The following is a 72,089-nucleotide window of genomic DNA, read 5'->3' as shown; positions in this document are numbered from 1 at the left end:
CATCCTACTCACATAACATCATTGCTATGCGGAACCTCAGCACATGTGAAATTTATCAAGTCGTTTCACAACTCACACGGCACAATATAGCATTACATGAAAAAGCCAACGACGAAATGATATCCAACGTCTGAATACTCCTCCATAAGGAGCACTATGCGGAAATGAACACATCCAGCCTGATATAGAGCCCATATTCATATTTAAATCCTTTCATGGACCTCAAGATGATTCTGATCGCACCGTACCAGGCTAATAACCTTTCAAGGGTCCATAATAACCCATTTTTCCCCATAACACATAAGAACAACCACCATAACCGGGACAAGCTTCCACAGTCCACCACCAGACGAACCGAGCGTCCTCCAGGCATGAATTCCCAATTAGCGATATTACCACAATCTTTATACTTGGCTTTCATTCTTCAATCAATCAAGTGACTACACGTCACACTTATACAATCTTCCCGTGGGATATTCTCCCATGACCTTCCGCACCAGGTAACAAGTCTGTACATTCATACTACCGGTCAAACTAATGTTGTAAAGCAATTCAAGAATCCGCATTCAGTATGCAAAGCCTCTTCACACCAAGCACCGATCTCAGGTGACACCAAAAACAATGCCAGCTGACTCTAACCATCTGAGTCCTTTTCTCGCTCATCTGAGCTTGTGACATTCTTGTCAACACCGAACTACAACCTTAATCCTCAACTTCCAAATCCCATGCTAATCACCACACTTAATGGTTCCAATGCGCAAGAGCACCAAAAATTTCATCATAACTCCAGAACCACTAATAGGGTAAACACTTCATCATATAGAAACATTTTACTTAGCTCATTTCAAGAGAACCATTGCAATACACAGCCAAATTCCCATGACCATAGAAAATACAAACCTCGAGTAGTGGTTTAAACCACCATAATCCTTCCGAGTTCCGTCTACACATAACATGCCATAATGCTCTAATGCCCCCAAAATAAGTCAATTACGGCGGCCGTCAAACCTCACACGTACCGCCAGAAATAACATGCATAACTCAACATGCTGAAAGAGCTGATCATTGCCATCATCATGCCAATTCAACCATTGCTAACCAAACCCAACTCCTCCTAATTTACTCAGGATCTTCCTTAGAAAAAACAACAACTCCTTTATTAATATAACAAACTCAATCCGCACTCATCCTGAGTGACCCCATTTCACGAGACCACATTGTCTCAAAACCCACGAATCATTTCATACCCTCCTTGTGCGCATAATCGCGTCTTAAACTGATATACCCATTCTGGTGATTTTTCTATAAATCCAAAGTTACATGCTCCCCTTCCTCTCATGATACCCCATAGACAAAAGATAACACGGAACACTACAAGCTCTTTTATCATAATCCGCTGCAAAAGCTCGATATTCAACCATACTATGGACTCGAAATCCTTAGACACCACACCTTAACTTTTGAATCTACTAGGACCATTATTGAGAATCACCCACTCTGACTTGGTCCCGAATATAATCAACTCCAAGGCTCTGCTAGCACATGAGCACCCTCTCAAAGAAGCACTTGGCCGAATCATCTTCCTTGTAACTCGCCTCTACACGAAGCATAAATCCTGAGTCTTCCCAAAGCCTGGGCATAAATCGATAAGGCCAACTATAGCACACATTCCTCAAATCGCTTGCTCAAATTACCACTGATGTTCTTTTTCCTTAGTCGTAATAACCCATCAATATGCCGATAACCAGAAATCTTACAAATAGACGACCATGCAATCCAATTGTGGGCTGTGGGACTCTCCCACTTAGCTTGAAGCTACTATTGCATAAACCTGAAACCCACCAAGATTCTTCCTTCATCGACATGATCTAGCACAATCAACCCGCCAAATTCCTTGAAATCCTTTATGTAAAACACTTCATGAATACTCTGAATCACTAGCCACATGCACATATTCGACCTCTTCCTGGATAGTCAGTAGAAATTCTTCATAGGAGCTTCGTCAACACCACGCAACCGCTAACCCGCTCATAGGAGATGACCCACCTGTGGAAACTACATGCCGACATATCCCAACGTCGCTGCACTGGGTATAATTACTATGAAATCAGTAGATCATCCTGAGTCCTAGCTCATTCACCAGTTGCACCAGTCTGTTCACTCCTCATGGATGTCAATTAAAGGTGCGACAATATATTCCAATCCAAAGTCATGTGGTATCCTTCTTCATATCATGCAACTCCTTTCTATCACACCCAATCTTCCTCAATATAGCAACCAATATTCCAAATTAAGCCTGTAGACCCAGTCACTGCCCACCATGAATCCCAATTCACTCTAAACTTTTCTCAAGGAGTGTATTCATCCTACCACCGAACAAATATGCTACCTTGCCACTCTCTCACTTTGGTCAAACCCTCTCCTTTAAGCAACTACTCGACTTCTGTTTCTCACACTTGTCCTTCTAGGAACTTAATCACCACAAGACACCTCCCACATGTCCTTCCTCATCCTTCATTGCCCAGTTGTTGCCTTAAATCAAAATCTACTTCTGTAGCACTTGAACCGATAGATCGCTACCAACTTTAAACCCTTCCGGAAATCATCTTTCTCGAGCCATCAATACCGGGAAAGCCGATTCGATCCTGAACCACTGCACACTACGACCTCTGACAGTCGCTTTCTCGGCACCATTTATAATACTCTTCCCCCAAGGCGAATTGAAGAAAACCATAACACTGGCGAACTTATCACATTATAACCAATCAAGGAGGATGACGCCACATTGAAACGAAGATTCCACCATGCTAAAAAATATTGAGTCCCGCTACTCCATCAACCCAAGTCTAAACATTCTTAGTTCGATTGCCTTTTCTCCGTCGGAAGTAAAATACCGAATCTCTGTATCATGCACTGAGTAAATGTAACGACCCGGCCGGTTGTTTTGAGAATTTGAGCCCCGATCCCCTAATATATTCTTTCCCTATATTTGTTTCTACTTTTGGGATTTGCCGGAGTGTTTAGTTATGGAATTCGGGGAGTTCTGGGACACTTAGTCCCTAATTGTGAGTTTAAGCCTTAGAGTTTTGACCGTAGTTGGAACTGTGTGAAGACGGATCCGGAATGGAATTTCGTCTATTCCATTAGCTTTGTTGAGTGATTTTGGGTTTAGGAGCGCATTCGGAATGTGTTTTGGAGGTCTGTAGTAGATTTAGGCTTGAATTGGCGAAAGTTAGTTTTTTGGCGATTTCGGTCGATAGTGGAAATTTTGATATCGATCTCGGAATGGAATTATGAAAGTGGCTGTAGGTTCATAATGTCATTTGTGACCTGTGTGTAAAATTTGAGGTCATTCGGACTAGATTTGATATGGTTCGGCGTCGTTTGTAGAATTTGGAAAATTTTAAATTCTTAGGCTTGAATCCGTACTTAATTCATGATTTTGGTGTTGTTCGACGTGGTTTGAAGGCTCGACTAAGTTTTTATGGTATTTTAAGATTGGTTGGTATGTTTGGTTGAGGTCCCGGGGGCCTCGGGTGTGTTTCGGATGCTTAACGGAATGAACTTGGACTTAGAGGAATTTTTGGAGTTACTGGTTCTGGTGTTTTCACACCTGCGGTGGGGAGTCCGCAGGTGCGGCCTTGCAGAAGCGAGGCTGGGATCGCAGGTGCGCTTTTAGGCCGGGGAGTTAGTCATCGCAGATGCGACGAGTGAGCCACATGAGTGGAGCCGCATCTGCGGAAGGGCAGTCGCAGATGCGGAGGTGAGAAGGACCCAAGGTTCCGCAGAAGCGGACGATTGAGCGCGGAAGTGCATCCGCAAGTGCAGACTCATGCGCGCAGGTGTGGACCCAGCCCAAGTAAGTGGACTTCACACCTGCGATGGATTGTCCGCAGGTACGTGACCGCAGGTGCGGTCCTAGGTCCGCATGTGCGGAAGTCGCTGGGCAGAAAAGAGGATTTCGAGGGTTTGAAATTTCATAACACAAAATTCGATTTAGAGCTCGGTGGGAGACTTTTTGGGTGTTTTTCCTAATTTCACGCTTTAGCTTCGAATTAATTAGCTAAATTAGTTACTTGTAGTTATATTTACATTATGCAATTAATTTGAATAGATTCGGGCCATTTGGAGTCGGATACTCGTGGCAAGAACGTGATATCGAGTTGATTTGAGGGGTTCGAGGTAAGTGGCTTGCCTAACCTTGTGTTGGGGACTTTTCCCTTAAGATGTTCGATATTAATTGATGTGTGGGCACCGTGTACGTGAGGTGACGAGTACGTACATGGGCTATTATTGCAAAAACCCCATTTTTCCTTTCTAAATCATACAATGTTTTTCCTTATTAAATTGCACTAATATGTTTAATTGTTAAACTTAGACTAGAGAAGCATGCTTACGTGTTTTAACTGCCTATTTGACATTTTGTGCGTCATGCTTAGTTAAGTCCCTACTTTCCTTATCTGTGTTCAGTATAAACTGTATAACTCGATGTCATGCCTGCCATTTCATCTTGCGTTGCATATTTAAATTGGGACTACGGATGTATTCCGGGAGATCCCCCTGTACTGCATATTTAAATTGGGACTACAGACGTATTCCGAGAGATCCCCTTGTACTGCATATTTAAATTGAGACTACAGACGTATTCCGGGAGATTCCCCAGCACTGCATATTTACTTTGGGACTACGAACGTATTCCGGAAGATCCCCCAGCACTGCATATTTACTTTGGAACTACGGACATATTCCGGGAGATCCCCATGTACTGCATATCCATTTGGAACTACAGGACGGTATCCCGGGAGATCCCCCACTGTGTCTACCTTGTTCTGAGCCAAGGGCTCCCTTAACTGTTAAATTTTCGAGAATTTCTTTAACTGTGTTACCGTAAATTTTACTTATATCTTTTACTGTTTAATTTATTATATTTACTCCGATAGGGCGTTGACCTGACCTCATCACTACTCGAGCCGAGATTAGGCTTGGCACTTACTGGGTACCATTGTGGTGTACTCATGCCCTTTCCTGCACATGTTTTCGTGTGCAGATCCAGGTGCGAGCTATTAGCCTCGGGGTTAGTGCGTGCTGCTGATTTTAGGAGACTTCAAGGTACTACTGCTTGCGTCCACAAATCTTCGGAGTACCCTTCTACTCCCTCGCCTAGAGATTTTCTTTATTATCTTCAGACTTTTGTATAGAGCTACATAGATTATAGCAGCATGTGACTTAGTGATATTCCGGGTCTTGGGAAATTATTTTGTATATGTCAAGTGGTACTACTCTTGGCTATTCACAATATGCTGTTTATATTTAAAATGTTGTGTTTTCTTTATATTTGTTTTCGTAATATTAGGCTTACCTAGTCGTAAAGACTAGGTGCCATCACGACAACTTACTGAGGGTTAGTTTGGGTCGTGATAGTAAACCTCCTTTTAAGTCATTCACCGCCCCGACATATGGGCAAGCATCCTACCATCACATCAATACGGGCGATAATAACTCATGAGCATCACAAAAAACTGTGCATAACCTCAAAGCTTTCAAAAGTACAGTTACTGAGCTGAAATTACAGAATATCCTTCCACAAGGCGACGACAATAACCCAATCAATTACGCAGGGAAAAACATCCCGCACCACATCGGTAGTACCATTACAATTCCTTAATTCCCGATTTATAACCAGCGCTTCACGTCGCATAAGATTGAATGGGAAAGAAATGAAGGCATAAGCCTCAAAGGAAATCAAATCGCATGATGAGGAATCAAGAAAGGAAGTGCTCCTACCAGCCCTGTAGCCTCTCAAAGATAAGTACAAACGTCTCCGTACCGATTCGTAAGACTCTACTAGACTTGCTCATGACTCGTGAGACCTAAGTGAACCTAGTGCTCTGATACCATGTTGTCACGACCCAAAATCCATTAAAGGTCGTGATGGCGCCGGACACCACTGTCAGGCAAGCCAACACTAAATAGTTAATTAAATTCTCATTTTACTTATTTTGAAATCGTAAATTTACTTCAATTTATCTAGTAAAAGATGAATTTGCATAATAATAATAATATTTTCTAATTTCAATACTGAACATCCCATAATCATCCCAGAACTCGGTGTCACAAGTGCATGAGCATTTTTTAGGAATTTAAAATAAAATACAATAACCGTCCCAAATACAAATTTAGATAGGAAAGAAAATAAAATACTCTGAAGGAGACTCTGCTGGCTGCGGGTCGTACATAAGATGCAGCTCACCTAAGTCCCCGTAATAACCGCGCCTCTGCACCCACAAGGCCACTATCATATATGTACCTGCACAAAACATGCAGTAAGTGTAGTATGAGTACGTAAATCAACACGTACCCAGTAAGTATCCCGCCAAACCTCGAAGAAGTAGTGATGAGGGGTCGACTTCGACACTTACTGTGGCCATCAATAATATAATTAGTCATGGATTTATTAAAAATGACAGTAAACTCAAGAAAATCATGAATCAAGTAAACAATTCCTTTGTTAATAAGAGGTTTCCAAATTCACATTTCATCATTTATCAATTTATCTCAGACCAGGGAGGCAATATCATTATTTATAAATTTCAAGGCAAGCAATACAAGCATGCGCAAATCATGCCGAGGTCGTACGGCCCGATCCAACAAATATTTAAATTGTGCACTGCCAGAGGGTCGAATGGCGCGAACCATAGATGCATCTATTTAATCTGCCGAGGCAAACGACCCGCTCCCATGAGAGTAGTAGGAAATACACCGCTCGCGAATCATACGTGCGACGTGGTCAAACAAAAATTTAACATTAAAATCATATCTCTTTCTTAATTCTTTTCAAAATAAGGGAAATTCAACTTGTAGATTTTTAAGGAAATTACCCCGCTCGCAAAACATACATGCGACGCGGTTACACATAGATTTCTTCAGCTATTATATATTTTCTCAATTCTTTTCGAAATTACGAAGTTCAAATGAAACCTTTTAAATCTTAAGTTCTTCAATTTCAACTCCTTTTAAAACATGTAATAAGCAGACTCAATCTCACTCTCTCTCAAGGCAAACAATGAACATAAATCAATAACAATATCAACAAGGCATGATATGAGCCTAAAACTACCCGGACGGCATAGCTAGTAGTTATGTACGGACTCTCGTCACCTCGTGTGTATGTGGCCCCCACGAATAGAAGCACACAATAATTTAGTTCACCTATGGGGTTAATTCCCCCTTACAAGGTTAGAAAGGAGACTTACCTCGCTCCGTAGTTCCATAACCGGCTTCCGAGCCCTTCAAACAGCTCGAATCGATGTACAACGCCCCAAAACTAGCCAATAATTATGCAAAACCATTAATATATACTCAAATATTCAATAAAATCCATTTATAACAATTTCTAACCCCGATTGAAAAGTCGATAAAAATCACCCTCGGGCCCACATACCCGGATTTCAAAAATGTTCGAAGATAACTTTACCCATAACCTCACGAACTCAAATATATAGTTTATTCTCAATTCCATGCCCAATTTCGTTGTCAAAATCCAAAAATACCAAATTCTAGGCCTTCTACCAAAACCCCACAATTTATACCAATTTCCATGTTTAAATCCTTATACAAACCATGTAATTAACTTATAATAAGTGGGAATCACTTACCTTGGCATTGATGACGAAGAATGAGCTCCAAATTCGCTCCAAGACCGGCTCTCATGGAGAAACTGAGGTGAAAATGAGCCAAGCCATCATTTTTAAAGAACACACTGCCCAGCCCAGCCAAAACCTTGCACCTGCTCATTCCCTCTGCCTAGCACGACTCCGCACATGCGCCTTCCTTCCGCATCTGCACCTCTGTAGGTGCGGACATACCCTCGCACATGCGCTCCCAGATTCTTCTCTCACTCTCGCACATGCGACGCACCTCTGCATCTGCGACCTCGCAGGTGCAGACAACCCTTCGCACCTGCGGTCACTGCCCAACTTTGCCCAAACCGCACCTATGACCACTGGCTCGCACATGCTACCCTTATTGTGTAGGTGCGATCACACTAGATATCAGCTGCCTCATCTTTTCTTCCAAGTCCAAACTCTATCCGTTAACCGTCCAGAATCCACCCGAGGGCCTCGGGACCTCAACCAATTATACCAACACATCCCAAAATACATTACGAACTTAGTCGAACCTTTAAATCACATCACACAATGTCGAATTCATGAATCGCACCCCATTCCAAGCTTAATGAACTTTAGAATTCTAAACTTCTACATTCGATGTCGAAACCTATCAAATCACGTCCGATTGGCCTCAAATTTTGGACACATGTCATATTTGATATTACGAACCTACTCCAACTTCCGGAATTGAATTCCAACCATGATATCAAAAAGTCCACTCCCGGTCAAACTTCTCAAAATAATCCAAATTTCCAACTTTCGCCAAATGAGCCCAAAATGACCTACGGACCTCCAAATCCACTTCCGGACGTGCTCCCAATACCGAAATCACCAAACAGAGCTATTCCCAGACTCGGAATTCCAAACATACATCGATAAAATTGAAATGCACTTCAACCCAAATTCATGGAATTCTTCCAAAATGCTAACTTCCACAATAGATGCCGAAACGCCCTCGGGGTATCCAAAACCCGATCTGAACATACACCCAAGTCCGAAATCATCATACGAACCTGTTGGAACCTTCAAATCCTGATTCTGAGGCCGTTTACTCTAAAATCCAATCTTAGTAATTTCTTCCAACTTAAAGCTTTTGAAATGAGAATTTTCTTTCCAAATCAACTCTGAACTTCTGAAATTTCAAGTCCGACCACGCGTACAAGTCATAATACCTGAAGTGAAACTGCCCATGGCCTCAAACCATTGAACGATGTGCTAGAGCTCAAAACGACCGGTCGGGTTGTGACACATATGTTCGAATCGGGTTTTGGATAACCCTGGAGCGTTTTGGCGCTTAACAGTGAAAACTAGATAATTAAAGGCTTAAAGTTCTTGAAATTTGATTTGGGGTAGGTTTTGGAGAAATTGAAGTCCGTTTGGAATTTTGAGTTTTAGAATAGCTCCGTATAGTGATTTAAGACTTGCACGCAAAATTTGGTGTCATTCCGAGTAGTATAAGTATATTTCGGCGCGTTCGGAGTAAGTTTGGAGAATTTGAAATTTCTAAGTTGAATTAATTTGGTTTGGGGTATAATTTTTAGATTTGATGTTGTTTTACACGTTCTGAGAGTTCGAGCGAGTCCGTTTTATGATTTCAAACCTGTTGGTATGTTCGGGCGGGATCCCGAGGACCACCAGTGTTAATCGGACAAGGCTCGGACCAATTTTGGAATTTTAAACAAGAGCTGAAGCTTCTGCTTCTGGTACGTTCGCACCTGCGCTTGGACAGCCGAAGGTGCGACCCTCACAGATGCGAGTTTTGTGCGCAGAAGCGGAAAAGGGAAGGGGGGGCCATCACCGTAGATGCGGAATTTTGGCCCACCTGCGAACGCGCAGGTGTGAAGCAGTGTGCACAGATGCGAGCTTGAACCAGGCTAGTGAGTCTCGCACCTGCGAGGAATTTTCGCAGGTGTAAAGCCACAGGTGCGAAAAATATGCTTGGACAGAACCTTAAAACGGACGAAGCTCAGTCCATTTTTGTCCGTTTTTCTTCCATGTTTGGGCGATTTTAGAGCTCTTTGAGAGGGGATTTCAAATAACAACTTGGAGGTAAGTTAATTCTACACACATTGAGTTAAATACATAGATTGTAGGTAGATTATAACTGGTAAATCTTAGAAATCAAGGGTTTAGATAAAAAACCTAGATTTGTATAAAAATGAGATTTTAACCACGAAAATGGTTATGAAATTGGATAGAAATTATATATTTGTGTTCTTGAGATTATGGGTAATGTTTTCCTCCAAATATTTCCGGAATCCGGGCACGTGGGCCCAGGGTAAAATTTAGGAATTTTACCATTTTGGATAGGGTAATTTATTTAATAGATGAATTTCAAATTATTGAACATGTGTTAATTATCTTATATAACTTTTGGATAGTTTCGGATTTTTCGGCACTGAATTGAGGTTTTTACGCGATATTTTGAACGGAAAGCGGACTTTGAGACAAGGTAAGTCTCTTGTCTAATCTTGTGATAAGAATTACGTGTGTAAATTGCATCTGAGACCGGAAAGCAGACTTTGAGACAATTCACATCAGGAATTACGTGTGTAAATTGTATTCTTTATTTAATTAAATTATTTGAAATATATTGTGAATTGTTAGGGAAATTTAGTAAAAGATGGAAATCTCATATACTTAATTTTCTGTTTAAATTAATTAATTATTAAAATAAATTGTTCATCCTCTCGAATTAATCTTATAATAAATATACTCTCCTTCCGGAGGTACATAAGAAAATGCCCTCCTTTCTTGTGGAGCGGGCCGAACGCCTCGGCAGTATAGATGCATCTATGGATCGCGCCGCACGTCCCTCGGTAGTATACATGATACTCTGGATTGGGTCGTACGACCTCGGCAGAAATCGTGCATAATAATAATAATAATTACACGATACCTTGATATTTTAATTAAAGTTTGTGAATTTATTTAATAAATTAGAAATTGTTGCATTTGAAGGAATTAAATTATTTATGCTGGTTAAATAAGATTATTGTTAACTCTGTGAATCATGTTGATTTAGATATTCTATTTTTATTTCAATTATTATTATTGACCCTTAGTGAGTGTCAAAGTCGACCATCTCGTCTCTACTTCTTCGAGATTAGGCTTGATACTTACTGGGTACACGTTGTTTACGTACACATGCTACACGTGCTGCACTTTTTGTGCAGGATCTCAGACAAGTGCTATAGTTGGACCTATCGGCGCGCACCCACGATATCCAGAGGCTTAGTAGTGAGATGCCCTTCTGAGTCATTCTGCAGCAACCAATGCCTCTTCCTGGAGACTTTATTCTGTCTATTTTAATTCAGACAGTATTTGGAAAAATTTTGTATAATCTAATAGATGCTCATACACTTGTGACACCAGGTCTTGGCACACACACTAGTAGAATGTTTGGATTTAATTATTTTTCTTGATTATTTTAATTTACCAAATCTTTTCATATCGTCTTAATTATTGCAAGTAAGAAGAGTTTAATTATTCGGTAAATTTTTAAAAGAGTTGAATATGGTTTAAATCACTAGTTGGCTTGCCTAGCTATATCGTTAGGCGCCATCACGACCTTTTAAAAGAGTTGAATATGGTTTAAATCACTTACCCTTTCACGTTGGGTCCATTAGATCCCGTCGTCATCGCTTTTTGTAAAAGATACGATGTGACCCTTGGCCAAATTCATCCTTCGTTTTGGAGAATAGTAATTCTTCTTCGATTCTTCTCAAGCAAAATCGAGGGGTGTCTTTTCACCCTCGATCACCTTATGCACCTTTATAGTCCCCAAATCTATTGAGGAGGGCTGATCAAGCTAGCTCGCCGAGACACTAAAGCACCATTCTCGAGTATTGACGAAACTCATGATCGAGGTTGGATGGGCCGGTTTGTTCGAGTCAAAACCTCAGACCTGATTTCTGCCGCCGATATGCCGTTTCCTGAGAAATAAAATATGAGTCGTGAGTATTTTCTTCCTTTCGAGCATTTTAATTTGGGACCGCCTTTCATTTTCTTAATCCACACTTTTTCTGTTACAGCTGTGTCTCAGATGTCGGAATCGATCCTGAACCTTAAACAATGGGTTGAAGCTCTCGTGCTGTAGAGAGCGTATTTCTGAGTGTGCTTGGGTGGAACTATCAAAGGGTCAATGGGAGGCCCGTAGTCTTGGTAAATCTCTTTCTCAGTTTGTTTGTAGATCGATCTTATTTACTTACTTACCCTCATTTCTTCCTTTGTAGGACTCGGGAAAGATGTTGTTATGAGGCCCCCATCTGGTGATGAAGAGGTCCCTGCCCCGAAGCAGGTTAAAGAGAAGAAAAGAAAATATGCACCGAGTTCCCCGGTCTCGGACAAGAAAAACCTGGTGAAGGGAACTTGAAAACCTAAAAGGGGCTCCGATATCATGCCTTTGACTCGATCTGCCGATTAAGGGATGAGCCCGAAGAAGAAGAGGAGGAGTTAGCCTGTGTGCGGGCCAATGTTGTGATACAACAATCACCCGAATCAGTGGAGATTAACAATGGAGTTCTGGCCGTGATTTCCGAACAAGGGAAAGCCGAGAATATTTGATCTCGAGCTGAGATGGTCGAGGGAGAGACCGAGGGCAGGACATCTCGGGCAGAAGATATCTTGAGGGATGAGCTCGGGATAGTCGATATTACTGGATCCCCTCAGATATCGGATGCTATGATCCATGAGGCCAGCATGTTGGAGGGTCGATCCTATGAGGACATTCAGGAGCCGACCGATATCCATGGTTTTCTGGATGGGATCGAGTCAGCTGCCTCGGAGGAGGTTATCGGGTTTGATGGATTACCGATACCAAAGAAAGCATCATGATCGGGATCTGCCGGGTCTTTATCAATTCTGAAACTGGTGGACAGATTCTCGGCCCTGAGTGTTGATCCTGATCATATGCGGAGGGTAGTGCTCTCCGTCCCGGAAGATATTTGAATTTTCTCTCCCCCCGTGGGGCAGCCAGTTACCTTCAGTCCTTGGTGACTGAAGAGGATCAATCAGTGATGAATGTGGTAGGACCTGCCTGCCTTTTCAACGAGGCCCAGCATGCTATGAATCGGATAACTTCGATGGCATCTTTGTTGTTTCTCTTATATTTAGATATGTAGTTAATTCTAACATTTTTCCTATGTTTGTAGGCTTCAGTGTTGCATCACAAAGCTTTCCTCCGAATCTGAGAGGAGCACGAGGCTGAGGTTCGGAACCTCACTGAGAACCTCACTGGATATCCTTCCCTCAAAAAAGGAAGTCGTTCAAGCTCAGTTGGAGTTGTCTGAGGCCCAACATCGATTTGCAAAAAAAAATGCCTCGGGGCTGATCGAGAGGATGAATGAGCTTCAACATCGGTTAGATTTGGCTATTTCTAATAAAGCAAGCTTGGCTGATGAACTTGAAGTGGCTAGATCTGAGGTGATCGAGGCCAATAAAAGAGCTGATGCTAAAGTGGCCCAGTTCAGGATCGATGTTGAGGTCAACCAAGCCAAAGCCAAGAGCATGGTCAAGCACGCTAAATGGCAGGCTCGGAGAGAAGCTCTCGAGGAGGTCAGTGCTCAGCACTTCGATGTTGGGGCTGAGATTGAAATTACCATGGTGGAGGAAAACAAGGCTCGAAGGCTGGCCTTCCCTGAGGAAGATTCCGATAGCTCGAGCGAATATAAAGGTGGGGAAAATGCCGAGGACGCGGCCTCCGATGAATACCAAGCTATTTAGGATCTTAGGTAGTTGTTGTTATTTCTTTTGAGGTTACTTTCGTCCTTTGTAAAGAATTTCATTCGGGCTGAGTTGCCTTTGTAAAAGATTTGTATATAAAACCTTTTCCCTTTTATAGCTTCCGAATCTTTTGCCTTTTTGTTAATTTATACAAAGGTCAAAAGTGCCTTAACATTGAATGATTATTCGAAGGTCCAAGATTGAGATAGTAAAGGTCGGTAGTAAGTACTGCAGTCGACCGTTTCTTATAGGTAGTCCTCGAGTGAATGTCCGGATTCGAACTGAGGTGGCCCCTAGGCTCGATGGATAGATGTCAAATGAATTGATTTGCTCAAACTTGAAATAGAGTAGCCTTTTTAAGCTTGATACATAGTCCCCGATTTGGGGCAATAGTTCAAACTTGAATCAATGTGGCCCTTGGGCTTAATGGTCGAGTGAGAATGATTTCTCCAACTCGAAGTGAAAAACAACCCTTAGGCTTTATGGTCGAGTGAGTGTTCACTTCGAACTCAAAGTAAGAGCAGCCCTTAGGCCTTATGGTCGAATAAGTGTTTTCTCGAACTCGAAGTAATGTAGCCCTTAGGCTTTATGGTCGAGTGAGTGTTTGCTCGAACTCGAACTAATGTAGCCCTTACGCTTAATGGTCGAGTAAATGTTTGCTCGAACTCGAACTAATATAGCCCTTAGGCTTAATGGTCAAGTGAGTGTTTGCTCGAACTCGAACTAATATAACCTTTAGGCTTAATGGTCGAGTGAGTGTTTGCTCGAACTCGAAGTAATGTAGACCTTAGGCTTAATGGTCGAGTGAGTGTTTGCTCGAACTCGAAGTAATGTAGCCCTTAGGCTTCATGGTCGAGTGAGTGTTTGCTCGAACTTGAAGTAATGTAGCCCTTAGGCTTAATGGTCGAGTGAGTGTTTGCCCGAACTCGAAGTAATATAGCCCTTAGGCTTAATGGTCGAGCGAGTGTTTTCTCGAACTCAAAGTACTGTAGCCCTTAGGCTTAATGGTCGAGTGAGTGTTTGCTCGAACTCGAAGTAATGTAGACCTTAGGCTTAATGGTCGAGTGAGTGTTTGCTCAAACTCGAAGTAAGAGTAGCCCTTAGGCTTAATTGTCGAGTGAGTGTTTATTCGAACTCGAAGTAATTTAGCCCTTAGGCTTAATTGTTGAGTGAGTGTTTTCTTGAACTCGAAGTAATGTAGCCCTTAGGCTTAATGGTCGAGCGAGTGTTTGCTCGAACTCGAAGTAATGTAGCCCTTAGGCTTAATGGTCGAGTGAGTGTTTGCTCGAACTCGAACTAATATAGCCCTTAGGCTTAATGGTCGAGTGAGTGTTTGCTCGAACTCGAAGTAATGTAGCCCTTAGGCTTAATGGTCGAGTGATTGCTTGCTCGAACTCGAAGTAAGAGTAGCCCTTAGGCTTAATAGTCGAGTGAGCGTCTGCTCGAACTCGAAGTAATGTAACCCTTAGGCTTTATGATCGAGTAAGTATTTTCTCGAACTCAAAATAAAAACAGCCCTTAGGCTTTATGGTCGAGTGAGTGTTTGCTCGAACTCTAAATGAAAACAGCCCTTAGGCTTTATGGTCGGCCCTTAAGCCTGTTTGATCATGAAGTAGAAAGATCTTTTTGAGATATGAGATATCGGTAAATAAGAAATTTCTCTTTATAAGTCATTATATATGTGTTCATGTTTTGTGCCAGGGCTCGAGCAAACTACGCGGGCATGGTTCGTTTGACCATTTGGCCCTTACACTTTTTCCTATCGAGACACTGTTTGACATGAAGTAACTTTCTTGCATCGAACTTGACTTATTCGAGGGCAATGCCCCCCAGTATTTGAGGTTGATTTTAAAGAGGCCCCGGATACTGTTGAATTGTTCTAAGTTAGCACGATCAATGGTTGCCTCGTTAAAAACCTTGCCGAAAAACCCACTTGGGACAAAACCGGTCTAAGGGAAAAAGAATGCAACACGTGCTTCCAGGCCTAAAGGCTTCGAGCTGAATAATCCATCCCTGTTTCTAGTCAAACACCTGCAAGGGTTAGTTTTGAAATATAAATGAACATGGAACCGTCGTACCTTAGCAGTAGTATCATTTTAGGTGCAACACGTTCCAGTTGCTTGGTAGTTGATTGCCGTTTATCACACCGAGCTTGTAGGATCCTTTTCCGATGATTTCGAGAACCCGATACGGTCCTTCCCAGTTCGCACCCAGTTTCCCTTCATTCGGATTTCGGGTGTTGAGGGTGACTTTCCTTAGCACCAAGTCCCCGCTTTTAAAATGTCGAAGATTGGTTCTTTGATTATAGTACCTTTCGATCCGCTATTTTTGGGTGGCCAATCGGACGAAAGCAGCTTCTCTTTTTTTGTCTAATAATTCTAGGCTTGTGTTCATGGTCTCGTTGTTTGACTCATTTGTTGTATATCGAAACCTGATGCTAGGTTCTCCGACCTCAACCGGGATAAGAGCTGCGGTGCCATAAACCAACGAGAATGGTGTTGCTCCGGTACTAGATTTCGATGTTGTGCGGTATTCCCATAGGACTTTGGGTAGTATTTCTCTCCATTTTCCTTTAGCGTCGGTTAATCTTTTCTTAAGATTTTGGATGATGGTTTTGTTGGTTGATTCAGCCTGTCCATTCCCACTGGGATGATAAGGTGTTGATAGAATCCTTTTGATTTTGTGGTCCTCGAGAAATTTAGTTACTTTGTTGCCGATGAATTATTTTACATTATCACGTACAATCTCGGATGGAATCCCGAATCGACATATGATGTGGTCCCAAACGAAGTCTATCACTTCCTTTTCTCTAACTTTCTTGAAAGCCTGTGCTTCAACCCATTTACAACCCATTTAGAGAAATAATTAGTCATAAACAAAATAAACTGAGCCTTACCTGAGGCCGATGGGAGGGGGCTAACGATGTCCATCCCCCATTTCATGAAAGGCCATGGAGATAGGACCGAGTGGAGAAGTTCCCCGGGTTGATGAATCATGGGCACGTGCCTTTGGCACTTGTCGCATTTTTGAATGAACTCCCTCGCATCCTTGTCCATATCGATCCAATAATATCCTGCTCTGATTATTTTGTGGACCAACGAATCGGCACTAGAATGATTCCCGAAAGTTCCTTATAAATCTGACGTAGGATGTAGTCGGTATCTCTCGGTCCCAAGCATATTTCCGATGGTCCATCGAACGTCCTTCTAAACAATGTATCGTCTTCGGACAGGGTGAACCGTGCTGCTTTTATGCGTAAAGCTCTCGATACCTTTGGATCTGAAGGATGTTTCCCGTTCTTGAAGTATTCTATATATTTGTTTCTCCAATCCCAGGTCAGACTTATGGAGTTTATCTCGGTGTGACCTTCTTCGATCACCGATCTTATGAGTTGTACGACAGTCCCCGAGTTGAGTTCATCATCTTCGACTGCTGAGCCTAAGTTTGCAAGGGCATCGGCCTTGCTGTTTTGTTCTCTGGGTACGTGCTGCAAAGTCCATTCCTTAAATCGATGTAGAGTCACCTGTAATTTGTCCAAGTACCTCTGTATTCGATCTTCTCGGACTTCGAAGGTCCCGTTAACCTGGTTGACCACGAGGAGGAAATCACACTTAGCCTCTACGACTTCCGCTCCCAAACTTCTGGCTAGTTCGAGACCTGCAATCATGGCCTCATACTCGGCCTCATTGTTAGTCAATTTTATAGTTCTGATAGACTGTCTAACTATATTACCTGTGGGCAATTTTAGTACGATGCCTAGTCCGGACCCCTTTGCGTTCGAGGCACCGTCCGTAAAGAGGGTCCAAACTCCCAAGGTGGTACCCGATTTTATCAATAGTTCTTTCTCAATCTCGGGTATGAGGGCCGACGTAAAGTCAGCCATAAAATCTGCCAAGATTTGAGATTTGATAGCGATTCGGGGTCGGTACTCAATATCATACCCGCCGATTTTTATGGCCCATTTAGCCAATCGACCTGAAAGCTCGGGTTTGTGCAAAATACTCCGAAGAGGATAAGTTGTTACAACATTTATTGGATGACATTGGAAATATGGTTTTAGTTTCCTAGAGGTGCTTATTAAAGCAAGCGCTAATTTTTCTAAATGTGGATACCTAGTTTCGGCCTCGCCTAAGGTCCGATTGACATAATAAATAGGGAATTATGTACTTCATTCTTCTCGGACAAAGACTCCGCTTACCGTTATCTCCGAGAAAACTAAGTACAAGTAAAGATGTTCGTTCACTTTCGGGGTATGAAGAAGTGGCGGGCTCGATAAATACCGCTTCAGCTCCTCCAAAGCTAGATGGCATTCCGGAGTCCATGCAAAGCTGCTTTTTTCTTAAGTAGTGAGAATAATCGGTGGCTCCTATCTGAGGATCTCGAAATGATTCGTCCTAGGGCGGCTATCCATCCCGTTAGCTTTTGCACAACCTTTACATTATCTACTACTGTGATGTCCTCGATAGCTTTGATTTTATCGGGGTTGATCTCGATTCCTCGATTGGATACCATGAAACAAAGAAATTTGCCCGAGCCAACCCTGAATGCACATTTTTCGGGGTTGAGTTTCATATTGTACTCTCTTAGTATGTTGAATGTTTCCTGCAAATGCTTTAAATGGTCCTCTGCTCATAGGGACTTAACTAACATGTCATCAATATAAACTTCCATTGATTTTCCTATTTGTTTTTCGAACATTCGGTTTACTAGGCGTTGATAAGTTGCACCAACATTTTTTAGACCGAATAGAATTACGTTATAATAGTAGGTACCATACTTAGTGATGAACGAGGTCTTTTCTTGGTCCTCTGGGTTCATTTGTATCTGGTTGTACCCGGAGTAGGCATCGATAAAACTGAGAGTCTCGTGGCCGGCCGTGGCATCGATCATACGATCGATATTAGGCAAAGGAAAAGAATCCTTAGGGCATGCTTTATTTAGGTATTTATAATCTATACACATTCTAAGTTTGTTTCCCTTTTTAGGGACTACCACCATATTTGCTAGCCATTCGGGCTATTTTACCTCTCGAATAGATCCTATTTTAAGAAGTTTGGTTACTTCATCTTTGATGAAGGCATGTTTGACCTCGTACTGGGGCCTTCTCTTTTGCTTTATCGGATGGAATTTCAGATCCATGCTTAGTCTATGAGTAGTTACTTCTGGTGGGATCCCTGTCATTTCAAGATGGGACCAAGCGAAACAGTTCATGTTAGCTATAAGAAATTGAATAAGCTTTTTCCTGAGCTCGGGATTTAACCCCGTGCCCGGGTATACCTTTCCTTCGGGCAGATGTTCAACCAGCGTGATTTGCTCCAGTTCTTTGACTGTTGATTAGGCAAGCCCGGATAACTCGATATGACAAGCCCACTGGGCAACACCCGAACTAAGAAGGCTATAGCCATATTAAAATGGTTCGAAGACGTCTGTGACCCATAATAATAAAACAATGCCTTGAAAAATTTTAAAACCCGTTATAAAGGCTATCCTCGACAAACTATAATCGAAAAATTATAAGTACTTTGGGGAAATGTTTCATGTCATACCAAACCCTCCTGATGCCTTAAACAAAATAATGTCAACGGCAAGGTCTATTCGAATCTCCAAAGATGACCTAACTATCTCATGCTAAGGCATGTCGATCTTTGCAAATATAAATAATAAAGCAAAGTACACAACAAAACTCAGAGATTGCTGAAGGGAAAACAAGCTTTATATTATATATACGTAAAGTCTTTACAAAGGCCAAACGACCTTAACAAAAGTACAAAAAATGTGCAAGACACTTAAACGACCTGGTCTTCACCGTAGCCCGCCTCGTTGCCAGGGTCTTCGGAGTCTCCTCCATCCTCAAATCCGCTCGAACCCTTGGAGTCTTCTCGGGATAAGCCAACCTCTTGGCCTCAGCTTCGAGCCCCTTATCACTCTCGATTTTGGCCGACAAGTCGAAACCCCCGAGCATGAATCTCTTCGAGGGCCTCCCTTCGGGATTGCCGCTTTGCATGCTCGACGATATCTTTCGTACGGACTTGGGCCGCCTCGGCATAGGCCTTATATTGGGCCACTATTTCATCGGCATCGGCTTTAACAACAACAACCACTGACTTGGCCGTTTCTAGCTCCTTGGCATGATTTTCTCGATCGGAGACGGCTATACTTAGCTAAGATTGGAGCTCCCCAACCCTTTTGACCTGAACCTCAGCCTTTTATTTTGCCGCTTGAAGCTGGGCCTCAGCCAAAGCCAACTACGCCCGAGCAGTCTCCTTTTCCAAGGCCAAGCGGTCCATCCTGCCTCTCCATTCATCGGTCTCGGTCTTGACATCGTCCATCTCAGCTCGCAGTTGATCGATCCGATCAGTTTTTGTTGGACCTGCGAATTCTGGCTGTTAGTCACCAAGCCTAGATCATCGTCACTAACCTCAAATAGTTTAACCTGCTCGACCAAATCGGCATGCTCCTTTCGAGCCACCTCCAAATCAGATCGGAGGCTCTTAGCCTCCCCCTCACGCTGCTCGCTGAGAAATTTGTAAGAATCTCTCTTCTCAGTGAGCCCTTTGACCTCGACCTCAAGCTGGTTTAGCTCGTCTCGATATCGGATAAAGGTATCATGATGAAGCACTGAGGCCTGCGGACACAAAGAAAAATGTTAAGATTATCCACAAATTAGGCTAAGTATGAAATGAAATCATTAAGAGATATTTGAAGTTACCCGGTTTAACGCCTATTGTGCTTCATTGAACAGGCAGGGCACGACTACCTCATTCATCTTATCTTGGCCCTCCTCGGTCATCAAGCGTCGAAGATAGTTGGCCACCCGTACGGGGGCAAAAAGTATCCGGGCATCCTCCGGAACGGAGATGACGATCGACCGCTTCTGGCCGGGATCCACACTCGGAGTTGGAAACTGGTTGACCAGATTCGGCCTTGAAGAAGGCCCGCTTATTCTCAAAGACGGAAGGACCGGTAGAATCCACACCATCAAAAAGTCGCGGAAGGGGTCGTCCGCCCTGAGGACCCCCTTGTTGGGACGTTCCTTCACCGTCTGAGCCTCGTTGTACATGGACTCAGTGAACGAAGGCGACTAGGTGATGTCGATCATATTGTGTGCTACTTTTAGGGCGTCGACATCCTGAGAAGCTTCAGCCACGGCCTCCTCGTCGGCCTCCCTAACTTGAGGCAGATTGACCTCATCTCTCTCTGGTTTGGATGCCCCTTGCCCTTCGAGTCGTGACGACACTCGGGCCACCAGATTGAAGGCTTCCTCTTCTTGTTCTTCTTCAGATTCATCCCTCAGCCGATTGAGAGAATCCAAAGATAGTGCTCGAGCGCTGGTGCTTTCTTTGAATTTACGCACCAGCCTTCTCCTTGGCTTCTTCTTCTCCAAGCTCGGAGAATTTGGAGCCCTTTTTCTTTTCTTCTCTTCACCCTGTCTCAGAGCAGGGGACTCGGTGGGTAAATCATCGCTACTGGATGGGGGCCTCATTTTGACATCCTTGGATAAACTTGCAAAGGGAAATAAAATAATTGAGGACTTAATGATGCATAAGGGAAACCAAATATTACTCATAAAAGAAATCTTACCGTGCGAACGGGCCTCCCATCGACCCTTCGAAAGCTCGTGCCATGAACGTACGAAATAAGGCCTTTGTAATGTGATGCCTCGACCTACTCCATGAGTCGAGAAACTGCATTCAGGACCCGAGTAACAACTGCACCACCACAGAACACCGATAAGAAGGAAGGAAAAAATGATAAATTAAATTTTGGAAGCAAAATTATACTTACGTGACATGTTCCACTTCTCAGGGAACGACATGTGCTCGGCTGGGATCAAGTCCGAGGTCCTCACTCGGACGAAATGGCCTAGCCAACCTCGATCCTTATTTTCATCGATACTCGAGAACGAGGCTTTACTGGCCCGACGGGCGAGCTTGATCAATCCCCCTGGTAGAGTCGGGGACTGTATAAATGCATAAGGTGGTCGATAGTGAAAGGGCACCCTTCGATCTTGCTTACAAAGAAACGGAGGCGGATTATGATCCTCCGGAAAGAAGGGTGAATTTGACCGAGGGTTACCTCGTATCTTTTGCAAAAGTCGATGATAACCAGGTCCAAGGGGCCCAGCGTGAAGGGATAAGTATAAATACTTAAAAATCCCTCGACGTGGGTGGTGATGGCTTCGTCAGGTTCGGGAACCACCACATGTTTGTCAACCCAGTTACAATCCTTTTTGATTTCGGAGAGAATATCCTCGGTGATCGGGCAGATGTACCTCGAGACCTCCTCGCATCGGCCTGGTACGGAGGAGGGCTTTTTGGCCTTAAAATCAACATTGACCGGGCATCCTCCCGGGATGAACATTTTCAGAGGAGGTTCTGGTATTGGTTCCTCGACAGCAGTACGCAAAATGGTCTCTTCTGTAGCCGGCCGCAAGGTAGAAGGAGTTTCATTTTGGGGAACGGTTTTTGAAGCATTCACCATTTCTTTGAAAATGAAGGAAAAAAGAGGAAAAATGGGAAGTTAAAAAGAGTACACTTGATGGATTAGGATGAAGACGGAACATAAGTTCTTATAAAAAGATCTCAAATAACCGAAACATAAGTGCCTAAAAATATTAAGATTGCTAAGGTACGAGGGCAAAAAGATTGAATGTAAAGTTTGAATGAGCAAATGAGGGAGGTATTTATAGTTTTTCAACGATGGTTCGCATCCAGGAGTGGCCGACCAAGAATTGACAAACATGTAATGCCATTAAGACTTGACTGACGAGACGTTTCGACTGTTTTGTCGTTTCTGTCGTGTGTTGTCGAAGAAAGAATCGGAAGCTCATGTCGTTTCTCGTCGTCTACTCTCCGAAAAATGAAGGGACTATATGTATACGGTTGAGATCGAGTTCGCCTACGACATGAAAGGACAGGCTCGGAACATGACAATGCAAGACTGAAGATCGGCCTTGAGTCACACCGGGCTAGAACCTGGGGTCAGGACACCTGCTTTCGAGAACATTGAGTCCGAGATTCCGAAGTCGATCCTAGCCCCGAACGAGCTCTAAGAAACATTGTTAGTATAACCAACCGAAATATCCGTATCCGGGCAGATGTTGCGGCGGGAATCTCGACGCATATCAGTAAAGAACCGGCAATCAGCAAATCAAGAGATTTTTACCTTTTATAGAATTGTACCTGTAGTAGGACTCCTCTACTATATAAAGGGGAGTATGATAATTCATTGAACACATTGTAACATGCATTCCAAAGCAATATATTATTATTCTCTTTAATTTCTTATTCCTCTGTGTCTTGATATCGATCGAAGTACGCCCGACTCAAGGGTGATTAACCTTCCAAGGCTGAGACTGTTTAATTCGTGTGGTTTGCATTTACTTTATCATTATTTATTTCAATTGTAATCTAATTCATCGTTTTGTGTAAAGTTAATTCATGTATCCTTAAAACCACTTACAAATTCAATTGCTATCCGATTTTGAAGGTAAACAATACCGTATTTTATGTGTGTGTGTGTGTGTATATATATATATATATATATATCTTGTTAGCTAGTGTTCCGTGGTTTATGATTTTTTAATATTAAACTAGCAGAAGAAAAATATGTGATTTTTAGGAAAGAAAAAAAATAGTGACTCCAAGTGCTAAATGGAGGCATTTTGTCTAAAAGATAATTAATTATGGATGCAAGCATAGTGTCGGTACCTTTTCCGTATATGAATATCTTTTATTAATGTTCTACGGTATAATATTTTACAAATGCACAATAATTTAAGATATCTGGAACTAATAAATCGTGCCTTGTTAATGCTTTGCACTATATTATTGTATATCGTAATACGACAAGCTAATTTGCACATCATGTACGACGTCAAAAACTAATCTCGCACACAACTCTCTTAATGCTTTGTTTTATTAAAAGTAAATGTTTCGGAACTCAAGTTTTGTTTGTTTATCCGATTAATTCAGATTATCAGTGCGTGAACTTAGTGGCGTAGCCATATATATAATGAAGGGTGGTCAGCTAAATATTTTTAGTAAAAAAATAATATTATATATAAAAAAAATTATACTTACACAAATTAAAAATTACTTTTTATTTATGAATATTAAATCTTGAACATCTTTAGTGAAGTTTCTGTTTTCGTCATTGCGTGAGTCCTCTAAAAAGTGAAGAGTTCTCTAATTTCAAAAACTCGAACTTAAAATTTCTAATTAAGAGTAAAGATATCTTATCCATGATCATTTGATAGCATTTAAGTATTTCTTCTTCTTTTTACTGCTTTCTTGCGATTTTTGATAGCCAGATTTAATGCGTGGAGAACGTGTTAATTTGGGTATGAAATTATAAGTATCATTAATTGGTAACCTACTTATAGCACGATACTGACAAACAGAAAGCTGTTGTTCTCCATATCTAATTTATTGACTTTACTGCAAAAATTTAGAAATTCAGATATAATTAATCCCTTAATTAATTATTATGCGTATCCTTAAGAGGACAGCTTAGTTGGCAAGAACTCATAGTTCCATTTCGTTCCCAAATTTGAATTTCGCCTTACGGTAACCTTCATTACTTTTTTAAATTAACTAAATGAAAAAAACAAATATGTGCCAAATCTTTTTCTAATATTTTTAAAGGCTTAGTTTCTAAAATAACCTTTTAAGATGCCACTCTTTCTATTTTATCCTTGTTTTAAAATGCTTTTAGATACAGCTTAAGCATTTTACAATTGGGAGAACGAACAAATTAAGAGCTGGCATGTAAAAAGGAAACCGATAAATCGTATCAACCAGATAATTCGAGTCAAACCGAGAAAAAAAATTCGATTGTGGTTTGGTTTGATTTGGTTTGGTGTTGGAAAAAATCCGACCATAATTGATTTGGTTTGGTTTTAACTAAAAAAAGTCAAATCAATACCAAACCAACCCGACATTATATTTATACAATTTTAAAAAATATTTTATGCATATAAATATTTATTGTAATATAATTTATAATTATTTCTTAAATTTGTTCACAGTTTTATCTTTAAAAGATTATTTAAATTTGGACATAACATTCTTGAATGATTCAATAAATTTTATAGCCCATAAAGGTAGTAAGTCAAATAAAGTTCAAATCAATACTAATGCTAATAAAGAAAATTCAATTCAACACTATGAATGACAATAGTATTAGATATCTATTTTTTTAGTTTTGCATTGATTTATAATGAAAATGTATAACCTAATTTATCTTCTTTTTTTATGCTTAGTTGTGTAATTAATAGTACTTATTAGTTGTACTTATTTTAGCACGACCTATATAGTATTTTTAGGTTATGTTAATTTTTATTATGGTATATTAATTAATAATATTTTCTTTGTGCGATTTTATTATCTATGTTATTGAATATTTTAGTACAATATTATGACTCATCTCATATTATTATTATTATTTTATTTTATTGGAAAATACATTATATAGTTGTATCCTATTAGGACTAAAATAAATATTTGGAGTACAAGTTACATATTTTGTGCTATTAAGACTTTATCGGGAAAAAACATAAAAACCCGAAAAAAATCGAAATACCCGAGAAAATCTGAGATTAAAAAATCCGACTTTATTGGTTTGGTTTGGTTTATAAATTTAAAAACCCGACACCGTTGGTTTGATTTGGTGATTGAAAAATCCGAACCAATCTGGCCTATTTACACCCCTAGTTCCTGACATTAGAACCTAGTGGTCTTAATTTTGGTCATAATCCTTTTTATAGGTAGTTCAATTTTAGAATGAAAAATTTACGGCTACCGGTTCCTAACAACTTGATCCCACTGGTCTAAAATTTTATGAAAATAGCACGTGCTAGTCAGTTTTCGAATTGATAATTAGAATATCGTCGGCGTTTGCAAAGTCATTAAAAATAGCCATTATTTTGTTGAAATAAAGAAAGTTGAAGCTTCTGCGTTCCAGCATATTATGTTGGAACAGGTACATGGAAAGTTCCAGTATAATACAATGGATTATGGAGCTCATGCGTATAAACTTTCAATATATTAGGTTGGAACTCGAGCACATTATGAAATTCCACCACATTATGCGAGAATCTCATATGTAAAAAATTCGTATTCCAGCATATTATGCTGACATTTTTTCGGATTTTAAGGGTGTTTTTATTCAGATTTTATCTTTACATGAAAAAAGTGGCTAAATTTTGATTACTTTGAAATTGTTGCTATTTTTCAATCACCAGTTGTAAATCTGATTATTTCTCATTTCCCCCCTAAATTTTGGTCATAAAGTTTTTTCCGGCAACTCAATTTCTTTTACAAGTTTAGCCCATTTATTTAAAAACTTGGGCTAATGTTTGATTAGAAAGGAGCTTGTGGTATTTAGAAATTTATATGATAAAGTCGTATAAGATTTACACTATGCTTTATCATAGAGAATTTATGGATTTATACGATACAGTTGTTAATTGAGCCTTGGAATGTTGCTCAAAGGCGGTAATCTTCCTTCAACCATGAAAGTTTAAATGTGGATTTCAAACTTGTCTTGTCCCAATTGGGCTTTAGAATTGGACGAACCATCAGCCCTGGACTGGTTTTGGGATTTTTGCTTTCAGCAATCTAAATCTGGACTGCTTCAATTATAATTTGGGGAAACGATATTATATAGCCGCTCTCAAAATAATTGACGAAGGTAAACAGTTTCTGCCGCGGGCTAAAAGTGAATAAAAGCCCAAATCAGCAATTCTAAATCTGGATTGGAGTATCCAAGTTCAAGATTAGTTTGTTTTCAGCAATCTAAATCTGGATTTCATTGTTATACTGATTCTTATTAATTTATGTTAATCAACTTAATCAATTAACTACTGCTGTCATTTGCAGGATTTTGGCTATCTAAATAATGAAATCACATTGGATACCCAGCTTGAGATAATTGTCATTAGCCGCTGATATATTTATGCATGTTTGTAGATGAAAATCATTGATGGTAATAATTAATAAATGAAATGCATAATTTACCTTTTTTTTGATATGCTAAAAGTGACAAGTAGAAGTGAAAATTTATTTTTAAAATACTGGACAAGTAAAAATGAACGGGTCTTTTCAAGATGAACAATGCGGCTAAGCGTGCATCTGAGGCGGATGTGCCGATGGATGGAGTATGTTTTTGTATAAATAATGAGATCACATTGGATACCTTTACTACTTTTTTTTCTTAAATAAACAACATGCATAAATTGTCACTTTCATTTCTAGCTCCTCTTCGTCGAATTGGTTGATCATAAAATTAACACAGAAGTTAAAAGTGTAAATCATCTCATAATTAGCAGCCATGGCAATGAATACTTTGCTTTTGTTAATCATCTGCTTAGTATCTGCTCTTATAATAGTTCAATCATTTATCAAGAATCTCAAACAATCAAACAAGAAAATCCAACATCAACCTCCTAGCCCGTTAGCATTACCAATCATCGGTCATATGTATCTTCTTGGTTCAGTGTTACACCAATCCTTTCAGAAATTAGCATTGCGCTATGGGCCATTCATGTTGATCCGTGCTGGTGCATCATCGTCATATATAGTGTCAAATGGCGCCATAGCAAAAGAAATTTTTAAGACTAATGATGTCAATTTTGCTGCTAGGCCAGAATTTGGCTCATCAGAGTACCAAATTTACAAAGACACCTTGTTTTCCACTTTGGATTATACCAAGTATTGGATTTTTATGAAGAAAATTTGTATGACAGAGATTCTCTCCCCTCAGCAGATAACTAAATTTGCTGATGTTAGGAAGGAGGAAATGATGAAATTGTTGGAATTTTTCGCAGAGTGTTCAGAACAAGGGGAGGCTTGTGATGTTGGAAATCAACTTATGGCTATGACAAATAATCTTATTTGTAGGCTGACTATGAGCACCAGAACCTCAACTAATGTCAATGAGAGCGCGGAGATAAGAGAAATCGCTAAGGGAATAACATTACTTTCAGGGCAATTGAGCTTAGGTGAAGTGTTTGGTCCTTTGAAGAAATATGATCTTCTTGGAGCTGGAAGAAAGGTCAAAGCTTTGTTGCTTAGGTTTGATAAGTTTATGGATGGGATCATCGAGAAACACGAAGAGGAAAGGCGCGCTGGAAGTAAAGACAGGAAAGATATGATTAATATTCTTCTGGAAATTGCAGATGATAAAAGCACTGAGATGAAGCTCACTAGAAATGGCATCAAGGGTCTTTTCTTGGTAAGAATCATCTCTTCATAAAGATGGATCCACGACTTAAACTTGATGTGTTCAACCTTTATGGTTGAAATTTTAATAATAGTTGAAAATTTAGTGACTTTTCACGCATATATATACATATGCTCTATCTAAAAAAATGCTAGGTTCAGTTGATGGTTCTTTTATTTATTTATAGAAATTAACTTAAATAGTCATCCGCCTGAAGCCTCACGACAACATAAAGTTAGCCTTATGAATTGAATCTTAAGTAAGGGGCCCCCCATTTTCATCAGACTTTCAGTGAAGTAGGAGCTCGCTCCCTACCTAGCAGTTCTTCCATGAGTTGTCTCTCGAGGTCCTGTTTGAAGGCAGTTTTCAAAATAATAGTCAAAAAATGTATATATTGTTTATATTTAGTGTATAACAAATGTATATTGGCTAGGAGATATAAATATTTTTTATCGAACGGCTAACTTCCCCTTCTTTTTTGGCCTTATTTAATAGGATCTGTTCTTGGGAGGAACTGATACAACAAGTGTTGCTTTGCAATGGGCACTAGCGGAGCTTCTGAACCATCCAAAGGCAATGAAGAAACTCCAAGAAGAGATTGACAGAAAAGTTGGATTAAACAGACTGGTTGAGGATTCAGATATACAAAATCTTCCTTATCTGCTTGATGTTGTCAAGGAAACTCTAAGATTACATCCTTCATTGCCCTTAGTATTCCGAAAATGTAGGGAAGATTGTGTGATCAATGGTTACAAAATATTTAAAGATTCTAGGCTTGTAGTCAACCTTTACGCGGTTAATAGGGACTCAAATGCATGGGCTGATGCAGATGAGTTTATACCAGAGAGATATCTTAACTTGAACGAGAACCTCGCGATCGAGCCTGATGAATTGGAGGCTATTAAAGATGGCCAGAACTTCTGTTATGTGCCATTTGGTGGAGGAAGGAGAGGATGCCCAGGTGCTGGACTTGCAGCAGCAGTGTTGCATAGGACACTTGGTGCAATGATCCAATGTTTTGATTGGAAAATTAAAGGTGCAGATGAGACACTTAATATGGAACAAGGAGCTGGATTTTCTGCTGCCATGGTTTATCCTTTGGTTTGTTATCCTGTTATGCGTGTTAAAAAGCACAGCCCGGTGCACAAAGCATTCCGCGTTCGCACAGGGTCAAGGAAGGGCCGCACTCCGAGGAGTGTGATGTAGGCAGCCTAGCTACCCTGATACAAACATCAGTGGCTGATTCCAAGGCTTGAGTCGTGACCTATAAGTTACTTTGAGACAACTTTACCGTTGCTCCAACTTTACTATTATGCGTGTTAATCCAATAGAATTTGCCACTATTTCCAACTGATTGGACTACATGGGAAGGAGCCAAAGGTCTTAATTTCAGTTCAGACTGTTAAATTTATCTGTTGTTGTTGCCGTCTGATTAATGCAATATCATGCTTATTTTCATACTCCCTCCGTTTAAATTTATGTGAACCTTTTTGACTGGGCACAGAGTTTAAGAAAAGAGAGAAAACTTTTGAATTTGTGGTGTAAAATGAGGCACATATATTTTGTGTGGCTATAAATCATTGCATAAAGGTAAATTGTTTCCAAATAAGAAAAGAGGTAATTCTTTTTTGCACGGATTAAAAAGGAAATAGGTTCACATAAATTGAAACAGAGGGAGTATTATATATCATTGGAAACTAGTGAGTGAAGAATCTGGATTTAAAGTATGAATCCTTTGTTATTAGACAGAAGGTAATAACAAAAAACTAGAGTTCCGGTTTTGGATCTAACCTCTCACTCAAGAAACTGGTGGAAGTCTTTTACCTTTGCTGCATTTTTCACGGTCCCAATCCTCGTCAGACCAGACTAGGCTGCATTACAGTACCTTCATACCTTTGCCCCACTATCTTGTCTTAAGGTTATCCCGAGCCACTTTATTAAAGCAAACTTTTGCTCGTCGTCTGTGTCTTTAGTCAAAGCTATTTCTTTTATATACACCATTTAGAGCATTCTAAAGAGAGATTATAACATATGTCACAACCACCAATCTGTTTTTTTTTCTTTCTTTTTTTTTTTGTTAATCAACGCAAATTGACATAAATATATAAACAACCATCCTTATACCTCCTTTTACAAATCGAGTGTAACATTTTCCTCAAAAGAACAAACATAGCTAACAAGCATAAATAGACATATATTGTCATTTTGTTTTTGCTTATTTATTCCAAGGATAATAGGGAGGGCAAAGGGAGAAGTAGTTTAAGGAGTTACTTGAAGAATTACTTTTCCGACATTAGAGCTAGAAAATAGAGATGCTAAACTCTCCAAAAAAACTCTCAATACCATTGTAGATTTTGTGTTTGGATTTTATTTTGCCCTCTTTCAAGTAAACTTCCATCTCTTTTATGAATTCCTCAAAGTGGTTATAATATGAACCTACCATAAACCCTTTCATCATAACTTCTTTACCCACCATGTTCAATAGGTTCCGAACCCCTTCTCTTTCTGTCCAAACCTGCAAAATCCAATAAATAAAAATAAAAATTTGGTGATTAGAGTTTTTTTTTTCAATAGCTTGAAAGGAAGAAGGGGAACCTTGGAGCAACGGTAGAGTTGTCTCCGTGTGACCTATAGGTTACGGGTTCGAGCTGTGAAAATAACCACTAATGCTTGCATTATGGTAGGCTATCTACATCACAACCCTTGGAGCCCTTGCTCGGATGCTGCATGAATGCAGAATATTTGTGCACCGGGCTGTCCTTATTTAATAGCGGAAGGAAGAAAAAGACCAAGATTGTACAAAAGTTAGGAATCTTTACACAATTAGCCGGTCAGATTTACCATTTACTTTGTTTGATCTGTATACATAAATTATATATAGTTATAAACATATTATACTTGTATTAAAACAGTAAAGGGTACCTTGTTGTACTCGGATATCATCCCACAAAGTGCAATACGAGCTCCGTGGTTGACATGATTAAGAACAGCCTCAAGCATTTTACCACCAACATTGTCAAAATAAACATCAATCCCATTTGGGAAATATCTGTAAGAGGTAATAAAAAAATTATGAGCATGTCAATCGCTAGAAAAGTAGTCCAAGGAAAATAAAAAGATTTACTAGCTAGTAATTAGTACTACCAAAAACCTAAATATTTTGAAGAAGCAAATAAATTTACTTGGTTAATGCAGCATCATAATCTGTCTCTACACGGTAATTAAAAGCATCGTCGTAGCCACATTCTTCTTTCAACAGCTTCAGCTACCAAGAGAAAAGAAGAGGAAGCATATATCCAGATTACAAGCATAATTTAATTTATCTCCAGTTGAAAAGACTTACTCTTATGAAAAATATATTTTCACTTTCACTTAATCTATTTTCGCAAATCAAGAGAAGGACAATCTTTTTTTTCCCCTTGATTTACTCTTATAATTAACTACTTACTCTCCATATCATTTCCTAAATTTTTTTGAAATGTTATCATTATTATCGGATTATAAAATACATATTTCAATTATTTTTTCTTAAAGGGAATGCAAAGTCAAAAGTGGAAAACTAAAAGTGAACAGAGAGAATATATATTTAACCGAGTTACCAAACAGCTTCTAAAATCGTTGTTGTGAGCTGTAAAATTTTAACCTAGATTTTTCGTAAGAGAAAAGGTCTGATACTATAAGTTTTGAGGCAAAAATGTATTAATTCCAATTCTCTAGTTAGACAACATAAGTCCCTCTGTTATTGAATATACATAAATAAATAAAAAGGGCACCTTTCATTTATTACACACTCTTTGCTTTTGAATATAAGGCACCTTTTAATATTTCAAAAATATTTACTTTAAAAATTTTATTTTACTCTTATAATTGACATATTTAATTAGGCCACAAATTTTGTTATTTCTTAAATTACTTCATGTCTAATTAAATATCGCCAAATAAAATGAAACGTATGGAACATTAGGTAATATCAAACAATCATATAGTAAATAATTTAGGATTTAACACAAATAATACCTTATCATCTGAACCAACACTTCCAACAACTCGACACCCTTTTACTTTGGCTAGTTGTCCAGCTATAATTCCAACTCCTCCCGCTGCAGCCGATATGTACACATTCGATCCCGCTTTAGCATTTCCTATCTTTTCTATGCCCACCCACGCAGTTATACCAGGCATTCCTATTACACATAAATAAAAGAAATTACTTGATTTTTGCTTTAAGTTCATGACTGTAAAAACGATAATTAAAATTGGTGAAGGAGAGGTATTAGGTATATACCTAAGCAACTAAGATAATCGGGCAACGCAATCCCAATTGCAGGAGTAATCTTCTGAAGTAAATTTGAGGGCATAACACCAAATTCTGAAACAGGGCAAATACGGCTAAGTACTATATCTCCCTCTGAAAACTTGGTGTCCTTAGATTGAATTACCTTCCCCATTCCTAATGCTCTTATCACCTGCAATGTATCATTTTATTAATTAATATCAGCATACTAGAGCTATGCATTTATATTAGAACTTTAACCGATATTAAAGTCCGTCGACTGTAAACACAAACAACAACAACAACAACAACAACAATCTAATAAACTCCAACAAGTGAGGTCTAGGGAGGGTAGAGTGTACACAGCCTTACCCCTATCGGGAAGGTAAAGAGTATATTTTCGATAGAACCTAAAAATAGAAGAAAAGAAGTAGTAGCAACAAATACTAACAACGACAACAAGATATTAAAGTGAAGCAAAGATAGCAATCAAACAATAGATAGTACTCGCAATCTAAGGATAGAAGGATACCTCAACGGTAAACACACAGAATACTTATATTTCTTTTTCGCTATTTTTGAATTCCTTTGAAGCATGTATATGGCACTCTTTTATTTTCTGTTTATTCAAAAATTTATGCAATTATTAACTTTAAATTTATTGTTTTACCTTTATTTACATGCATATATAGTAATGTCATGACATATTTATGATTATAAGTTTTGAAGGTATTTTTGATACTCCCTTTATATCTCTTCAAATTACCATTTATCTCTCCGCAAAATTTATAAATCATTTACTAAAGCAAGGATTAGATTAGGAAAAGATAGCTACTGCTTTTTTATTTTATTTAGTGGAGCGTTATTTTTTTGAACAAATTTTCTTTGGTTAAAACCACACTTACCTTCGATCCAGGGGCGGATCTACTAAGGCCCGCGGGGTGGTACGCCACCCGCAAGCTTTGTTCGAAATCTTAACTATATATGTATGCATATCTGCGAAATCTTATAAATATTCCGAGTGCAACCTGGAGTAACAAAAGATTTTAAGATGCCTGCGGTAAATGGCTGATAAATCCTCCTTGGCAGTAATGGATCGAACCACTGAGACAAAACTTTTTAAAACCTTTTTAGCTTGCTGCATCATCACGTATTCTCGGTAAATTTTGATGTTATTGTTCACTTATTTTTCTTTCTTCAATTCTATTCAGTTCTCCTTATTTTCTTTCTTTAATTATTGTTGACCATATCTTTCTTTGTTAGTAAATCTTGACTTTTTTTGGTCTCTTAGTTAGTACTATTTGTTTTTTTCACCCACACTTAAAACAACATTTCCTTTTCAAAATCCTCGCTCCCATTAGAATCCCAAAAGACAAATAGTTAGTACTATTTGTTTTTTTCAAAGTTGATCAAATCGATTAGCTTTGCAACCGGAGCCTCCAAATTCTGGATCTGCCACTGCTTCGATCGGACTAATTGCAGTATATAACAATTTTTATTTTTTTTTAGTTTGCGATCAGTCTAACAACATCACATAAAATCAGACTGAGAGAAGTGAAGATAGTAAACCTGGCCAAGTGGAATCTGAGGAAGAGAGAGGCCATCATCTAGACCACTCAATGGAGACATAGAGGACTTGGAATGTCACATGTCCATCTGGAATGGAATCCTCTCTCAACGATAAACTCACAGTACGTTGCTTAAGATGTTCAGAATTGGGAACACCCGTCGATGCATAACTAGCAACATACCACTCTCTATTCTCCACCTCCGTCGATGCAGCAGCCATTCTACGTGTTACTGTGTGTGTATGTGCACGCGTAATTGTAATTTGTGTGAAGAAGAGATTTTAAGATGATATATGCACCGAGGAAAAGGCGTAATAAATTGAATTTTGGTGGTCCCCAGACGTATAGTGGTAGGTCCTACACACCTTGTGCTGTAGTTTTCCTAGGCTAAATTAGAGATGTGATATTATGCGGTGGAGAAAAAAATGAATAGTTTGCTTTTGTTCGTTGCACGTTTTTTACATGTTCTTCTTTCCTTATAAATAGCGAATGACACTTACAAATACTCAAGTATTTGAATAAAGTTATAAGGCGTAGTTTTTGGTTTGAATACAAGTTATGCACGATAGATTACGCAAGAATTAGTAGCGTAGGAATTAGTAATGCAAAGAATATAATGTAGTGATTAATAATGTGATTTTTTTTTTTTACTTTCTTCTTGAATATTTTTAAGGAAAAAAGAATAAATAAATCTAAAGAATGTGAGGGCAATTTTATCAATTTTTATTTTAATTCATATATTGCTAATATTCATTTTTTATTCCATATTTTACCCTGTATAAATATTTTATAAATACCTATAGGGGTGTACATAGGTCGGGTTAGTTTGGATTTTCTAATTATCAAACCAAACTAATTATATCGGGTTATTAAATCTAAAGAACAAACCAAACCAATAAAAGTCAGGTTTTTAAATCTCGGGTTTTTCGAATTTTCAGGTTGTTTCGGGTTTTTTTTTTTTTTTTTTTATCAAAAGCCTTCATAACACAAAACATAGAATTTGTGCTCCAAATATTTCTGTAATCCTAGTAAAATCGAACTATATAAGGTATTTTTTAATAAAATAACATAAATATGAGATGATTCATGGTATTGTACTAAAATATTCAACAATAAAGATGAGAAAATAGCAAAAAATAAATATTATTAATTAGCCATAATAAAAAAATATATAATTTAAAATTAGTAATAAGTTGCTAAAATAAGTACGACTAATAAGTACTATTATTTACATGACTAAACACTAAAAAAAAAATAAGTTATGCATTTTATCTCAACCACGAAAAAACTAAAAAATAGATACCCAACACTATTTTCATTCATAGTACAAATGAATTGAATATCTTTTATTATTATTAGTATTGATTTGATTTTGGTTTAGGATTTATTTGAGTCACTAACATTTATGGACTATAAAACTTATTGGAGCATCCAAAAATTATAAGTCCAAACTTGAAATAATACGTTTAAAGATAAAATTATGAAAAAAGCTTAAGAAATATTTATAAACTACACTATAATAAATATTTTCATGTATTAAATATATTTAAAACTTCTATACATATAATATCGGGTTGGTTTGGTTTCGGTTAAAACCAAACCAAACCAAATATCGTCGGATTTTTTTTCCAACACCAAACCAATCAAACCAAACCATAGTCGGGTTTGTTTTTCTCGGTTTGACTCGTATTATCGGGTTGATACGGTTTGTCGATTTCATTTGTACACCCCTAAATACCTACATAAATTATACCGGTGGAAAAGAAAACAAATAACAAAATAATGTAGTATTAGTTAGTACCAATTTGTATGTGGTGATTAAATGCTTATTTCACCAACCAAACGGCCTCTAATTGATATCTCTATATGCATCGATATAATTCAATAAGAAAAGTTACAGTTTCGAGTTGCCCATTCGATTTCAAAATTTAATTTGTTGGACTTAAACATCAAACATTCAAATATCATAACATTAAGTCCAAACAATTTTGTCACGACCCGAAATTTTCCATCTTCTGGAATGTAATGGCGCCTAACATTTCACTTGCTAGGCATGTCAACGTTAGAATAATTTAAACCATTTTAACAATTCATTTTAATTAAATAGTAAAGAAACCAAACAACTGGAATAATGTCTGAATTAAAGTGAACAAAATAAAATAATAACGATGTTTAAATACCATTCCAGAACTGGAGTCACAAGTGCACGAGCTTCTAGAATAATACAAACAAGGGTCTGAATAAAATAAAGCTATCTGAAAGAAAGCACACAGCTAAAATAAAGTAGAAGGAGACTTCAGAGCTGCGAACGCCGTGCATCTATACCTCAAGTCTCAACTGATAGCTGAATCCGAGCAAAATCTACAGTATGCCGCTGGGACCAGCTCCGGTATCTGCACAAGAAGTGCAGAGTGTAGTATGAGTACAACCGATCCCATGTACTCTGTAAGTGCCGAGCCTAACCTCGACGAAGCAGTGACGAGGCTAAGGCAGGTCATTTACATTAACATGTACGCAATAATAATAATAATAATAATAATAATAATAGGAATAGAGGTAAGACAAGTAAATCATATCAACAATTGAAGTCAATCCAGCAGTATAACCAATTATTTCTTTTATCATTCTATTGCGGTGTGTAACCCGTTCCCCCAATATAATCCTTCAATTAAATTCCGTTGCGGCGTCCAACCCGCTCCAATAATATAAACTTAAAATATAATCCGTTGCGGCGTGCAACCCGATCCCCCAATATATTCATTTTTATTTCTATTGCGGTGTGCAACCCGCTCCAACAATATAATTTAACAACTCTTAAATATAATAAAAATACTCCAATAAATACCACATTCAATAAGAAATTATCAGGCAACAAAGCATGCAATAATTATAATTTATTTAGGAAACAAGTAATGACAAGTAACAGTTAATTGTGAAAATCAGGGAGAACATATGCAATTTAATATTTAATATGCTAAATGTCAAGTAGCAATTAAGACACATAGGTCAAATAAGCATGTAGCAATTACAACATGAATTCAAAACTTAATATTTGGCAAGGAATATGAGAGAAACAATTACTCCCTCCGTTCCAGTTTATGTGAACCTATTTCTTTTTTGGTCCGTTCCAAAAATTATACATATTTTATGTACTTTTTCGGCTAACGAATGTAAATAGTTTATGCCGCGGGCTGAAAGTGAATAAAAGCCCAAAAGCAATTCTAAATCTGGATCGGAGTATCCAAGTTCAAGATTAGTTTGCTTTCAGCAATCTAAATCTGGATTTCATTGTTATACTGGTTCTTATTAATTTATGTTAATCAACTTAATCAATTAACTACTGCTCATTTGCAGGACTTTGGCTATCTAATAAATAATGAGATCACATTGGATACCCAGCATGAGATAATTGTCATTAGCCGCTATGGATGTTTGCAGATGAAAATCATTGGAGGTAATAATTAATAAATAAAGTGCATAATTTATCATGATATCCATATTAATTGATGCATATTTTTAATGGATTTGAGACAATGATTTGAAATGAGTAATCGATACTGCGAGTATAACAGGAAAAAAGAAATTGTCTTCTCTTGATATGCTAAAAGTGACAACTAAAAGTGAAAATCTATTTTTAAAATAATGCACAAATAAAAGTGAGAGTTACGTTTTTTTTTAATAAATAACGAGATCACATTGGATACCTTTCCTACCCCTTTTTTTTCTTAAATAAACAACATGCATAAATTGTAACTTTCATTTCTAGCTCCTCTTCATCGAATTGGTTGATCAAGAAATATAGAAAATTACGAATGAAATAATTAAATCATATGATTATCTCCTTTTGTCGCCTATGGGTGGAATCTATTGTTTCCTTGTGGTTGGTGTATATATATATATATATATTTATTTTTTATTTTTTTATTTTTTTATTTTTTTTGCATTTTATTCCTCTCACCCTACTTGATTACAAAGTCGTTCCAATTTTCCAAAATACTTTAGGCCTTGCGTCTATAAAATTAACACAGAAGTTAAAAGTGTAAATCATCTCATAATTAGCAGCCATGGCAATGAATACTTTGCTTTTGTTAATCATCTGCTTAGTATCTGCTCTAATAATAGTTCAATCATTTATCAAGAATCTCAAACAATCAAACAAGAAAATCCAACATCAACCTCCTAGCCCGTTAGCATTACCAATCATCGGTCATATGTATCTTCTTGGTTCAGTGTTACACCAATCCTTTCAGAAATTAGCATTGCGCTATGGGCCATTCATGTTGATCCGTGCTGGTGCATCATCGTCATATATAGTGTCAAATGGCGCCATAGCAAAAGAAATTTTTAAGACTAATGATGTCAATTTTGCTGCTAGGCCAGAATTTGGCTCATCAGAGTACCAAATTTACAAAGACACCTTGTTTTCCACTTTGGATTATACCAAGTATTGGATTTTTATGAAGAAAATTTGTATGACAGAGATTCTCTCCCCTCAGCAGATAACTAAATTTGCTGATGTTAGGAAGGAGGAAATGATGAAATTGTTGGAATTTTTCACGGAGTGTTCAGAACAAGGGGAGGCTTGTGATGTTGGAAATCAACTTATGGCTATGACAAATAATCTTATTTGTAGGCTGACTATGAGCACCAGAACCTCAACTAATGTCAATGAGAGCGCGGAGATAAGAGAAATCGCTAAGGGAATAACATTACTTTCAGGGCAATTGAGCTTAGGTGAAGTGTTTGGTCCTTTGAAGAAATATGATCTTCTTGGAGCTGGAAGAAAGGTCAAAGCTTTGTTGCTTAGGTTTGATAAGTTTATGGATGGGATCATCGAGAAACACGAAGACAAAAGGCACGCTGGAAGTAAAGACAGGAAAGATATGATGGATATTCTTCTGGAAATTGCAGATGATACAAGCACTGAGATGAAGCTCACTAGAAATGGCATCAAGGGTCTTTTCTTGGTAAGAATCATCTCTTCATAAAGATGGATCCACGACTTAAATTTGATGTGTTCAACCTTTATGGTTGAAATTTTAATAATAGTTGAAAATTTAGTGACTTTTCACGCATATATATACCTATGCTCTATCTAAAAAAATGCTAGGTTCAGTTGATGGTTCTTTTATTTATTTATAGAAATTAACTTAAATAGTCGTCCGCCCGAAGCCTCAACAATATAAAGTTAGCCTTATGAATTGAATCTTAAGTAAGGGGCCCCCCATTTTCATCAGACTTTCAGTGAAGTAGGAGCTCGCTCCCTACCTAGCAGTACTTCCATGGGTTGCCTCTCGAGGCCCTGTTTGAAAGGAAGTTTCCAAAATAATAGTCGAAAAATATTTATATTTAACAGGATCTGTTCTTGGGAGGAACTGATACAACAAGTGTGGCTTTGCAATGGGCGCTCGCGGAGCTGCTGAACCATCCAAAGGCAATAAAGAAGCTGCAACAAGAGATTGACAGAATTGTTGGGGTGAAAAATAGACTGGTTGAGGATTCAGATATACAAAATCTTCCTTATCTGCAAGCTGTTGTCAAGGAAACTCTAAGATTACATCCTTCATTGCCCTTAGTATTTCGAAAATGCAGGGAAGATTGTGTGATCAATGGTTACAAAATACTTAAAGATTCTAGGCTTGTGGTCAGCCTTTACGCGGTTAATAGGGACTCAAATGCATGGGCTGATGCAGATGAGTTTGTACCGGAGAGATATCTTAACTTGAACGAGAACCTCGCGATCGAGCCTGATGAATTGGAGGCCATTAAAGATGGCCAGAACTTCTGTTATGTGCCATTTGGTGGAGGAAGGAGAGGATGCCCTGGTGCTGGACTTGCAGCAGCAGTGTTGCATAGGACACTTGGTGCAATGATCCAATGTTTTGATTGGATAATTAAAGATGCAGAAACACTTAATATGGAACAAGGAGCTGGATTTTCTGCTGCCATGGTTTATCCTTTGGTTTGTTATCCTGTTATGCGTGTAAAAAAGGACAGTCTGGTGCATAAAGCATTTTGTGTTCGCATGGGGTCCGGGGAAGGGCTGCACTCCGAGGAGTGTGATGTAGGCAGCCTAGCTACCCTGATACAAACATCAGTGGCTGGTTCCAAGACTTGAGCCCGTGACCTATAAGTTATATTTAGACAACTTTACCGTTACTCCAACTTTATTGTTACGCGTGTTAATCCAATAGAATTTGCCACTATTTCCAACTGATTGGACTACATAGGAAGGAGCCAAAGGTCTTAATTTCAGTTCAGACTGTTAAACTTATCTGTTGTTGTTACCGTCTGATTATGTCAATGTCATGTTTATTTTCATATTATATATCATTGGAAACTAGTGAGTGAAGAATCTGGATTTAAAGTATGAATCTTTTATTATTAGACAAAAGGTAAATAACAAAAAACTAGAGTACGGGTTTTGGATCTAACCTCACTCAAGAAATTGGTGAAAGTCTTTCACCTTTGCTGCATTTTTCACGGTCCCAATCCTCGTCAGACCAGACTAGGCTGCATTGCAGTACCTTCATACCTTTGCCCCAATATCTTGTCCCGAGCCACTTTATTAAAGCAAACTCGTCGTCTGTGTCTTTAGTCAATGCTATTTCTTTTATACACACCATTTAGAGCATTCTAAAGAGAGATTATAACATATGTCACAACCACCAATCTGTTTTTTTTTTTTTTTTGGTTAGTCAACGCAAATTGACATAAATATATAAACAACCATCCTTATACCTCCTTTTACAGATCGAGTGTAACATTTTCCTCAAAAGAACAAACATAGCTAACAAGCATAAATAGACATATATTGTCATTTTGTTTTTGCTTATTTATTCCAAGGATAATAGGGATGGCAAAGGGAGAAGTAGTTTAAGGAGTTACTTGAAGAATTACTTTTCCGACATTAGAGCTAGAAAATAGAGATGCTAAACTCTCCAAAAAACTCTCAATACCATTGTAGATTTTGTGTTTGGATTTTATTTTGCCCACTTTCAAGTAAACTTCCATCTCTTTTATGAATTCCTCAAAGTGGTTATAATATGAACCTACCATAAACCCTTTCATCATAACTTCTTTACCCACCATGTTCAATAGGTTCCGAACCCCTTCTCTTTCTGTCCAAACCTGCAAAATCCAAAAAATAAAAATAAAAAATTGGTGATTTGAGTTTTTTTTTTTAATAGCTTGAAAGGAAAAGGGGACCTTGGAACAACGGTAGAGTTGTCTCCGTGTGACCTATAGGTCACGGGTTCGAGCTGTGGAAGCAACTACTAATGCTTGCATTATGGTAGGCTATCTACATCACAACCCTTAGGGTGCAGCCCTTGCTCGGATGCTGCATGAATGCAGAATATTTGTGCACCGGGCTGTCCTTATTTAATAGCGGAAGGAAGAAAAAGACCAAGTTTGTACAAAAGTTAGGAATCTTTACACAATTAGCCGGTCAGATTTACCATTTACTTTGTTTGATCGGTATACATAAATTATATATAGTTATACACATATTATACATGTATTAAAACAGTAAAGGGTACCTTGTTGTACTCGGATATCATCCCACAAAGTGCAATACGAGCTCCGTGGTTGACATGATTAAGAACAGCCTCAAGCATTTTACCACCAACATTGTCAAAATAAACATCAATCCCATTTGGAAAATATCTGTAAGAGGTAATACAAAAATTATGAGCATGTCAATCGCTAGAAAAGTAGTCCAAGGAAAATAAAAAGATTTACTAGCTAGTAATTAGTACTACCAAAAACCTAAATATTTTGAAGAAGCAAAGAAATTTACTTGGTTAATGCAGCATCATAATCTGTCTCTACACGGTAATTAAAAGCATCGTCGTAGCCACATTCTTCTTTCAACAGCTTCACCTACCAAGAGAAAAGAAGAGGAAGCATATATCCAGATTACAAGCATAATTTAATTTATCTCCAGTTGAAAAGACTTACTCTTATGAAAAATATATTTTCACTTTCACTTAATCTATTTTCGCAAATCAAGAGAAGGACAATTTTTTTTTTCCCCTTGTTTTACTCTTATAATTAACTACTTACTTTCCATATCATTTCCTAGATTTTTTTGAAATGTTATCATTATTATGGGATTATAAAATACATATTTCAATTATTTTTTCTGGGAATGTTATCATTTCCTATCTTTTCTATGCCCACCCACGCAGTTATACCAGGCATTCCTATTACACAGAAATAAAAGAAATTACTTGATTTTTGTTTTAAGTTCATGACTGTAAAAACGATAATTAAAATTGGTGAAGGAGAGGTATTAGGTATATACCTAAGCAACTAAGATAATCGGGCAACGCAATCCCAATTGCAGGAGTAATCTTCTGAAGCAAATTTGAGGGCATAACACCAAATTCTGAAACAGGGCAAATACGGCTAAGTACTATATCTCCCTCTGAAAACATGGCGTCCTTAGATTGAATTACCTTCCCCATTCCAAATGCTCTTATCACCTGCAATTTTTCATTTTATTAATTAATATCAGCATACTTTAACTGAATTAAAGTTTGTTAATTGTAAACAGGATACTTATATTTCTTTTTCAATATTAAAGTTACTCTTATCCTTTGAAGCGTGTACTAGTTACCCTCTCAGCTTCATTTTATATGATATGCATTTATAGCCATCGAAATATCATGGCATATTTAAAACTATAAGTTTTGAGGCTATCTTTGATACTCTGTCATTGTTTAATTTTCACATAATACCCTCATTGACATGCAAATATTGCCACTGAAATGTCCTGACATATTTAAGATTATAAGTTTTGATGGTACTTTTGATACTTCCTTTGCATCTCTTCAAATTACCATTTATCTCTCCTCAAAAAATTAAATCATTTATTGAAGCAAGAATTAGAGTTGAAAGCAAAAACTACGGTTATATGTAAAGCATCATATTTTTTGGACAAAATTGATTTGGTTGAAATAACACTTACTTTTGATCGGAGCTAACGGAGTACATAAGAGAGAGGACTTGGAATGTCACATGTCCATCTGGAATGGAATCCTCTCTCAACGATAAACTCACAGTACGTTGCTTAAGATGTTCAGAATTGGGAACACCCGTCGATGCATAACTAGCAACATACCACTCTCTATTCTCCACCTCCGTCGATGCAGCAGCCATTCTACGTGTTACTGTGTGTGTATGTGCACGCGTAATTGTAATTTGTGTGAAGAAGAGATTTTAAGATGATATATGCACCGAGGAAAAGGCGTAATAAATTGAATTTTGGTGGATATTTAAGCGTCCCCAGATGTATAGTGGTGGTCCTTGACACCTTGTGCTGTAGTTTTCCTAGTCTAAATTAGAGGTGTGATATGTGGTGGAGAAAAAATTGGATAGTTTGCTTTTGTAACATGAATGCACATTTTTTTACTGTTCTTCTTCCTTTTTTTTTTTTTTTTTAATACAAACCATAAATATTCGAATAATGCTATAGACAAGTTACGCAGAGATAGACAATCTAAGGATTAGTAGCGTATGGCTTAGTAATGGAGATTATAATATAGTGATTAGTAATGTAGGATTAATGATGCGAAGATTTTTTTTTTAATTGCTTTCTTGTTGAATATTATTAAGGAAAAAAAAATTCTAAAGAGTATGAGGGCAATTTTATCAATTTTATTTTAATTCATGTATTGCTAATATTTATTTTCTTATTCCATATTTTATCTCGTATAAAATAATATATAGATTCCAACATCTTTTACACATAAGAGATCTAAAAAAAACTATTTTTTTAATTTCAACATTGTAAAAAGCCATGAATAACCAATTCCTCTATTATTTATGTGGAAAAGAAAACAAATAACCAAATAATGTAGTATTAGTTAGTAACAAATTGTATGTGGTGATTAAATGCTTATTTCACCAACCAAACGGCCTCTAATTGATATCTCCATATGTAGATATGCTTCGACATTTTTTTTTAAAATCAAAGCTCCCCATGGGGGAATATATTGATAAGTCAAAAGGAACATAGAAGGGGTATAAGCCTAACCTCTCAAAACAAAGCTGGGATGGACAGATTCCATCCTTACAATTTGATCTATCTACAAAGGAACAAGCAAAAATCACCTGGATCAAAGTTGAAGGTACTCTTCCTCAACTTGATTCTAAAATTTGGCCTCCCTATCTCATCATTCTTCAGTGAGGATATTATCTGCCTTGGTAGACTTATAGCCTCAGTAAAGAATATATTTTTTCTATCCAATACAGCTAAGTTAGCAAGGAGGTCAGCTGGGATGTTGCCTTCTCTGAAAGTGTGAACAAATTGAAAATGTCCAACTAGGTTCATAGCTTGAATCTCTGAGATTTCATCCTTGATATGCCAAGAAGTGGTGATATTTCCTTTAATTATCTGAATCACAAGGAAAGAGTCTGACTCTATTATTACCATGTTGAAACCATGATCTAAACACCATCTCAAACCAGTTTTGATTGCTTGAGCTTGAGCAGAGTTGTTCGAACAACAACCAAGATACACAGTGAATGCCATAATCATATGACCAAGATGATTCCTCAGGATCCCTCCACCTCGTGCGTTACCAGGGTTCCCTTTGCTACACCCATTGACATTTAATTTGAGATCCCCTATTGCAGGTTTTTTTCAGCTCACAGGTATAATATTTAATTGGGGCTTGATTCTATCTACCATATGCGATATCTTTGGGAATAGAGATACAAAGATAGAGAGGGAAATTGAGTAGAAAGCAGCAACTGCATCATGGTGGTAATCTGATGAATGACTCGGGCAATAGAGCCTCTAATACCTTCATATTTATAAGTACATCTATATTTTCAGATTTCCCAACAGATAACAGAAGGGAGGCATTGCAATATCATTTCATGTACTTTTTTCTGTTTGATGAGCCACCATTTGATGAATTTATCCCTGATGCCTCGAGTAGAACAAGTAGACAAACCACACGCATCTTCGAAGTATTTCCAAACTTTGATAGCAACATTCCCCTCATAGAATAAATGATTAGTAGTTTCAATGTTGCAAATGGCGCAACAATAACATCTTGATGGCCCATGTACATTAAATCTGGTAAGAGAATCATCAGTAACAAGTTTACCATTAAGTAATCTTAGTACATGGAAGGAGACTTTGAATGGTAGTTTACAGTGCCATATCTTAGAAAGAGTAAGGGAAGTACCTCTTGATTTTCTAAATGTTTCCCAAGCTGATTTACTAGTGAAAGATCCAGAAGGATTAGCAAGCCAGATAGGCCGATAATTCTCTTCTGGTGAAATCTTAATGGACTGAATATGAGATACCAGATGAGAGGGGAGGGTATCATGAAGTTTATCCAGCATCCATTGGTTGTGAGAGATAAAATCAGCCATTTTTATTTTTTTGGACTTGTTTTCATGTTGGATTAGCTTAGCAAGAACACCTTTGTTAGTCCAGTTATCCCACCAAAATGAGAGGTTACCTTTCCCTACTTTCCACTAAATATGATCTTCACAATCTTCCTTGATGTCCATTAGCCTTCTCTAAATGTGTGACTGAGAATAGCTTTTTTTCCTAGCAACCGGATGATATCTTTTGCAATATTTAGCTTCCAAGAAGAGGGTGAGAAGAGATTTTTGAGTCCTGAAGTTCCACCATGATTTAGCAGCAAACGAAATGTAGATGTCATGCGATGACCTAAAACCTACCCCTCCCTCCACCTTAGGATAACATAAATTTTTCCAGAAAACCAATGATAGATCCTCTTGCACTCTGATGTGCCCCAAAAAAAACTAGCAAGAGATTTTTCAATATAATCAAGGGTACTTTTTGGTGGATACACAATATATATGATATGTAAAGAGAGAGAATGCAATAGAGACCTAATAAGGACTGCTCTAACCCCAATGGAAAGAATCTTCCCTTTCCATCCCTGAGTTCTGTTTGCTATTTTAGCCACCATATTTTCAAAAAAGCATATTTTCTTTTTTTCAAGAAAGATTGGACACCCCAAATAAGTAAAAGGGAAGTGGGAAGTGGGAATGGGAAAAACTAGTGATAGCTTTGATGTCCTCAATTACAAGGGGTGGAGTATTAGAAGATACCATGAAAGCAGATTTCCTTTTGTTCACCATTTGGCCTGAGATTTGTTCATATTTCTCCAACTTGTTTATCATCATGGCAATGGAAAGCAAGTCATCAGAGGAGAAGAGGATGGTGTCGTCAGCATATGTGAGATGAGTGATTAAGGGGCTTTCATTATCCATAGAGAAAGGGATGAAGTTATCATGTATCAATTGATCCATCATGTAGGATAGTAATTCAGCACCAATGACAAAAAGAAAGGGAGATAGTGGACCCCCTGCTTCAAACCTCTGGATGATTTAAAAAACCCATGTCTCACTCCATTGATATTAATGGAATATCAATTGTCTAGCCACCATATCAATCCAAAATTCAAAAACTCCTAATTGCCTCATAATCTGGCAAAGATAATCCAAGGCAACTCTGTCAAAGGCCTTTGCCATATCCAGTTTGAATACAACATTACCATTTATATTGGACCTATTCAAGTTGTGGACAAGTTCTTGAGTGAGTATGCCATTAACAGAAATAGCTCTTCCCATAAGGAATCCAGTTTGACTAGGAGAAATAATCCTATTCATAAGAGGGGCTAACATATTATTAAGCAACTTTGAGATAATTTTGGAAGTAAAGTTTCTTAGACTAATAGGCCTAAAATCAGTGAATTGCTGAGGACTATCAATTTTAGGAATAAGGACACGGCATGTATGAGTGAAGGACCTAGGAAGTTCAGTTCCAGAGAAGAAGTCCAAAATCACATCATAGAGATCATTAGTAATTATATCCCAACAGTGTTGAAAGAATTTCCCAGAAATACTATCAGGACCAGGTAAGCTACTACCGCTGATAGAGAATACCACTTGTTCCAGCTCTTCCATGGGGGTGGGGGGGGGATTCTAACAATAAGTTATCTTCTTTGTTGACCAATGTTGGAAGCCCTCTTAGGATTGAAAAATCTCTGCAAGTAATTTCTTGTGTGAATTATTTCTCAAAAAGCTGACAGCTTCAGTAGCAATATCATCACTGTTCTCAAGCCATGTGCCATCCTACTTCTTAACTCTTGTCAGTTGCAATTTTTTCCTCTTAAAAATGATTACAGAGTGAAAGAACCTTGTGTTATTATCTCCATCAGTAAACCACTTCAAGCCAACTTTTTGTCTCCAGAAAGATTCTTCATTTTTAATATGCCTAATCAATTGAGCATTCACATTGTTGTACTCCATTCTATTGCTTTCTGAGTTATCATTCAAGCATCTCTCCTCTAGAGTCTCAAGCATGTTATGCAATTCTTTGGTCTTATCAAATATATTGCCAATAGAGTTTTTAGGCCAGAAGGAAAGACTCTTACAAATATTTTTAAGTTTTAGGTGAAATCTCCACATATAACCACCTTGTACCTGCAATTGCCATGCTTGTTCCACGACTTGCATGAAGCCCTCTTATTCAGCCCAGAAGTCTAGAAATCTAAAGTACTTCTTAGGTTCTCATCGAGGATTATATGTGAAGATCAGTAGGGAATCATGGTCAGAACCAATTCTAACCAAATGAGTGACAGAAGTATCTGCAAATCTCTGCAACCATTCAGAATTAACAAGTACCATATCTAATCTTGCCCATATCCTCCTACCAGGAGCCCATCCATTACACCAAGTAAAGGGATTGCCAGAGTAGCCGATATCTATTAACTCACTGCCAACAATACAATTGATGAAGGGTAAGCTTTTGGACATGTTGTGATCATTACCTCCCTTTTTTTCCTAGGGATCAGTGATAGAGTTAAAATCCCAGGCCACCATCCATGGAGAGCTAATTCCCTCAAAAACTATTTTGATACTATCCCATAATGTCTCACTGAGATGAGCTTTGCAGTTAGCATACACCAAAGTCATAAATAGAGTCTCCCCATTGTTATCAATTGAACAATTGATAAGTTGAGGGAAATCTTCAATCACAGTACAATTAATAGAATTATTGCCAAAAAAACAGATCTTGTTGCTACAGTTTGCATATGCAAAATCAAACCCAAGTTTTCTCTTGAACTTCTCCAATTTAGTTCTACCACTGAAAGGTTCCATAATAGTTATTAATACAAGGTTGTGAGTTCTTTTAAGCTGCTTAAGTCTATCAAACGTACCTTAAGAAGTGATTCCTCTAATATTCCAAATAAGAGACTTAATCATTAAAAGGATGTGGATTGATCATCTTTGTCCTGTGAAAATTTTACAGTAGGAATACCTTTACCTCTTTTGTTTGCTCTGCCACCTCTGCTTGAGAGTCCACATGTTGTTGATGAGAACCTACCTTTGATTATTTCATGTCCCCGGGGTGAAAGGTGATGTTGGCCAATCACTTCCTCAAAGGCTTGATCAACTTCTTGTGGTGGTGGTGGTGAATGATGTGAGAAAATTTCTAACAATTTGTTAGCATGATCATCAATGGTAACTGATTGAGCATCATCATTATCAGACTGGTGTTCATTTCAAAGTCATCTTCAGAGTCATTAAAAACCTGACTATATTCTGCAGTTTCTAATTCTTCCCCTAAAGCTTCAAATTCAGAGTCAACATCATTTAGCATACCCTAGTCTGATTCATCACTGCTATATGAAAGAGCATTCCTAGATGGCTTATGATTATTTAAGTTGTGTTCAGGTGGGAGGTTTTCAAGAGGGGGAGGGTCTGGTGGCTCTTGAGGGGTGGCGTTTGCATAAGCCTTAGCTGACTGAATTACTTGAGAGCTTATTTGCTGGGAAGGGATAATTTGTGCCGGTTTTGGCACTTTAGGTTCTGTAGCTGATAAATGTTGTTTTGGGACTATTGAGATAGAAGGGATGTCAGTGATAATTTGGGGGTTTTGGCTTGGATATGTTATCGGGAACAATCTGAGAGGTTTTACTAGTGGAACGTTGATAAGTAGCTTGAGGATAGGGATTTATTCTTTGATGTGTGTTTGGTTTTGATTTGGTTCTAACTTGGTTGAAATTTGTTGTTTGAGTAGTTGGTTATTTTGAGTTATTGTGGTGTATGGTGTTGGTGATTTGCTTGCTCCGGTTAACTTGCCATTGCACTTTTTTCTTAGCTCCAATCTTTTGCTTTGGTACCTGTTGAGGTTGTGCTGCCTGCTCAATTGATTTGTTCTCGTTCAGAACCTATTGCTGATTGTTTTGTGTACCATGATCTCTCGGTTGTTGAGCTGGTTGGTCATCCTTATGTGATTGGGTGTTGTTTCGTGTATCTATGACTTCCTGGTGAGATTGTTGTGGTAACACATTCAGGTTATTACTCCCATTCGTGTGTTGGTTACCTTTCTTGTTTCCTTTTTGAACTTTCCATTGATCAGTATTCTCCTCATTATTGGCTGTGACTTGGGCTTGTATTTCTTCCTCTCTTTTCTTATTTCTACAGGAGAGTATATCACGTCCTTGCATACAATAATATTGACAGTATGAGGGAGCACCTTCATATTCAATATCAAGCCAATAACCATCCTCCTCATTACTATCTAACCTCTTAAACCCCAGCCGGATTTGATCCTTACTAGGTTTCAAGAGATCAATTTCAACTTTAATCTTGGCCACATTACCTCTAGATTTAGAGTAGGTGGCCATGTTAGGAGCCATAGGAGTACCAACTGAACTAACCATTCTTGATAAAATGTCCCACCTAAAAGATGTCAGGGGAGTTGATGAATGAGAATCCATACCGGAGCAATTGTAGTCTCACATTCGGGGGCAAAGTCGGGGGTCCGTCTAATAATCTTCATTATGTATGGACCAAGAGTGATGAACGATTTAAAGTAGATATGATAAAAATTTGTTTCATTGGACAAGTCAATATAAATATGATTTGTATCATAAAAGGCTATTTTGACAGTACCTTTAAGCGGAATATGATTGATGAATAACCTCCTTACTTCCTCCATGTTAGGTTTGCCTCTAGTAAACTTCCCAACAATTGTGAACCTGCAATCTTCAGCCAGAGTAACAAAAAAGTCTTATGCAGAGAATTAGACCGCGGGTTTGCCTATATGAGTACCATGAGTAATTTCAACATGCTGCTTAGCACTTGATCTATTTGCGAGAGAAGTGGAGACAGTAGCTGCAAAGGACGGCTTGGACACTGGAATGGGTGGTCGAGGTTGATTTTTGGAATTATTATTCGAGTTAGAGGAAGGACTGTTATTTTCCGTGTTCCGATTTGCATTCTGTTGAATATTGGATTGGGGATTTTGGATGCTATTATTGGTTCGGTTGTGACGAGGTGAGGGTCAAAATTAGAAGAAACCTTCAGTGGTGGTGGGAGAAAATTACTCTTCTGGGTATTGGGTATTACTTGTTTGTGTTGGATAATAGGGTTTTCATATTGGGGGTTTGATAGTATTTGAGTGCTTGTGCCATCCAAATGAATCACATCTTCAAGGGATGGATGTGAAGTATGTGTTTTTTGTTGGGAAGATGTTGATTGCAAAGTGGGTTTAATTTGGACGGTGGTCTTTGGGGGTAGTAATTTGGGTATTGTTAGTCATCGAGTGGGTGGCAGTTGATGTTGGTAAATTCTGATTGTGAGGTGTCGATTGGTGATTGCTATTTTGGGTTGGTGGATCGGGTGGGGCTGGTGGAGGTAGTTGTGGGACCTCTAGTGGTCCAGGTGGATTGGTTGAAATTATAGAGAGAAGGCAGAGAGAGTTTGGTTCGAGAGAGAAAGATTGCTTCGACGTTGATTAATGCAATTTGTTAATTGCTAAGAAGCCGTGCGGAGCAAGGATTTTGCCCAACCGGTCGTTTAGTTTTGGCTGTGTGCTTGATTTCCAAGGATAAAGGACTCTTTATGTCCAATGCCATATACTCCATAAAATTCCAAAAGACGCATACAAGACATAAGTATATATACGTATTATATATTTATGTTTTTTTAGTAAATAAACCATCATAACCATGTTAAAGACTACTAGTATTATTTTCATACTCACGCGTTAAGGACTAGAGCCCATTTGGATTGGCTTAAAAGAAGTGGCTTTTCAGCAGAAATAGTTTTTAAGCAAAAAAGCAATAAGTTGGGGTTGCTCAGCTTATTGCAACCACAACTTATTGCTTTTGGCTTGTTTTAAACAGTTTTTAACTTATTTTAAGCACTTTTAACTTTGTCAAATAGTGAAAAAAATTAAAAAGAGCCTAAAACATGATTTGACCAATTTAAAAGTCAATCCAAACACCCTCTATTTATGATTTTATTAGTTGGAATCCATGTATTTACTATATCATTATATAGTATGTAATTTATATTTATACAATTATTGATAAAATATTTTAAATTTTAATATTTTTTTTAAAATTTGGTAGAGATAAGATTGAATGAGTTAATAGGATAAAACTATTCTATCACTAAATTAAATAATCTATTTATTTTTTCATCAGTTCTATTCTTCTTTCTTTCCTTTTTCATTTTTTTTACTATTTTACTTTCTAATTTCAACTCAGATTCTCTAAATTAACTATTCTTTTTATCACATTTGATTGATCCATACATCAAAAAGCAATTTCGTTTGTGTCTCATTTTTTTAAACTAAGAAATTCCCGAGACAAGTATTGTAAGGTTCAAAACACAATGGATAATAGGCTCAATCATTTTACCATTTTTACTTAATGCTATATTTTTATATAGAGTAGAGTTCAATACCATATGACGTGTGCCTAACCCACACATTATATGTTGCTCAGTCACCACTAGATCAAAGCCATGTAGATTTTTTTGTCTCAATATTATATGAATTTTATGAAAGAAATTTTAGGGTCTTTTAATATATTTTAGTTTTAAGCCATCACTTCCGTTGAGCCGCCCTGATTAATGGCCAACAATTATTATAGATCACTACCCCATAAACGTGTTGTTCAACCAGCTTATTTCATATTTGGCAATTAAATAACACATTCACTAATTGTTGTCTTATCTTAATTGAGACCCTATAAAATTTGATTGAGAATGTCCGGGGTAGACAAGTGCACTACTAAAAAATCAGGTTTTAGCAACGGATAAATTCTGTAGCTAAACAAAAAAATCCATCGCTAATCTCATTTAGCGACGGATTATCAAGAAATTTTGCTAGCCATGAGCGTTTTAGCGACAGATTAGAGACGACGTTCGTAGCTAATTTCAGTATTTTTTTTTGTAGTGGTGGTTCAAGTAGGAGACTAGTAAAGTTTTGATTTAGTGTAACGACCCGACCGGTCGTTTCGAGAGTTATAGCCCCATTTTCCCTATTTTTTTGCTTCCTTCTGTGCTTTTCAGCTATATTATGATATATCGGGTTAGTTGGTTCGGGTCCGGAGTGGTTTCGGAGTGGATTGAGACACTTAGTCTCTAAAGTAGAAGCTTAAGTGGAAAAAGTCAACCGAACATCGACTTATATGTAAATGACCTCGAATTTAAATTTTGACGGTTCCGTTAGTTCCGTTAGGTAATTTTGGACTTAGGAGCGCATCCGGAATGTGATTTGGAGGTCCGTAGTAGAAGTAGGCTTGAATTGGCGAAAGTTAGAAAATTTGGCAATTTCGGTCGGAAGTGAAAAATTTGATATCGGGATGGATTTCCGGAAGTTGGAGTAGGTTCATGGTGTCATTTGTGACGTGTATGTAAACTTTGAGGTTATTCGGACGTGGTTTGGTTGGTTTCAGCATCGGTTGTCGAATTTGGAAGTTTAGAAGTTCTTAGGCATGAATCTGAAGGTAATTTGGTGTTTTGATGTTGTTTTGAGTGATTCGAAGGCTCGACTAAGTTTGTATGTTGTTATATGACTTGTTGGTACAGTTGGTTGAGGTCCCGGGGGGCTCGGGGTGATTCCAGGTGGTTAACGGATTGTTTGAAGTTGGAAAAATGCAGCTGAAGCTGCTGCTATTGGTATTTCCGCACCTGCGGATGGGGAGTCGCAGGTGCGCGCGGGAGTTCGTAGGTGCGGACGGAGTTGAAGTAGGCTGGGTCCACAGGTGCGTAGGGGAGGTCGCATCTGCGGGTCCGCAGATGCGGATAGCTGCCCGCAGAAGCGGTAGTGAGGAGGTCAGGCAGCGTCCGCAGATACGAGGTCTTTTCCGCACCTGCATGGTCGCAGATGCGGATATGGAGCGCAGGTGCAAAGTTGGGGGAATTAATGATTTTTCGCAGGTGCGGAGTTTCTTGTGCAGATGCGGCACCGCAGGTGCGCATATTTAGCCGCAGGTGCGGAAGCCTTGGGCAGAAAGTATAAAAAGAACACTTCGCGAATTTTGGTTCATTTCCACCATTTTCAAGTCGGTTTTTGGAGCTTTTGGAGTGATGTTGAAGAGAGATTCAGGGGGTTTTCATTGAGGTAAATTTCTTGTGCTCCAATACTCCTATCTATGGTCATTTCCTGTTGTTGTATCATCTAATTAGTGGAATTTATGGGTGAAAATAGGGGGTTAGGGCTTGAGATTTTGGAAAGTTTAATTTAAGGATTTGAGGGATCAAACAGTGTTGGATTTTGATATATTTTGTATGTATGGACTCATAAGTGAATGGCCTTTCAAGTTTTGCAACTTTTGTCGGATTTTGAGGCGTGAGCCGATTTTGGATTTTGGCTATAATTTGGTATTTTTCTTGTGAAATTGATTCCTTTAGCCTATATTGATCGTATTGTATTTCTTGTGGCTAGATTCGGGACATTTGAAGGCCGATTTGAGAGGCAAAGGAATTGCAGAGTAGGATTTTGCTCGATTAAGGTAAGTAACAATCTTAAATCTGGTTTTGAGGGTATGAAACCCGAGAATTTTGTATAATGTGATATTTGGAGGTGACGCACATGCTAAGTGACGGGCGTGCGAGCGTGCACTGTGAGGGATTGTGACTTGGTCCATCTCGTGATACTGTAAAGACGAATAGCCATTGTTATTACTTGTTTTTCCTTGTCTTTGAGCAATTGACTGCCTTTCATGTTAGAAATCACGCTTAGGCCATATGATATCACTATTGAGACCCGCAACAATCGTATACTTATTGAATTAACTGCTAATTGTTATCTTGTACTCAGTCACAGTCTTATTGTGTGCTATATCTCTGTTTTCTCTCATTTCTTGTTGATACTTGTTGTTTTCCCTGTTTGGACTGGTTATTATAATATTCTGTGAGCCCGAGGGGCTAGAGAGGTTAGTGACTGAGATAGGGCCTGAGTGCCGGGTTGAGAGCTATATGAGATACATTGGATCAGGCTGCACGTCGTAACAATATTCGATCGGGTTGCTTTCCGCAACAAGCCTTCGGGCCATATATCGGATCGGGCTGCACGCCGCAGCAGTACTAGGATCGGGCTGCACGTCGTAGCAGTACTTGGATCGGGCTAAACGCTGCAGCAATATATGGATCGGGCTGCACGCCGCAGCAGTATTGGGTCGGGCTGCACACCGCAGCAATATATAGCGCTTGGGCTGTAGGAGCCCATCTGGAGTCTGTACACCCCCAGTGAGCGTAGGTACCTTGATTGTGAGTATTGAGGCTGAGAGCCGAGCGATTGAGCTATCGAGATAGATGAGTGACAGTAGCCCCTGTGAAGCTATGTATTGCTTTTATTTATTGATACACATTGTTTCTAGTCATTGTTGTTGTAATGTTTTGAAGGACTTTTACTGTTTCGCATGAGCTTGAAACGTATTGATTTTAAAACATAGGTTTGAAGACATGTCTAAATTACTTTACTGAAATTTCTGAAAAGAACTGTATTATGTGTAGCTCGGCTTTGTTTTCTCAGTTCCTTATTTAATTTTGTTACTTACTGAGTTGGAAGTACTTACGTTACTCCATGCACCTTGTATGCAGATTCAGGTTAGCCCGTTCGCAGAGATCATTGAGTCCGTGCGCTTTGGGTTGTCGGAGACTTATGAGGTAGCTGCCGGCGTCCACAACCCTTGATTTCTCCTCTATTATTATCTTTTCTTTCTGTTCGGGTATTATTGGAACATTTTAAACTCTGATTCTAGTCTGATTTAGATGCTCATGACTTAGTGACACCCCAATGTCGGGCTTCCTTTTCTGCATTTTTTTTAATTTCGAATTGAACTCCTTTGTGAAGGTTTTATAATGAATAACTTTGAAATTATCTTTTAAAAGGAAATATCGAATTGTTTTGGTAATGTGTCGGCTTGCCTAGTACCACGATAGGCGCCATCACGACAGAGTTAGTTTTGGGTCGTGACAAGTTGGTATCAAAGCCTAGGTTACCTAGGTCTAACGAGTCATGAGCGGATTTAGTAGAGTCTTGCGGATCAGTACGGAGACGTCTGTACTTATCTTTAAGAGGCTGCAGAACCTTTAGGAAATCTCACATTCTTGAATTCTTATCGTGCGAATCTGTTGATTCTAGTAACTAAACTTCTGTTGTTTCATTCTCTCACAGATGGTGAGGACTCGTACTACCGGTTAGGATGGACATCCACCAGTACCACCAGCCAGGGCCGCGGGAGGCCGAGGTCGCGGTAGGGGCAGAGGTACAACCCGCACAGCAGCTGGGGCAGTACCTGCAGACCCACCGATTGCCCCAGATCAGGATCACATTCCAGTTGTTGATGCACCAGCTCAGGCACCACCTGTGCCTATTGTGATTCCAGGCCTTCAGGAGGCCCTAGCTCAGATTCTGGCAGTGTGTACCGGCCTTGCTCAGGCGGTCTCTATCTTGACGGCCGCAACCACTTCTCAGGCCGGGGGAGGCACTCAGACTCTCGCCGCTCGCATACCGGAGCAGTTTGTTCAGGGGCTTCAGACACCGGGGGCACCACCATCCCAACCGGTTGCAGCTGCTCAAGACTATGTAGTTTCTGTTATGCCTAAGGATGAGCATCGTAGATTGTAGAGGTTTGGGAGACTCCAGCCTCCATCTTTCAGTAGTGCAGAGGGTGAGGATGCACAGGGTTTCTTAGATAAGTGTCAGAGGATGCTCCGAACAGCAGGTATTCTGGAGACCAGTGGGGTCTCATTCACTACTTTCCAGTTCTCTAGGGCTGCATTCAGGTTGTGGGAGGCTTACGAGAGGCGTAGGCCGGTTGGCGCAACAACCCTTACTTGGCAGCAGTTCTCCGTTCTCTTTCTGGAGAAGTTTGTACCTTAGTCCCGCGGAGAGGAGCTGCGCAGACAGTTTGAACAGCTTCGTCAGGGTGATATGTCTGTGACACAGTATGAGATGCGGTTCTCCGAGTTGGCCCGTCATGCGATCTAGTGTGTTCCCACAGACCGAGAGAGGATCAGGAGGTTTATAGATGGCCTCGATTTTCAGCTTCGGTTGCTTATGACCAGAGAGAGAGTGTCTGGTGCTACATTTGATGAGGTTGTCGACATTGCTCGACAAATTGAGATGGTTCACGGTCAGGAGAGGGTTGAGAGGGAGGCCAAGATGCCTCATGGTCAGGGTGGATTCAGTGGTGCTCCTCATGGGGGTCAGTTCCAGCACGGCAGAGGCCGTCCATTCAGGCATGCTTAGTCAGCTCGCTCAGTTCACCGTGGTGCATCATCGGGCCATGGTTCTCACAGTTCTCATTAGGGCCACTCATCACTTGGTGCCCTCCCAGCCCAGAGTTCGTCCCGTGCTCCATTAGTTCAAGGCTCCTCCATGCCAGGTTCTTCTTCCAGTTATCCCGGTTCTAGGGGTTCCCTTCATTCCCCATCTCCAGCACCAGGGGGTTGTTTTGAGTGTGGGGAGTTTGGGCATATGTGGAGGCAGTGTCCTCGTTGTCATGGGGGTCCGCCTCAGTAAAGGAGTCATCCATCGACTTTAGTACCGGTTACTTCACCACCTGTCCAGCCAGTTAAGGGTGGAGGTCAGTCAGCTAGGGGTCGCCCTAGAGGGGAAGGTCGATCAGGTGGTGGTCAGGCCCGTTTCTATGCCCTCCCTGCCAGACCAGATGCCATTGCTTCAGATGCTGTGGTTACAGGTATTGTTTCAGTTTGCCACCGAGATGCCTCGGTATTATTTGACCCTAGTTCCACATATTCATATGTTTCCTCATATTTTGCTCATTTTTTGGATATGCCCCATGAGTCTTTAGTTTCATCTGTTCATGTATCTACTCATATGGGCGATACTTGTGGACTGCGTATATCGGTCATATGTGGTGACTATTGGGGGTCTGGAGACCCGAGTGGACCTTTTGCTGCTCAGTATGGTTGACTTTGATGTGATATTAGGTATGAATTGGTTATATCCATGTCATGTTATTCTAGATTGTCACACTAAGACCGTGATGTTGGCAATGCCGGGATTTCCGAGGGTTGAGTGGAGCGGTTCTATAGATTATGTACCTAGTAGGGTAATTTCATATTTGAAGGCTCAGCGTATGGTTGAGAAGGGTTGCCTATCTTATTTGGTGTTTGTGAGGGATGTTAGTGCAGACACTCCTACCATTGATTATGTTTCGGTGGTACGTGATTTTCCGGATGTGTTTCCTGTAGACCTGCCGGGCATGCCGCCTGATAGGGATATTGACTTTGGTATTGATTTGGTGCCGGGCACTCAGCCCATTTCTATTCCACCATATCGTATGGCACCGGCGGAGTTGAAGGAATTGAAAGAACAACTTCAGGAACTCCTTAATAAGGGGTTTATTCGGCCTAGTGTGTCACCTTGGGGTGTACCAGTTCTATTTGTGAAAAAGATGGATGGTTCCATGAGAATGTGCATTGATTACAGGCAGTTGAACAAGGTCACACACCACGGTCTGTACCCAGTAAGTATCAAGACTAACCTCGGTGGAGTAGTGACGAGGTACGAGTCAAGACACTCACTAGACAAAATAACCGGTGCAGTAAAGAAGTATAAAGCTAATAATAGAAAGCAGAAATCAGTAAATAGCAACAAGAATCAACAAGTGATATAAACAGTAAAGCAATAAGAACATCGTTAAGTATCATTGAAACCAAATAAGGAACACCAAGGACAACCAATTAATCAAGCCGTTCTAACATAAGTTTCACTGCGAAATCACTCTGTGATACCCTATCTCATAATTACAAGTCACGGGTCTCAACCCATCATCCTATGCTCACGACACTTTGTGCCCACATTTCAAATCACAACCGCACGGACAACTCACGTGCCAATATTTCAATCTCCCCGGCATGATCACAGGCTCACATTCACAATCTGTCCGGCATGGTCACAGGCTCATAATCACAATCCGCCAGATGTGATCACATGCTCAATATCACAATCTGCCCAGCGTAGTCACATGCTTAATATCAACATGAAAACAGATAATACAAGAACGCATGGGCATGATCAATAAATGTCAAGTTCCATACTCCTTAGCTAGTATAGGTGACATGCTACGGTGTGTGCTTGTGCGAGTGTACTATTGTAGCCCACGTCAACAAGTAATGTCAAAGACATTGAGTAGCTCATCGAAGCAACAAAATAAGTCACGCAAGGTGTATGACATGCAAATGGAAAAACACATAATCACACGAAAATCACCAACACAATGTCCCCAAGCCATCACACATCATCCCTGACATCGCCACCCTTATCTCTCTGATAGCCACCCGTATCACTCCGCCCTAACAATATTACTAGTCACCCTTATCACTCACTATAATATCCACCCTTATCGCTCCGTCCGGACAACAACACAAGAGCCACCCGTATCACTCCGTACATTCAACAACATTGCGATGCCACCTTTATGCCCCGCGTAACAACAATGGTGAAATGTCACCCTTATACTACGCATAACAACAACCAAACCACACAACCATGCACATGTGCTAACATCACAACAACACGACATATCATCTCGTATCACAAGTGTCCATAGGCCACAACCTTTCCAAATATCCAACAATAATAATATTTCAACAACAAATAGCCCACGGCTCAACACAATGTGCATAGAATCTCGATAATAATAAAATGAACGGGAAAGTAACTAAATAAGAAACAACACCCCCTTTAAATACAACTTCAATTAAAATAGATTAATGGCTTTCGATAACCTCAATTCTAATTAATTGTTTAAGGATAAACTCAATAGTGAAAGTAACTCCATGAAATGGCACACTTCGGATTCTAGTGTATGAATTAGGCTAACAATGAAGGAGATGGCACGAACTAATACTGCGTATAAATGCATTTGAATAACCCGGCAACAAAATGATATCATGTACAACAATTTCAACTAAGAGTAACTCAACAATAAAAGAAATCACATAATGATAAAAACGATATCAATTTCAAATAAAGCATATAAGAGCAAACTCGAGAAGTAAAGAACGTGACATGCAACGACAACTTCAAATAAAGCATGTGATAGTAGATATGACGAATAAAAGATACAACATGTGATAACAATTCCAAATAAATACATGAAAGATCATTTTCTCCCATTCAAATCACTAATTTAATGTTAAAAACAAAGATGTAATCATGAAATATAACCAATTCCGGATAAAGAACACTTACCCCAATTCAAACAGTAAAGAACCCCTCCAAAATCGCCCAAAACCGAGGTCTACAACACAAGATATATGATAAAAATGGCCAAACCCTCGAGCTATAATGATGTTGCCTAGGGATTCTGCATTTACAGACCAAAAATGCACAGATGCGCACTCGTTTTTGCGAGCCAATACACTTACTAAGTCCAGAACGCGCACCTGTGAAAAAGGGACACCGCAGAAGCGCCAAAAACTCCACAAAAGCGGATGACTATCTGAAGCCTCTATTTCGCATCTGCTATCATTATTCCGCAAATGTGATATCGCACTTGCGGTTCCTTACCCGTAGAAGCGGAAGACCTGAACAACCCCAACGTCGCAAAAGCGACCCAAATTCTATAGAAGCGGCCCCGCACCTGCGCTCCAAAATGCGCAGATGCGACGCACCAAAACCAGACTTTCCAAAAACACGAAAATAATCTGAAACTCATCCAAAACAAACTTGGGGCCTCCGGGACCTCGTCCGAACATAAAAACAAGTTCCATAACATAACGCGGACCTGCCCGAGACCTCAAATCATATCAAACAACATCAAAACTACGAATCGCACCTCAAATCGAACTTAATGAACTTATGAACTTTTAACTTCTACAACTCGCGCCGAATCATATCAAATCAATCCGGAATAACCTCAAATTTGACATGCAAGTCCAAAATGACATAACAGAGCTATTCCAACTCTCGAAATCACAATCCGAGCCCGATATCCAAAAAGTCAACTCCCGGTCAAACCTCTCAACCTTCCAAACCTACAACTTTCCAATTTTTGCCAAAATGCATCAAATCAACCTACGGACCTCCAAATCTAAATCCGGGCATACGCCTAAGTCCAAAATCACCACATGCAACTATTGGAATCATCAAAATACCATTCTAGAGTCGTCTACTCAAAAGTCAAAATCCGGTCAACTCTTTTACTTAAGCTTCTAAAACAAGAATCATCCTTCCAAATCAATCCTGAATCAACCAAAAATCGGACTCGACCATACACGCAAGTCATAATACATGATACGAAGCTGCTTGAGACCTTAGGCCACCGAATGTGACGCTAATTCTCAAAACTACCGGTCGGGTCGTTACATTATCCCCCTCTTAAACAAATGTCCGTCCTCGAACGTGCCAAGAACCATTCCGAAGTCATCAAGTCACTAAATAAACTCACCATACATATACTCGCGGGTGATCCCACGTCACCCCAATCCACATAGGCCCGACAACACCATCTCAACTAAAAATTATTCCTCCCACCCACACTAATAAGCCTTAGAACCAAAATTTTCACCATGCGATCATTTCCCAACGACCCGATTCCCACATCAACACACGGTATCAGCCTCAACCAGCTGCAAAAACTCATGCCTACACCCATGAGGTACAACCACATGACGTAACACATCATACATATTCCCATAACAATATCTCTGACCAGCATAGCTGCCCATAATCACATCCAGCACCAGCAATTAACCTCATATCAACTAGAACCTTGTTCCAAACCTTCACAACACTGACAATGATGCAAGGAACATGAAGATCCCATAACCATTCATTCAAATCAACAAGTCACATCTAACACCACCTGGGCACACACCTCGCAAGCTAAAATCCAATAAGCACAACGTGAATATGACTGAATATTGAAAGAGAATCACACGAGAGAATCATCAAGCAAGCCTGACATGCACAAATACCTATTATTATCATACTACGAATCAATTCAACAAGGAAGAATCAAAACATATGAACTAATCACGAGGATCTTATCATAATATAACTTCACCGCAACATGCAGCATGTTTCAAACATATCGCATGAAAATGTGAGGATCCCATCCTCAGATCTGAATCACAAGTAGAACACACATTATACCAACCGAAACCTTCCACTAATTCAATTCCGCGAGACAAAATTGCAACACGTAACGAACTTGCCATATTGGTAGAGCATCTAAATCACAAATTATAACCAAACCATCTAGAAATCACATCAAAACCTACTGTAGTGAGTAACAAAAAGTCACTTCTAGTCTCATAGCTCTCAATAGTGAATAAAACATAATGATAGACATGGGCTACCACTATAGAATCTCCAACAGGGGTAAACACATAAATAGAGTACAAAATCAAGAAACTCACCCATATGTGAAGCAAGATATGATGACTTACCTCAATAAGCAGAAGCGAATCAAAATAAGGATGATGATCCTCTATAACAAATCAAAACCATACCTGTAATGACACCATCTGGTGCAGCGGTCTCAACCCTACCATAGAAAGCATATCAACGGGCCGGGCCTCTCCCTCTAGGGAGCCGTCTACCCGCCTGTCCTCCACCCCTAACTAATTGTGCATGTGGAGTAGTAACTAGAATGAGGATCGTATCCTGAGTGCTCTGATGAAATTCGCCCCTACTGAGTCTGGGACAATCTCCCATGATGTGCCTAGTATCACCATACTCATAACAACCCTTCTACAGGCGTGACTGCTCGTATTGAGTCTGTGCCGGATATTTGGAATAACTGTTGTGGGAACCCCGTGCCGGTGGTGCACTTAAGTACCCTAACTAACTGGAGCACCACGAGTAGTCTGAAGTGCAGACTGGACCGGCCGAATGCCCGAGCCTTTGCCTTGATGGGTCATAACTGAAGAGTAGAATCCACTTAACCCTCCAAAACCTCGAAACCCCTTGGTCTCCTTATCCCCCCTCTCCTCACCCCGAATACGCTCTAACATCCTCGCAATCTCCACCACCTTCTGAAATAGAGTATCAATCTGCAGCTCTCGAGCCATGCTGAATATAAGATCATAACCGAGCCCCTCAATAAATCTGCGGACTCACTCTCTGATTGTAGGAATCAAAGTAGGTGCATGACGGGATAACTCAATAAACATGATGGCATACTCTGACATCGTCATGGTGCCTTGATACAACTGCTCAAACTCTACACGCCACGCATCTCGGAGGGTCTAGGGAACAAACTCCCTCAAAGACATCTCTGAAAATTGAGCCCAAATAGGTGGTGCTGCATCGGCTGGTCTACCCTCCTCATAAACTTGTCACCACTAATACGGTGCCTCCGATAGCTGAAATGTAGTAAAAGCTACTCCGCTCACCTCCACAATCCCCATGGTGCGGAGAATACGGTGACACTTCTCTAGAAAGACCTATGTATCCTCGATATTTGTGCCACTGAAAGTAGGTGAACTATACCCTTTAAACCTCTCAAGCCTCTTCTGCTCCTCCTCTGATGCCCCTAGCCTAACCTCAGACTGAACTGGAATAACAAGCTGTACCAGCACCATACCCGGAACCTGACCAATGTAAGATCGCTGCTCTAGAGTACTTGTGGTGAGCGTCTGAGCTCCTCCCCTATTCTGCGAAGTAATTGGTGCAACAGAGATCAATTCCGCCTGAGCCAATATAACAAATTTGCTCACGAACTGCGCTAAAGTCTCCTGAAGTATGGGGGATAACAGGTGCCTCCGGTGCCTATCCCCCAACCAGAGCTACTAGCGGCTCCTAACTACTGCTCTGGTAGGTGCTCTAGCTGTGGCACGTGCCCTTCATCGGCCTTTAACTCGGCCCCGGCCTCTCACGGCTCTAGCAGGGTGCGCGGGTGTTTGCTCAGCTGATCCGGTAGCGCGTGTCCTCACCACCTGTGAGAGAATAGAGATATAAAGGCTCAAACTTCAAAATCAACATATCCGCACGACATGAATAAAAGAAGTGGAAATTTTACTAATAGTTATGTATCCTCTCGAAGATAAGTACAAATATCTCCGTACTAATCCACAAGACTCTACTAAACTCGTTCGTGACACGTAGAACCTATGAACCCAAAGCTATGATACCAACTTGTCATGACCCCAAACTCCCTTCATAGGATGTCGTGATGTCGCCCAAATTCATACCACTGAATGGGATAGTGCAGCAGTCGATGCAATTATAATTACCCACGTGAGTCGGGGTCGATTCCACAGAGAGCTTATATTGGAGTAGATATATATCTAGACTAGGTGTATGACGTGTCCAAATTGAACTTCCACATAATTGGTTGTTTCTTCCTACTTATAAAAAGTATACTATTGTTTGTAAATGAAAAGCTAAGGAACGATATTTTTGGTATTGTTGTTTTTCAAGTTGATAAAAGATCTAGGGTCATGACTTCCACCTAGGTGGTTACCTAACGGATTGAGGGCTTTAGGGCAGGTTTGATTGATCGGGGTATAATATAGCCATCACACGTAATTACCCACTTTATACCTCTCAGTAGTTTGAGTGGTTTTGCCCAATTTGGCTTTCTCAAGTACAAATGGGTAATTCACAAAACTAATGATAGATGCTCAAGTCGGGTCTTACTATCTCTAAATTTGACCCTTTAATTGGGGCTATCAATTTTTTGAGTTTACCCCAATTCTTTGTTAGCCAAGTTTTCCTAGACTTAGTCTCTCTTTATCAAGTAGAGACTAGGTCAATTAGGCCTGAATCAATATTTGCAACCATTAATTCTTAAATTCAACCAAGAACTAGGCTAAATATCATACACCCAATCACAAACAAACCCCAAATTAAACACTCATTAGGCACCCACAATAAGGTTGAGTCACAACCCTAGCTAAGAATTTAGCTACTCATAGGCAAAATTGAAGAAACTAAAGAAGAAACTAAGATTAAACTCATAATAGATTATTAAGGGAAGAAAATCTAATGTAAAAATGATAAACTATTGCAAAGTTACCCAAAATAGTAAGGAAAAAATGGCTATCTACTTTCTGGTGTTCAAATATTTTCCTAAATTTGACAAAAAGATCTATTTATACCCAGCAAAAATTATCGGACAAAATTGCCCCTGCGTAGGTTGTGCGGCCGCACAATTCTGTGTGCGGTCCGCATTTGAAGCTAGCTTGACAGGATGGACTTCTGCGGCCGCACTTCTTCAGATTTTGCAGACCGCACATTTTTGAGTGCGGCCGCACTCTTGGATTTTACGGACCGCACATTTTTGAGTGCAACAGCACTGTTGGAATTGAGCTGGACATGGGAGATTTCTGCGGACCGCACATTTATGAGTGTGGCCACACTTTTGCATTATGTGGCCACACAATAATAGTGCGGTCCACACTTCTCCAGGGACCCAAAACACCATCTTTCTGAACCTCGTCTTCTGCGGCAGCACAATAATTGTGCGGTCCGCACTTTGCGAAGGGAATTTGTCAGTGGTTCTTCATAATCTGCGACCGCACACAGTATTGTGTGGTCCGCACTTTGGTCTTTTCTTCTTTGTTTTGGTCCTTGTCCAATTTTACTCCTTCTTGAGTTGATTTTCATCTCTTTGGCTCATTTCCCAATATTCCTGCAAGAAAGCACATTTCATTAGTTCTCGGGAATACCTTTAAGCATTTTTGAGCTAAAACGAAAGTAAAAGAGTGCAAATAAGTGGTCAAAATCCCTACTTATCAACTCCCCAAAACTTAAGCTTTTTCTTGTCCTCAAGCAATTAAGGTAATTCCCACCTCCACAAGGATAGAGCTAATTTAGCTGGCCTAAGTTGAATCAAACACAGATCAATTGGGACCAACGATTACCCACACACTCACGAATCATCCACAAGCCTATGTTTTGAATATTAAAGCACAAATAGCTCTAATGTGACATTTGAGCATCAAGAGTTGACTTTATTCATCAAGGAATTTTGCACTTTCATGTAGGTCACTGTGGATCCCAAACTCCTCCTCTTATATTCTCCGTAAGCTCATCTCACTCAATACAATGATTCGAGAAAGGTTCGCTCATCACTCTCAAAAGAATGTCACAAGCCCGGCTCTAAGTACCATATGTTAGCCCCTCATGTAGATCACCACTAATGTAAGCTTACTCGGCCTGAAATCACGTAGGGCTTTTTCGGCATGTAATGAAGGATTTTGGATTAAGGAAGAAATATTGGAATGGAACTGATTCATCTTTCCTTTAGCACTCCATTTTCTCTTTTTTGTCTCATATTTTGCCGACTCTTTGAGTCATTTTCTTTTTCCTTAGGGGAACTAGAGAGACTTGCCATCACTCTTTCTTGGTCATGCTATTCATATTCTCCTTCTTTGTTTTCTACATACTTTGCACATTTGCTTTCTTTTGAATCTTTTCAACCCTTTCAGATTATTCACTTTCTTTTTGTGTTTTTCTTTTGTTCTTACTTTCTTTTTCTTTGCCTTTCATCTTCTTCATTTATTTTCTCTTTTTGTTCCGTGATACAATCTTCAAACTCCTTGTCTCTCCCCCCAAACTTATGTTTTCGCCATTTGTTTCTCATGAGTGCTAATAAAGCTCGGGTGCCAAGAGAGGGTCACTATAAAACGGGTAAAGGCTTGTAACATGGTTATCGAATGAAAAAAGTTTTATGCTCAAAAGGGTTGACTAGGAATAATATCATTGATGGGCCATGGAAGGTTTCCAAACGGGTCAAGGAGAGCCTACAATCACTTCTCAAGCCAAGCTAACTTAGAATTTCGCCTAGAAACATATTCGGGGCAAGTTCTAGACCATTCGCACGGGTACTTGGACTTGTAACAAAATACCTCACCTCTCACACAACTGGTTTGTTAAAGAGAATAGAGTCTAGGGCCCACAACAACCGCATTCAAGATTGAAAATTGCTAATGGTTCTACTAAACAACACAAGAGTCAGAAGGTCACTAACTAGAGCCATTTCTTTCCAAAAACTTATTTTTAACCATAAGCGTGTAGTTAAGTGTGTTGGTACCAAGTGAAGCATGCTTGAATCTTATTTATTCATTAATACTACTGTTTCTATCTAAACATCAAAAACGGACTCGATCCCTTAAGAAGGTTGTCACTCCATCCATCGTTGGAAAGAGCCACCCGGTTCACACAAAACTCACCTTTGGATAAAACCGTGGCATTAAGAAAACCAAACACTAATTGTTCACTTAAACATAAAAAGAAGCTAACAAATCAAAAAGAAGCTATTAAAGTAAATAAGAAGCTATACTATTAAGAAAACAAAATGAAGAAGCTATGAAATAAACTACTGAAAGTAAGGCAAATGAATATACAAACCGAGAGGAATAGAATATATACATCAAAAGAGAGGGAGGAATATATACATAATGAAAGAGAAGATAAAGATAAAAGAAAAAGAGTATTAAAGTTAATACATGCCAATGTCATCAAATATCATCAAATCAAACCAAAATAGACCACCCACTCCCTATGTGGTCTAAGGGTGACTGGCAACATCACCACCCTCGGGCTCCTCCAACTGGATCTCATCCTCATCTAGCTAGGGAACAACGAGGTTGGCAAGCATCTGAAGCATCTCCTCGACAGTGTGGGCAGCAAGGTCTGGCTCACTGGTGCCTCTGCTGATGGTGCTGCTATGTCTACTGGTACTGATGGATCTGTCTCCATCAGTACCCGCTGCTGCAATCTTTGTCACCTCCTTTCTCAATCTCTCCACTGATTTATTTGAAGCTTGGGATTTCCTCATCTTCTTTACCTACTTGCCCAATTCCTCAATAGCTCCCCCATGAGCCACCAGTGTATCCATAATGGTCTTCTGGTTCTCAAGTATCTTCTTTAATGTTTTCTCTACTGACGGAGGGACCTGTGGTACTGCTAGGGTAGAAGACTATGCTGCAACAACACTGGATATATCAGACAACTTAGAAGTGGCTGCCTTCATCCAGTTGTTGAGACTCGCCAATGTCTGGGAGACTCGCAGCGCAGTGAGTGGATAAGTGAATGAGGCCATCACTGGTACAGATACTAATGGTCTAGAAGATGAAGGTGGTGGCATGTCAGTTGTCCCGGTGGAAGGCCAGGCTGCTGTGGAAGGCATGAGAGCTATAGATGGCTCAGCAACAAACTTTGGAACCACCACCGATGGCTCATCAAACTGACCAACGGTGGTAGTGGCCTTACCCTTGAACTTTGGGTTGTCCGGACCTTGCAGGGAGTACCATGAGAAGGGCTTTTTGGCCCTCACTTTTGTATCAAAATTCCTTGGCTCCACCTTTGTATCGTTGAAATATTCTGCGAGGGTGTTGGGATATGGGTAGGAGCTTTCACCTTTTCGGATAGCCACTGTCATGTTGGCCGACATGATGGCACCCACATTGATTGGGTACCCAGCCATAATAGATGCCACCAGAACTGCTCGGGGAATTGGAAGATTGTTCTCATTCAATCTTGGATCAATACGGCTGCACACAAAGGTTTGCCACCCTTTTGCTTCAAAATTTAGGGTGGCCCGTGTGATAGGAATCCCTGCTGTGATCCACGGTGGTGGTGGTCCTGGAGCAGCCAAAATCTCTGCTAACTAGGGGCGAGCTGCATCACCCATAACAAGCATCTCTAGGTATTGGATTGCCTCTACCTCCTCAAAGCCCAGGTAAGTGTTCAAAGTGCTGGGGTCGAATCTGACTTTCAAATTTCTCACTCTGGTTATTTTGGTACCCTTCTAGATGTGAACCACATTGGCATAGAACTCCCGTACCAAGTGCTCATTTGCATCTATGACACTTTTGGTGAACCACTTCCACCCCTTTCGCTCCCGGAATTGTCTAAGGACATTTGGATTGTATTTATCCAAATCCTTCATTAAGAATTGTCGCTCAAGTGTGAGCGATCTCTGGGGCCACCACTCTCTGAGCCTTGTGAAGGCCGTCAAACTCACAAATCTATCCTCCCATGCTTCCTTCTTCTTCGACCTCTCTAGGCCGCCCACTCGAGTGTCACCTCCTCTACTATCATCCGGGACATCGTCATCATCATATATTGCAATTGGTGCAGGAGGATTAGGTGTAGAGGAGGGCTCTGAACCCTGGCTACGGGCATCGGAACCCTCGGAAGAACTTGCTGTAGTGGAGGGTTCATTGCGCAATTGATATCTCCCAGTAGTTTGTGGTGGTTGGGACTGGGCCTCAGGTTGTACCTCCACTGAATGACCCTCGGAGGCTTCCCTAGACGGGGCATATAAACTAGATTCTGAGGGCTCTGTGGCCTTACCTCTCCCAGTAGTCGACTTTTTGGCGATGGCTTTTGATTGCACTCCCAGTGGGTGAGTGCCCTTTCCTCGGCCTCGGGAGGCTTCACCTCTCCCTTTAGATGTATCGCCTCTACCTCGTGACTGAACCATTGTCTACAATACAAGGCACATAAGTCAGGTAGAGTTCAAAACAATGTAAACATTTGCATTAAAGTTGCAGGAAAATAGTCTACAGAAGAGACAGTGTGGACCGCACAATTTTAAGTGCGGCCACAGACTACCATATGCGGACCGCACAATTTCAAAGTGCGGTCGCACATCCTAAAGTGCGGACCGCACAGCGGCCGCACATTCCCAAGTTCAGAACACTGGTTCTCTGAAGTTCCAAAGTGCGGTCGCATACATCTTTCTGCGGCTGCACAATGTTTCTGCAGACCGCACAATTTTGAGTGCGGTCCGCACTTTTCATGCAACACATTTGCCCTAATTTATGATCTACAGACCGCACAATTTTTTGTGCGGCCGCACAATTTGAAATTAAGCGGCACTGATTTTAGGTTTTGCCATTTTTGCACAATTTAAACATGGTATTTGCACATAAACATGATTAATGATCTACCCAACCCCCAATGAACACACATGATATAACCCACATGATTGTAAGCACACGTGAATAACATTTGACATTTTAGGCCTACAAATAACTATACTAATCAAGAACAAAAATTAAGAAAAATGGAAAAATCTAATCATGGATTGAACATACCAGTGATGAAGGATGCAGGTGAGAATCTAAAGTGTGAGATATTTTGTGGTGCACTGTGTTTGCTTAGGTCTCAAGAACTTAGAGTGTGTAAAGTTGTGAATAGTGATCAGAGAACCTATTTATAGGTTGACCAAGTCGGTCAAAAGTTAAGCTGAGTGCGGCCGCACAAGTTTGAGTGTGGTCTGCACTCTTTACTTGGACCTTTTATGAGATTCTATGGTCCATACAAAAGTGAGTGCGGCCGCAGAATGGCCTATTCTCTGCAACTCAAAACTTCAGAGAGTTTACATTTTTGGGTCTCCAGTTGTGTGGCCGCATAAAAATATTGTGCGGCCGTAGACTCCTTTCTGCAGTTGTATTCATTATTGTGCGGTCTGCACAATAAATGTGCAGTTCGCACTTTGTTTAACACTTGTCCAAAGTTTTCGAACACAATCCCTGCAATGCACACTCATTCCTGCAATTCACTTCAAAACCAGTTAGCTCAAAACAAAACCTATCTAAAAAAGAAGAAAATGAAAAATGAAAAGAAACATAGGTTGCCTCCCAAGAAGCGCCTGATTTAACGTCGCGACATGACACATATTACCATCAATCACTTGAAATGAATTAACGCCACGATGTGGCAATCATCAACTTTGCCAAGATAATGCTTCACCCGGTGACCATTGACTCTAAACACTTCATCATTTTTATTTTTCAAGTCCAATGCACCGAAGGGTGTCACATACACAACCTCAAATGGACCACTCCACTTAGACTTCAACTTTCCCGGAAACATTCATAACCGAGAATTGAACAATAACATAAGATCACCTTCTTTGAACTCCTTGTTCCGGATGTACTTATCATGGAGGTACTTCATCTTGTCCTTATATAAGGACGAACTTGAATATGCATGGTACCGAAATTCATCAAGCTCATTCAGTTGTGCCACCCTCAAGTTGGCGGCGACATCCCATTCAAGATTAAGCTTCTTCAATGCCCACATAGCTTTGTGCTCAAGTTCCACCAGAAGGTGACAAGCTTTCCCGAACACTAACCGGTACAAAGACATACCAATAAGTGTCTTGTAAGCCGTCCTATAAGCCCAAAGAACATCATCAAGTTTCTTTGACCAATCCATCCGGTTGGCATTCATTGTCTTTGACAAAATACTCTTGATCTCCCGGTTGGAGACTTCTACTTGCCCACTTGCTTGAGGATGATTGGGTGTCGATACTTTGAGAGTCACACCATACTTTGTGAGTAAGGTATCAAAAGCTTTGTTGCAAAAGTGCGATCCTCCATCACTAATAATGGCCCTTGGAGTACCAAATCTCATGAAGATGTTCTTTTTCAAAAATGCCACCACACTTCGAGCTTCATTGTTGGGTAAAGCCACGACTTCAACCCACTTTGACACATAATCCACCGCTACCAAAATGTAAGTGTTCCCACAAGAGCTCACGAACGGACCCATAAAATAAATGCACCACACATCAAAAATGTCAATCTCCAAGATGGTGGTGAGAGGCATCTCATTGTTTTTTGAAATCCCACAGGCCCTTTGACATTCATCACAACGCTTGACGAGATCGCTAGCGTCCTTGAAAAGAGTAGGCCAATAAAATCCACAACTCAACACTTTTGTTGTCGTTATAGATCCCCCATGGTGACCACCATATGGTGAAGAGTGGCAAGCCTCAATAATTTCCACTTGTTCCTCCTCCGGTACACATCGTCGAATCACACCATCAGTACAAATCCGGAAGAGATACAGCTCATCCCAATAATAGCCAAGGCAATCCCGTTTGAGCTTCTTCCTTTGGTTTTAAGAGAACTCATTCGGTACAATACCACTCACAAGATAATTGGCTAAGTCGGCAAACCATGTCATCCCGGTCATTGAAATGGCTAGAAGCTGCTCGTCGGGGAAGGAATCATTTATCTCAAGGCCGTTATGTGGCCTCCCCTCCTCCTCCAAACGAGAAAAGTGGTCCGCCACTTGGTTTTTACTACCCTTGCGGTCTTGAATCTCTCGATCAAACTCTTGCAATAGAAGCACCCACCACATTAACCTTGTAGTTGAATCTGTCTTGCTCACCAAATATCGAAGTGCCGCATAATCGGTATGGACAATCACCTTTGTACCCATCAAGTATGGGCGGAACTTCTCCATAGCAAAGACAATAGCAAGGAGCTATTTTTCGGTCACTGTGTAGTTGACTTGGGAATGATTCATGGTCTTACTAGCATAGTAGACCAGATGGAAGATTTTATTGATACGTTGCCCCAACACTGCACCAACCGCCACATCACTTGCATCACACATGAGCTCAAAAGGCAAGCTCCAATCTGGTGTGGTGATAATTGGAGTAGTAGTCAATTTGAACTTGAGCAATTCGAATGTTTTCATACAATCCTCGTTGAAATGGAACTTGGCATACTTCTCCAAAAGTTTAGACAAGGGATTTACCACCTTAGAAAAGTCCTTGATGAATCGGCGATAGAACCCCGCATGACCCAAGAAACTCCTCACTCCCTTCGCGGATGTAGGGGGTGGAAGTTTAGAGATCACCTCTATTTTGGCCTTGTCGACCTCAATACCATGCTTTGAAATTTTGTGGCCGAGGACAATGCCTTCCTCGACCATGAAGTGACATTTCTCCCAATTCAAAACCAAGTTTGTTTCCTCACATCTTGCCAAGACCTTATCTAAGTTGTTCAAGCAATCATCAAAAGAGTTCCCGTCCACGAAAAAGTCATCCATGAAGACCTCAAGAAAGTCCTGCACCATGTTGGTGAAGATGGCCATCATACACCGTTGAAAAGTTGTCGGTGCATTGCATAACCCAAATGGCATCCGCGAGAATGCGAAAGTACCATAGAGACAAGTGAAAGTAGTCTTCTCTTGGTCTCCGGAGCAATAAGAATTTGATTGTAGCCAGAATATCCATCAAGGAAACAATAGAAATCTTGACCGGCCAACCTATCAAGCATTTGATCAAGTAATGGAAGCGGGAAATGATCTTTCCGAGTGACTTTGTTGAGCTTCGGATAGTCCATACACACTATCCATCCGGTGACCGTTCTTGTAGGGATAAATTCGTTCTTGTCATTTGTTACCACAATCATACCTCCTTTCTTTGGGACACATTGCACCAGAGAGGTCTACGAGCTATCGGAAATGGGGTAAACAACCCCGGCATCCAACCATTTTATGATCTCCTTCTTCACCACCTCTTGCATTGCTTCATTTAATATTCTTTGATGTTCAACGGAGGATTTGGCATCCTCCTCCAAAATAATCTT

The 72,089-nt window shown here is 39.7% G+C and overlaps 2 protein-coding genes, 2 long non-coding RNA genes and 2 pseudogenes across 5 annotated transcripts; 2 read left to right on the top strand and 4 right to left on the bottom strand.

The window, feature by feature from the left end:
• Positions 1–26,625: 26,625 nt before the first annotated feature.
• Positions 26,626–29,082, top strand: LOC104106155 (3,9-dihydroxypterocarpan 6A-monooxygenase-like; annotated as a pseudogene).
• Positions 29,083–29,766: 684 nt separating this feature from the next.
• Positions 29,767–33,741, bottom strand: LOC104117253 (2-alkenal reductase (NADP(+)-dependent)-like; annotated as a pseudogene).
• Positions 33,742–37,399: 3,658 nt separating this feature from the next.
• On the top strand, positions 37,400–39,813 carry LOC104117252 (3,9-dihydroxypterocarpan 6A-monooxygenase-like). The gene is made up of 2 exons (XM_070181283.1): positions 37,400–38,425; positions 38,815–39,813. The coding sequence occupies exons 1-2, from the start codon at positions 37,523–37,525 to the stop codon at positions 39,574–39,576; spliced, it is 1,665 nt and encodes a 554-aa protein (XP_070037384.1). The 5' UTR covers positions 37,400–37,522; the 3' UTR covers positions 39,577–39,813.
• Positions 39,814–40,224: 411 nt separating this feature from the next.
• On the bottom strand, positions 40,225–41,537 carry LOC104106163 ((+)-pulegone reductase-like). Its single transcript, XM_070179892.1, has 4 exons — positions 41,526–41,537; positions 41,260–41,342; positions 41,000–41,126; positions 40,225–40,589 (listed from the first exon to the last, which is right to left on the bottom strand). Exons 1-4 carry the CDS (start codon positions 41,535–41,537, stop codon positions 40,335–40,337), a joined length of 477 nt encoding a protein of 158 aa, XP_070035993.1. The 3' UTR covers positions 40,225–40,334.
• A 91-nt stretch (positions 41,538–41,628) lies between these two features.
• On the bottom strand, positions 41,629–42,722 carry LOC138896414 (uncharacterized). Its single transcript, XR_011409490.1, has 3 exons — positions 42,433–42,722; positions 41,767–41,947; positions 41,629–41,665 (listed from the first exon to the last, which is right to left on the bottom strand). It is a non-coding gene; the product is annotated as an uncharacterized lncRNA (long non-coding RNA).
• A 542-nt stretch (positions 42,723–43,264) lies between these two features.
• LOC138896415 (uncharacterized) lies at positions 43,265–50,319 on the bottom strand. 2 transcript variants are annotated; one of them, XR_011409492.1, is made up of 3 exons: positions 49,419–50,284; positions 44,663–49,299; positions 43,265–44,550 (listed from the first exon to the last, which is right to left on the bottom strand). It is a non-coding gene; the product is annotated as an uncharacterized lncRNA (long non-coding RNA). The 2 variants fall into 2 exon arrangements; XR_011409491.1 differs by having other exon boundaries at positions 43,265–49,299; positions 49,419–50,319.
• Positions 50,320–72,089: the final 21,770 nt, after the last annotated feature.

Source organism: Nicotiana tomentosiformis, chromosome 7 (genome assembly GCF_000390325.3).
Source record: "Nicotiana tomentosiformis chromosome 7, ASM39032v3, whole genome shotgun sequence".
Taxonomy (NCBI): domain Eukaryota; kingdom Viridiplantae; phylum Streptophyta; class Magnoliopsida; order Solanales; family Solanaceae; genus Nicotiana; species Nicotiana tomentosiformis.
This window is presented reverse-complemented; position numbering and strand designations above follow the sequence as displayed.

Bases quoted from the DNA above. Each gene is read 5' to 3' on its own strand.
- LOC104106163 (XM_070179892.1), bottom strand. The intron at 41,127-41,259 runs GTAAATTTCTTT...TACCTCTTACAG, and splicing joins TATGATGCTGCATTAACCAA to ATATTTTCCAAATGGGATTG. The intron at 40,590-40,999 runs GTACCCTTTACT...TGGATTTTGCAG, and splicing joins TGATATCCGAGTACAACAAG to GTTTGGACAGAAAGAGAAGG.
- LOC104117252 (XM_070181283.1), top strand. From the start codon at position 37,523: ATGGCAATGAATACTTTGCTTTTGTTAATCATCTGCTTAGTATCTGCT. The intron at 38,426-38,814 runs GTAAGAATCATC...TATATTTAACAG, and splicing joins GCATCAAGGGTCTTTTCTTG to GATCTGTTCTTGGGAGGAAC.